This window comes from Conger conger, chromosome 15, assembly GCF_963514075.1.
Source record: "Conger conger chromosome 15, fConCon1.1, whole genome shotgun sequence".
Lineage (NCBI taxonomy): Eukaryota > Metazoa > Chordata > Actinopteri > Anguilliformes > Congridae > Conger > Conger conger.
This window is the reverse complement of record NC_083774.1, coordinates 20,575,238-20,640,926: the sequence shown is the minus strand read 5'-3', so window position 1 is coordinate 20,640,926 and position 65,689 is coordinate 20,575,238. Positions and strand designations below refer to the sequence as shown.

Genomic DNA, 65,689 nt, shown 5'->3' with positions numbered 1-65,689 from the left:
GGGTTGGGGGGTTTCTCCACTTGAGTGCAGGGCCAGGATGTCCAGGTAGGGTTGGCAGCCCTCAAAAGTATGGCGTTCTGCTATGCTGTACACCACCAGAAAAGCGCTGGCCCATGCGAGGTAACGCTCACAGTCCACCGGCCCATCCTGGATAAGACCCAGCAAAAAGCCGTGCAAATTACACATCTAACCACAGCCATGTATACCTGTCTGTGCCTCTGCCTCAAACTGTCCTCGCAGAACAAAACAAATCCTGTGATAATTATGGAGTCATAGTAATCTTTTATAATTCTTGTTGTACCCGATGTTATTACATTGCATATATGTAAATGCAGTGCTCTACCTGGTCAGTTGTGTCCATCACTTTCACTATGACAGGCTGCTGGTCCACAGTCTCCTCTGAAGAATATGTGTCTTCTGAAACACAAGAGAAACACTTTCCACTTTCTAGCTTTTGTGTCAATATCTTAATTATATTCTCATACATAACACCTTTACCCACACCCTTCTCTCTCTCTCTCTCTCTCTCACTCTCTGCTTTCTCCCTCTGCCATTCTGTGTCTGCTAGGCACATATGGATTATGTTATGTATTTAAGAGCCTCTGTTTTTATTTTATCCCATCTTTTCCTCACCAAAGTGCCCTAGCTTTTTCAAGGCAGGATAATGGTTTTTAGAAGTCTACAAGTAGGAAATGCCTCATGAGTAGGCTATGCTAGGTTCCTGCAATAGTTTATTTTAGGTGAATGCAAAGGCTTGGGCAATTGCTTCAGTTTCCAGTTTCCTGTTTCTAAATCCACTTAATTTTACTGAGGACGGCAGATGTGTGTCCCTGCTGCAATGGAAGGATTGGAGTGAAGGGATCTAAGGTTTGGGTCCATGGAAAGGTGTGAAAAATCTTTGCTCTGTCAGGTTCTGTGTTTTTCTGTTATCTGTTTCATATCTAAGTCCCCAATGTTTTTGCCTTTTGTTAACCTCACCGTAGTCTGTCTCAGTTCTCTCACTTCATGTATTTCACCTGTGCCCCATTTAGTGTCTCTGCCTCCCACACCATATATGTACTTTCTTCCTGTCTTCTCCCAGCTGTTTCTCATTATCTGTTCCCCAGCACTTACACCTGTTTATCGTTTCGTTAATTTGTTAGTCAATTTAAACCTATCCTTTTCCGTTTGTTGTTTTGCGAGTTCGTCTTTCTGTTATTCTGTTCCCTACCCCGGTTCTAGCTTCCCTGTACCTGTACCCTGTTATTATTTGCTCTGCACTTGGATTTTATGGTTTTGATCTCTGTTTTGGTTTTTGTACTTGTACCTTTGCTTGTTTGGCCTTCCTGGTTTTTGAACTCTGCCTGTTTCCTGACTTCACTCTGCCTGCTCTGCATGTACCTGTCTGTTTGGATTCTGACCCTTGCCTGTTTTTTGACTACGTTTTGGATCTGTCTTTTGCCATTAAAACCTGCCTTATTCATGTTATCTGTCTGTGACTGGTTCCTCTGTCCCGAACCCTGACATGCTCATTGATCAGTTGAGGAAACAACTGGTGTAATAATTGGTGCATTTTCGTGATATTTACAGGTTCAGCTAAAGGTGAAATAATGAGGCAGTGGCTGGTTTTCATAATCCAACCATGAAATATGGCAGATTCCAAACAAAGCTTTCACCATGGAATGTAACTTTCACATGAGTGGCTATTGGCTAACCCTGCCCAAAGACAGAAGCCTCACCCAGAAAAGCCTAACCCTGCCTTGAGAGGCCATCTCAGTTCTTCGTAATTCTTGATGAATGTGTGAAGCTAATATGGGGAGCTATCTGGAAGTCAATCCAAAAAAGAAACTGAAAAAAAACCCCAGAAAAGTCTATTGGAGGTTCGGAGAGGAGAACCTCCACCTCATGCTCACGTCTACTGTCTGTTCTGGCTCCACGGTGGTGGAACGAACTCCCCGTTGAGGTCAGAACTGTAGAATCTCTCCCCACCTTCAAGCGCAAGCTGAAGACACACCTCTTCAAGCAGCACCTCTCCCCATCCCTCCCTACCTCCCTGTGAACCTTAATTGTTGTCTCTGTGACTTGCTTTGTGTATCGGTATTTTTAGTTGGCTAGGTAAGCAGTGTTTGGATAGGTAACTTTGGTCACTTTTGCTCTGTTGTTTGTTTCTGTGTTAAAAAAAAAAATTTAAAAAAAAATTGGCCCTCGTCCTTATCTTTGTTGTACAGGTAGCAGTTGAAATTGTACTTCCCTCTAGGGTCTTTCAGCAAACTTATCCCTGGTTATGCACTTTGTTGTACGTCGCTCTGGATAAGAGCGTCTGCCAAATGCGAATAATGTAATGTAATGTATTGGCTGTAAAGAATTATGTATTCTTATCAGATGCAGTGGAGTACATTGGCTAGATAACTGGTTTTGTGGGTTCGATCCCCAGGTGAGGCACTTCCATGGTGCTTTTGTACAAGGTACTTAACCTGAATTAATACAATAAAATGTCCAGATGTATGAATGGACTTTATGTAAAAATGTAGGGTAATCTCCAAAGTACAAGTCGCCCTGAATGAGAAGATTTATGCAAAATGTATATAATGAACAGAATGTAAATAATCTCATTCTGTGATGAAATAACAACAAAACCAAGTGAAAACATGAAATAACATGAATAAATGGAGTTCATGGAGTTACTGTACTTACCCAGATAGGGGTCATATTCAGTGATAAAGCGTCTAGTGAGGAATTTCACTGTCAGAGCTGAGGATGAGAAAGATCAACTTCCTGTCAAAATACATCGGAGGCAGGGTCCTCACAAGGGCATGGGAAACCCACGCCTCACAAAAACACTGTCTACGTATGTAAATGGAAAAAACATTTCTAAAGATATCTCAATGCATGCAATTAGCCCTGTAGTGTACACAGGCTGTATCCTGGTACATCGTTTTTTTCTCTTGTTACTGTGACCAAAACACTTTGAGCAAATAGGCAGGCTTTAGGTTGCGTGGCAAACACAAGGCACGTCACTAATTTGTATACCTGACTTCCCGGAGCCCATTGTTCCCAGAACAGCTAGATTGCACTCAGGTGGAGCGGAGAGAACACCACCAGTCCTTGCTCTACCGAACATACTAAATCATAAAAGGGGGAGGAATACAATGGTAAAATATGAATAATCAAATCCTTGTCAAATAATGTGAATTACGATATGCTAAGATAGTTTTCAATTTAAGATCCGCTATAATTTATGTGCAGTTGTTTGCATGAAAAAATAAATACAAGCCCCTCAGCGTACAGCTACGGTGTTCATTAAAACTGCGTATAAAATTATACATTCTATACAAAAAGTACCGACGTAAACTGAGCTTACCTTCAAATATCCGGCGCTGTGCTGAAACACTAGTTGACAAGTTGTAATGAAAGTAGCGAAGTTTAAGTCCATACAGTTCTAAACATTTCCCCGGGTTTCACAAGAGATGTAACACAACAATCCTTTTTTTCGTACACTGAAAAACGCATGTTCTGCGGTTATTTGTCAGAAAAGATGATTTATATAATGTGTATTTTAAAAGAATCTGGTCTACTGTAATGAATTAAGTTTTGGGTTCGTATCAATGCACGCGATAAATGGGAAAAAGTACTGCGGAACGAAAGGATAAGAAGCCAACGATTTGTTGAAGAATGTAGCTTACGTAATTGATTGACTGCCAAATTCCTTGTAAGGAAATCGCAGGGGTCTTTTTTTTTTCAGAATTAACTATGCGGTAGTATGCCCTGTGCACCTCGTGGGAAAAGACATGCAGGACAACGAGAGCAATGAAAACACGCAATTAAATTACAATCGTTTTATTTGAACTGTCAAGAGATGCCTGTTGAGACAGGTTTGTTGATAAAGTCGTATAATGATGCTCATTGACTATTATCACGCACACTAATGATCAGTGCAATTCTTACAATTAGTTCATTAGGTATATATAATTATTCTATTAGAATAGAATCTATCAGAGATGGGTTTACACTGAAAAAAATACTGTCTAGTTGAAAAAGTGTATATGGAAGTTTGTTTAGCATATCCACAGTACAGACATTAATTCAATGTTTCAGTGAATACATTAAAGCCATGGGAATATAGTCTACTCAATGATTTTCATGAGAAGCATTTTGGGGTTTGAGTACCCAAGCACTCAAAAGTAAAAAGTTATGAGTTCATAAAAAGTGATGTCAGAATAATCCAAGGGGATATGCTCAATGTATAAAATGATTGATGGATTCTGGTTGGGTTCTGGGTACCAGAGAAGACTAGAAACTAAATGATGTGTGAAACTGACAAACACGCCATGTGTCAGGTGGATGAGTGCATGAGTCACATTGAGTGCATGAGGTGTGCAGATAGCTTATAGGAATTACAGACTTCATTATCCATAATTGGACTATTGAACAGATCAAAAAAGTAATCATATTTTGTCCTTGGACACAAATCCTTTGCATTCAATGACTTCCATGAAGTATGCAACCCACAGACGTGGAATGTTTTTTTATTCAAGAAAAATCTTCAAACAGAATATTTCACAGTTTTGTTTTTTTCCGAGCAACATACAAGCAGAGGTAAGAGCAGTCGTGTGACAGTTGGAATGTTGCCACTTCAATCCCCTGTCCTGCGTGTGTTGAAGTGTTGAACGAGTGAATGAGAGATGTTAATTGTAAAGCGCTTTGGGTAAAAACACTATATAAATGCAGTCCATTTACCATTGAGAAATATAAGTAGCCATTCTCAATGGACACAGCCACAAACACACATAACTCGAGAACAAGGCCTTTAAATCCGGCATCCTGTTTTTATAGTGAATTAAACATTTATAGACCACAAGTCCCAGGAGTCAACAAGGCAGAGCAGTTCAGGTCAGCAAAACCACTGAGCACTGGAAACTAAGCTGGACTTCTACAATACAATAAATAACCACGCTGACTGTGAGGACTGTCTAAAGTTTATAGAAAAACGTAAAAACATACAATATGTTGCACAAAAGAAATAACATATCAAACAATTTTTATATACTGTGTAAATAACCATCCTTTCTGTGTGTACTAAAGTCTATATAAAAACATATATTGGAAATATCACATTTGAATTTGAATTAATGTTGTAAATATTAGAAACAAATTGAATGTGTTTCAAAGGTGTTCATGTGTTCTAATTTCTGGGCAGCGTGTGGCAGAATACTACATTTCATTGAAAGGTTTTGACACTTTAAATGTATAGTTTTAATTCCTATTTTATGTCATTATTAAAATAAGAAAGCCCCTGTGATTAAGAGCTCCTCAGAGCAGATATGGTGTATAAAACAGCTACACTAGCTAGTTTCATAAGAAAATATTGCAAAAATAGCCAGGTAATCACCTCAATCAAGTTTTTATCTGAAAAGTGGTCTGTTTTTTAATGTTATACTGAAACCCTGAAATATTTTTTTCCGAAAATATAAAACCAAATTTATATTAAAAAAAGATCTAGGGTGCCTAAGACTTTTGCACAGCACTGTAACTAGATCTGTAACACCAGAGAGAGTGGAGAACAACAAATAATATGTGAATATTAGAATATTAGAAAATGTTGCACAACTTTAACAGGCCCCCACCGGTAAATTACTTCAAGGATAGGACAGTCCCAGTGGTGATGGATGTGATGAGATAGTGACAGACGGATAGTGATCAGACAGTGACAGATGGATAGTGATGAGATAGTGATCAGACAGTGACTGATAGGGACTGGTTAGGCACAGTCACACGGCACGCATCATCAGCTCCTCCAGGGCCCGTTCTCTGTGGTTCTCGTGGACCAGCAGAACCTCTTTGATGGTGTTCTGCTGAAAGCCCATTTCTTTAAACTGGGTCAGAAGGTGCAGGAACTCAGCAGCCTAAAAGAGCCAAAAAATCACTTTTATTTTTACTTTACAGTAGCCACTGATTAATGTTGATTCATCCTGATTAGTTCTGACTGAATGAATGGTACACAAAAAGTCAACATGATATGTTATGATTTCTATGAAGAAAAGTGGGAGAAGCACCCAAAGATGAAAGACAAAGAATCCCACCTCACAACAATAGGACATCCAGAATCAAGTGAGAAATGATCATGTGCTCACTCACCTTAGTTTCACAGTTCTGGAACATCTCCAGGGCCTCCTCCACCTGAGCTTCATCATAGCCCAGCTCACACAGCCGCTCACATGTCACCAGGTAGCTCAGGATCTGCAGGGGGGCAGGTGCGTAAGCCACACTCAGATCCTCATACCGACCTCACTACAACACCTCCTGCACTAGTGCTGTTTGCTCAACCAATCAGTGCTAAGAATTTAGAGATAGAGAAACCTGACAGACAGGATTTCCCCTTGTGATTGCGCACTCTAAACTGAGAAATAAAGTAATTGATCATCAATTCAAAAGGTATGATTTAAAAAGCTAATTGTACAAAAAGTAAAGGGTCCAGGGGGAGTGACAGCTTCACACCATGGGCCCTCTTCCTGACATCCTCAAAACCCCAGAATTTGCTTTCCTAAAAAATGGCTGAACACTGCTGTACAGGTTGGTTGGTTACTTTGAAGACAGAGGCGCACTCTAAGTGGTTGGCCTTTTAATGGTTTCTCTGATTGAAGAAAAATATAAGAGGTCCTGTAGATGAGCTAGTGTTGCGGAGGAGCCACACCCTGTCTAAACTGATATCAGAATCACTTTTACTCTACAGCCTAAATAAATAAATATCCCCTTAAAAATAAGACAGGTTATTTACAAAAATAATAACTGCAGGTTTTCTAAAGGAGGTAATGGGACCCTGTTCATGGAAACATTGGACACCTGGGATCTACTTTCAGCCCCATATGTCAGGGCTGTCAAACTTAGAGTAGGTATCTCCTTCTCAGAAACAGAGGGTGGTACAGATCTAAAGAATGCACTTGAAAGGAAAAAACCTGCTAGCTTTTCAAATCTTACATAAGCACAATGTAAGCAGCCAGCCATCAGCTGAAGTCACTGGTTAAAAATGCAACCATATGGGGCTGCTAGATAGTTCATCCTGTTCTAGTCCCTAGAATGAGCCTGGGATGTTCTCGGATGGAACCTTAACCATGTCAGTGCTGACTGTGGCCAGTAGACCCAAAGACAGCTGCATAATTAGTCGCATCGCCAGGGTTATCCAGGATCCATGTCTTATCGTTCTCTAGCAAACCCTTCTGGTTAATTGGGTGTTGCTGGTTTGAACAGTCTTCCTCCAATTCATGCTCAAGCTCAGCTTGTGGGCTGTGATGTGAAAAGCTTCTGACACCACAGAGGAGAGGATCAGCTCGACTGCCACGTGAGCACAGCTGTATACAACTGCCCATTCCCAATTGGGGAAGATAAAAAAAAAGTGTAGCCACACATCAAGTTACACTGAGCCAGTATATGAGCTTATTTGTAACATCTGTGCGGAGTTCTGTGAGTTTGGGGTGAATGTTGGAGAAGGGGTACAGCAGGGTTATCCAGGGTGACTGACCTGCTCAGGGCTCTGTGGGCCGATCCTTTGCAGGGCGAGGATGGCAGTCCGGAGGGGGTAGCCGCTCCCTGTGATGGCCTCTAGCAGTTCCCGCTCCTCCTGGCTCAGGGCTGACAGCAGCTCGGCAGGGGAGTCCAACACCGGGGTGTGGGAACCGAGCGTACAGCCAACCACACGGGGACCAAGGGACTGGAGGATAAACACAGAATAGAGTTATACCCCCAGGCAGCAAAACAGCCCCTACCCCCTTATCTTTCCATCAGGGTGCTATATTTGGATCCCTTTAAGATCATTAGCTCGGAAACTTGAGCCTGTGGGACAATTTATAGTTTTCAAGAGTTTGCATTTGTAATCTTTTATGCAATTTAACATGATATTGGTTTTCGGTGCTGATATAGAAAGATAACCATTTTATGAGAACGTTAAAAAGTCAGACTTGCTTATTGCCTTGAAATGCACTGGCAGGGGAAGAAACCCATCCAGATCAGGGCAGAAAAACTTAGATAATACCTTGGAAGGATGCCAGGAAAAAAAACTTTACATTGGCTATTATCCTCCTTTACAAATATTTACTGTGCTTCATAAAAAAACAGAACATAGTATGGAGCAATTTCCTCTCCCATGATGTAAGGCCTGACCAACACATGAATGAATCATGTGTAAATAAAAATAGCATCGGTCATATCGAGAAAAATGAGCAGAATTCATCATAAACTACAGATACATTCTTTCACAAATTCCAAAAACATAAAGTACTTCACATGAGCCATTTAAAGCTCTCATGTTTATTTACACGCTGGGCTATTGACACATACAGTAAAACCATGCACTGCTCCTCGGTATGCACTCCATGTCCACGTCTTTAGATCAAATCCAGTCTCTGCCTTTGCCTTTATGTGGGCCTCTCCGTGCACATTTCCACAAAATATACAAAGTCTATTCTCAGCTCATCATTCTTTTGATTTTTCAAAAACACAAAGGTTTCATGGCACGGCAGCTGTTCCACCGCAGAAAAAAACCAAAGTATTTTCTCCTTACCTGACAACTCACATAGTTCACATTTTGTACGGTGTGATATTTACTGAAGCAAATCAGGCGTAAATACCTGAATTTCTTCATGACCATTGCTGTACATTGCTGGGGATCTGAACCTCCAACCTTTTGTTCAGAAACCTGGTCCAACCACTATATAATGCTGCAGAGGTGAGGGGAGAGGGGCCAAGCCCTACCGTTGGGGAAGAGGAGGGCCTGGTCTGCTGGGGACAGCAGTCAGGCAGCGGCTGTGACGAGAGGGAGTGGTTTCGACAGCTGTAGCACAGCGGGTGGGGCCTCCTCTTGGCGTGCCTCTGGCCATGGTGCAGGGGGCCACGCCCTTTAGGTGGGTCCAGCGCGGACAGCGAGGACTGCCTGAACTCCTGGAGGCATGAAGGGGAGGTCTTCCGCAGGTGGGCGGGGCAGGAGGTTGCGCCCGCAGCAGTGTGCGGGCGCGCTTTCTCCAGGGAGGGGGCCTCCTCGTCCTCCCAGTAGGGCCGGGGGTACAGGTCCGAGGCGCTGAGGCTGTAACTGCGGCGGAGCGAGCGGCGCTCCGGGGGGCTGCTGAGCATCTGCCAGTAGGGGGGGCAGGAGGGCCCCACCCCGGACGTGCAGCGGGGGAGTACCCCCCCGCTGGAGTACCCCCCCTGAAGCCCTGTCAGGACCCAGTTCTCCAGGTCAAACTCGTACTGTGAAAACACAAACACAAACAGGGTCTGCTGGGAGGCTCACCCGGTAAAGACAATGTTCTCCTGCATAACTGCATATCGCCCCAACTCAAGAATTTTGGGTCCAGTAACAACATGTATCTGAGAGAGGACTGAGCACCTGCCACAGTTATCCTGGAGAGGTCACACTGACTGTTCACATGAAGGATCACACAAGGAATTTACTCTGTGTGATCTCACAAGAGATCAGTCAATGGAAACAGTGAGGGGCTGTGGTGTGGTTCTGACCTCTGTCTCCTGCAGGAGATGCAGGTAGTCGGGCAGCATGAGCTCAGGGGCAGAGACCAGCTCCACCTCTTTCATTGGGTCTTCTTGTGGCCCAGCTGGGATCTTAAAGGGGATTTCCTCAAGACTGTTCATTCTGTCTGGCTACAGAGAGGAAAAATCCCTTTGACAAATCAAAACAATTTAGATCAAAACAAATACACGTACATTTATTTGTGCCTGGAACCTGTAAGAGGGAAAAAAGAAGATTTGCGTTTGTTTACCTGTCAACGCCAAACTAAAACAGGAAACAGGAAATATCTCCATGTGTCCAGCAGTTCTAACCCTCCAAGGGGTAACACCTGGTGTCTGACACCCACATACCAAGAAACCCATTAATGCTTTCCCCAATTTATCTGTTTCCAGCATTATACAGGATGGAGCTTTCTGTGGGTAAACAGATTAAGGGCTACAGCGTCACAGACTCTGCCTGATACTCTGCTCTCACTGGTCAACAGAACTTTTGGCATACTATTTTGTCAGGTTGGGCCTAATGAGGGCAATGACACAAGGGCCACTGACCCCCACTGCGTCATCACCAAGCCAGAAATCCCACAATCCCGCTCTCTGCCCGTGCTGCACTCATAGGATGGGATGGGGCAGAGGGGCAGATGGCCGAGGGCTTAAGCACAGGCAGGCAAAAGCAAAACCTCAGTCACCAGCTGCCTCCTAATGTTTTAATCCGCTGCTCATACCCAAAGGTCACTAGAATGGCATATTACTGTCTGTACATTTCAGTATTACGGAAAACACAGCCATAAAAAACAAATACATAACCTTTCACATTGGCCTTTCAGATACCAAAAAAGCTCCAGTACCAGGGCTTCAGATCTTTTCAAATCTATCTTTCTCAGGGGGAACTACAGATAATATTCGATATTATATATCCACTTTGATTGACATTCACCATTGCAGAAGGACTGAATCATTACTGAGGATGACAAAATGAGTCATGGTAAGAATTCTGAGGAAGTAAAAACTATGTATATGCAAACATTTGTGCTAATAACTAATGGCAATGTGTTAACAATGTAAATAAGAAACATCTCCGGACATCTCGGACTGAAGATCTGTGTTGACAATGTGTTGACCCTTGACACTAATGTCACACACATTAAGTGTTAAATATTACATTTATTGAATTAACACTGCACACTGATGTCTAACATTATAATTGCATATCATAAACAATACTGAATACTGAATACTGCAGTCTGAAATCTATGATCATTTCACAAAGACGATGTTCAGCCAATAACCGCCCTTAGAAAACAACAACACTGGTCATTCACAAACACTGGGATGCCCACAATATCATAATGTCACTACATCACCACATGAAAATATCAAGATATCACAATAAAGTATCACAATAGCAAATGCATAGCTTCTCAGAGTCCCATCAATTAGCTCACCTGTAGACAGTCCCCTCAGCACTGTTGAGTGTATCTGAGTAATGTGGAGAAAGCAGGGTAAGACACTGCTTCTGTGATGGTGGTGATATCACTCGCACATGCTAATTCCCCCTGATCCTTAAAGCCTGACATACTTCACAGACTCCACCTGTATTCTCCGCTTGTACTCACTGTAATATGTGATTAGGAATGGAAAACTTGGAGGATTAGAGAAGAAGTCTAAGACAATGGGAAACAGACAGACACAGCAGCACACACTACAATCAGTCATCAGCACAGATGACCATCTCTGATTACAGGCAGTGCGCTTTATTGAATCCACTATGACTACAGTATTTAGTAGTAATTACAGACTGGAAGGCACCCTCTTGTGGCAATGTGAGTTCTTTTCTTCAATATTTAGAATATTTACAGTTCTGAAATATGTTTGAGCCACCATTCTCTGCCCAATGGAATTTGATAAAATGTTTATGGGGGAAAGCTGCCATCGCTTTGGATAAATGCAGGCATTTACCATTACGTTCGCCTGTGTCCGCTTCCTGGCCACTACTGACCAGACGAGCTGCTGCCTGTTGCCCATGAGTCAAGCTGGAAGCTACACCAAAGCCATGGTACTGCTCCCCCAGGGGCAGTTAAGGGAAAATCAGTCATGTTAATCAATCTGGTTAACATATGCAATATATTTTTTACTTTGAATATGTTGCTCATCTTTACGCCAACAAGTCAAGTTTTTTTTTTGCTGCTTTAAACTTAGGAGACAGACGACAAAGTAAATAACCAAAACTCTACACATTTATATGTATAACCACATTATTTTCATTTTTTTTTTTAAAGCTGTCCTTTATAAGGGACTGACAATGGGCAGTCCTGGTGAATCCCCTTACCAACCTGTACTGGCAATGAGAGTTCCCAAGACCAAAACCAGATTGCACTTTGAACAGATAATTATGATATACTCAATCAAAGGCTTTTTCCTGATCCAATGAGATAGCTTCGAACTGATCCTGGTACGCCACAGCACCATAATACTTTTTGAGTCTATTGGTGAGGCAATTGTCTTATAATTGATAGAAAGGGCTCAGGCCACTTTAACTCTTTTTTTGGCAAGAGAGCCAGAACTGCAGCTCAGTGGCCAAACCTCCCAGCACACCAAGTAAATCCAGTCCAATAATCTCCTGGAAAAATCTGCATGGAAGCCATCCAGCCCTGGAGCCATTTGAGATATTGTCTTAGGCAAATCTTCATTTGTTATTGTCTTTTGCATGTGTCTCAGAGCAGGAAGCCCCTCCAGTCATGCAACAGCAGTACACATATTATCACATTGCTGAGCCCCATACAACATGGAATAGAAACTGACAATTTACCTAGCAACTCCTCTACATCAGAGGTTACATGACCATTATTCAGTTTTGTTTATACGTCCTTTTCTCCAGCCCAAAGAAATATGAGCTGGGGGCATTCTGGCCCTGTCCCTACAAAAACAGAACATCTATGTCCCTACTCAGCTCATGCTGGAGTCCTATGCCTTCTCTGCCCAATATCTCAGCTTCAAGATCCCTGCTGCTTTTCTCTAAACCTGCGAGAACCCCCTTGATACTGCAGATGAGAAAGCTGTATGTTGCTGGCAAAAATGCTTAATATGGACCTTACCAGTGTCCTGCCCAAGTAATGCTTTCCTCCATAACCAATGAGATATGCAAGAAGGTAACCTGTGTACAACATGCCTGTTGTTCGTTTGATGGACATTTATTTTTATGGCCTTCCTCAGGTTATTTATTTTCTCATTTTCTTGTTAATCCTCTGGCTTTTTTTGTGTTATGTACTTCATTTTGATCATATTCTCAAAGTTTTATTTCTCTAAATTGTATTTGAGAAATTAAAAAGAGAGATAGATATAGGCTACTACTGTACAAAATGTTCACAGCATTAAGGATTGTTTATGGGCCTTCCGCGCATGTTCTACTGAAAGGGGGCGGTGCTCTGTGAATTACGGAAGTCTCAGGCAGCAGAAAAGAACAGTCATATGTTTCGGTTTACTACTAAAACCTTCAAGGTAGCTAGCTAGCAAATGCTACCCTTGGTAACAGTGAAATGTGTGTAGGACCGAATGATATCACTAATACGGTAATATTTGGTTTCATTGATTATGTTTCTTTCACGTTCTTATTTTATCTTGTTATTTTGTTTAATGTTGTCAGGATTTATCTGTTTAATTTGCCTACTCTTTGATCTATGTGCGCTCAACTCAAGCGCAATTAAAATGATCCCCGTGACTGGAAGAGACTGAATTAACAACTTTTATACAAAAACGAGATATTGCCAGACTAAGCCTTAGCTACCCTCTAGTTAGACGTTTTCTACATATCCATTCTTGATACAGAGGTTGCCATCTGGTTCGCAAGCTAGCTAAAGTACGGTTGAGCAGAGTCACATAAACTTTGATTATAGGAACTTTTAAATGACAAAAGAGGATAATATTCTACGTCAAAGCGTCTGGTAAGAAGTAAAACGGTTTTTATTATATGTGTTGGGAAGAGGTAAACGCACCGAATCGGTCATTCAGACTACATTATCGGAGGAAAACAGGTGCAGGTTTGATTTTCAAACCATGCAAATGCGTATTCGCATTGTTCTGGCTGTCAAGTGTCCACGGTCATATTAATTTAGCTATTGATAATGTTTATTATGTTTTTGCTTCTCTTCACTAAAGGGTAAAGGGGTGGATTTAATATTGTGATCATTGTAATCCCAAGACACAATCGTTAAGGAGCCCAAATATTTCTGGCGAGTCGTTTATTCAGTAAATTAATGCAAATGTCATAATGAAGTTTACACATTGTTAAATTCAGAATGTTGGTGGTGTGGAGCAGTGGATGTTATTTTGTCAGAAAGCAGGTCACGTGTTGTAATTGGGTTTGTTGGCTTGATTGGCTCTGTACTTATGACTTTAAAAGAATCCCGAGTTGTATAAATGTTGTCCGCTCGATATAGCCTGCAGTTACATTGATTTCTGTTAGATCGCAAAATCTGGTTTCCTTTCCCCACAGAAATGGAGGAGATAAAATTATCTCCAGATTACAACTGGTTCAGAAGCACCGTTCCTCTCAAACGAGTAAGATTGTTTTATGGTCGTTGATTGCTTAATGACAGCATATGCACAATATACTAGTTCCAGCTTACTGTTCTGAATGACTTTAATGAATTATTTTTTTATGCAACGTATCATATCACCTGTTGGCATTATGTTTTTACCACAATTGTTACTCTCTGCATCTGATTTTACCTGTAAGCCAGGGATGGACAACTCCGGTCCAGGAGGGCCGGTCTGTGACCTGGTTTTTGCTCCAACCAATTACCTTAATTTAGTTTTCTGACAGCTCTATAAATTATGTTGGTGTACACCTGTACTTAAGCACAGTACAATCTTTAAGATACACTGGCAGTCTGACGCTGGTCCATATACAAATGTCAAGACATTATTTCGCTAATTAAATAATGAATAGCAGAAGTAGATCGGCCCTTGCTGTGCAGTCCTGCTGTAAGCGATGGAGAACTGGAGTTCACGGTATTCTTTACGGTTTTACACCGCACTGCTGGTGATAAGTGGTTTACCTTGCTCTGATCTTCCTGGATGCTGACAGTTGGCCTGTTGTTTCTGTTGCTGTAGATTATTGTGGATGATGACGACAGTAAGGTTTGGTCACTGTATGATGCTGGGCCCAAATGCATCAGATGTCCTATCATCTTTCTCCCCCCGGTCAGCGGAACAGCAGAGGTGTTCTTCCAGCAGGTCCTGGCCCTCACAGGCTGGGGGTACAGGGTGATATCGGTGAGCACCTTCAGCCCCTAAAACCAAACATCCCCTCAGCAGCAGCATTTCTAGTGTGCTGATTGTGTGTGTGTTTTCTTTTTCCACTGGAAGTGTTTGCCAATTTGTCTTGAATTAAGAAATTATTCAATATTTATTTGTACCCGTGGGAAGTTATAATTGCATTCACCAGATACAAGTTAAATGTTTTTAAGACCTGGCAATATGATATACATTATATATATATATATATATATATATATATATATATATATATATATATATATACACATAATATGTGCATTTATGGAAAATATGATTAAGAGAGCTCTATGGTGTCTTTCCCCTAGCTGCAATACCCTGTGTACTGGGATCTGCTGGAGTTCTGTGATGGATTCAGAAAGTTGCTTGATTACTTACAGTTGGACAAGGTCTGCCTTTTTTTAAAACATTTTTTGACATTTTAGCCATTTCTAAATCGTATCACTAATGGTAGTTTCCTTATGCTATCTAATTTTATTGTGCACATTTCTCCATGTGAAAAAGGTTCATCTGTTTGGGGCATCTTTAGGAGGCTACCTGGCTCAGAAGTTTGCAGAGTGCTCTCACAAATCCCCCAGAGTGCACTCTCTTATCCTCTGCAACTCCTTTAGTGACACATCCATCTTTCACCAGTCTTTGACATCAAACAGGTAAAAGTGCAGCCCGGGTTAGGATAATGACTTCCACAGGCTTTCCGCTTCACAGATGTGTTGTGGGAAATCCATAGTTTCGGTCGTGTCTTTTCCCCTGTCTCCCAGTTTCTGGTTGATGCCTGCCTTCATGCTGAAGAAGATAGTTCTCGGTAACTTTGCCAGAGGGCCAGTGGACCCAAAAATGGCTGATGCTATCGACTTTATGGTGGATCGGGTGAGACGTGATTCAGTTTATTACTGAGATCCTAGCCTGTACCACGTTTTGTTAAAAGCACTTGTTTCCTGACTTGGGTTGAATAGTTGGGCTCCCTAAGACTGACACATGCAGGGTGCAATACTGCGCTGAGAGAGAGACAGTGCTTTCTTCTTCATTACATTACATTACATTAATGGCATTTGGCAGACGCTCTTATCCAGAGCGACGAAGTGCATACCCATAACCAGGGATAAGTGCACTGAAAGACCCTAGAGGGAAGTACAATTTCACTGCTACCTGTACAACAAAGATAAGGACCAGGGCCTATTTGAATCCTTTTTTATTTATTTGTTTTTTATTTTAAACGAACAAATAAACAAACAACAAAGCAAAAGTGACCAAACTTAACTATCCAAACACTGCTTACCTAGCCAACTAAAAATACCAATACACAAAGTAAATCACAAAGACAACAATTAAGGTTCACAGGGAGGTAGGGAGGGATGGGGAGAGGTGCTGCTTGAAGAGGTGCGTCTTCAGTTTGCGCTTGAAGGTGGGGAGAGATTCTACAGTTCTGACCTCAACGGGGAGTTCGTTCCACCACCGTGGAGCCAGAACAGACAGGTAGTCGTGAGCGTGAGGTGGAGGTTCGGAGAGGGGGGGGTGCCAAGTGGCCTGTGGAGGCTGAACGAAGAGGTTTGGCAGGGGTGTAGGGTCTGATGATTTTTTGTAGGTAAGCTGAGGAAGACCCTTTAACTGCTTGGAAGGCTAGCACCAATGTTTTGAATTTGATGAGATTCTTCAGCAATGGTGACTGATGTGCTGTTGTATTCTGCAGCTGGAGAGTTTGAACCAGAGTGAACTGGCCTCTCGACTGACTCTCAACTGCCAGAACTCTTATGTGGAGCCACACAAAATAAAGGATGTGGTCGTGACCATCATCGATGTGAGCTCTGCCCCTGCATCGCCTTCGCCCTCTCTGCCCTACTGAAGCCCCTCTCCCTCTCTGCCCTAGTACCTGTATCCATACTGAACGCCTCACCCTCTCTGCCCTAGTACCTGTATCCATACTGCATGCCTCACCCTCTCTGCCCTAGTACCTGTATCCATACTGAACCCCTCACTCTCTCTGCCCTAGTACCTGTATCCATACTGAACACCTCACCCTCTCTGCCCTACTGAAGCACCTCACCCTCTCTGCCCTAGTACCTGTATCCATACTGAACGCCTCACCTTCTCTGCCCTACTGAAGCGCCTCACCCTCACCCTCTCTGCCCTAGTACCTGGATCCATACTGAACGCCTCACCCTCTCTGTCCTAGTACCTGTATCCATACTGAACGCCTCACTCTCTCTGCCCTAGTACCTGTATTCATACTGACGCGCCTCACCATCGTATGTTACCCAAATGTGGAACAGCACACTGTTCCAGGGGTGTAGTACTACATTTTGGGCCCTTTACCTGTGTGGGCCCTTTAAAAATTGTTGGCCAAAGCAAACCCTCGTCCAAGCCTTTTGAATTTACTCCCTGCCTTCCAGCCCTGTGTACTCGGTTCCACTATTCCCTTTGGTTGTGATGCCCCTGCAGTGCATGTGAAAGTTTGAACCTAAAAAGTTTGGCCCTAAAATCCCAAACAAACTGAATCCCTGTAATGCCCAATATTGGCTTGTGTTGTGTAATTGCGACATTGGTGTGTTAGAATAACGTGGTTATTCTGTTGTTTGAACATTTTTGTGTGACTGATTATTCTGTTTGGAGGTGTTTGTAAGGCTGATTGCTTTCATGTTATTTTAAGGTGTTTGATCAGAGTGCCCTTTCACATGAAGTGAAAGAGGAGATGTATAAGCTGTACCCTGATGCAAAGAGAGCTCACCTAAAGACAGGCGGGAACTTCCCATACCTGTGCAGGAGTGCAGAAGTCAACCTGTATATCCAGGTGAGTCCTTCAACTAGAACCTCAGCAGTTATTCAGGAGGGCCTCGGTCTTTATACAGCCGAGAAAGTGTGTATGAGTACCGGCTACAGCTGCAAACTGCAAGTCTATCTTAATTATTTTACTGTGCTCAAGTACAGCCATGAACCATGGTAATATATAGAGATGTCAGCAAATTACATTACACGTCACATTAATGGCATTTGGCAGACGCTCTTATCCAGAGCGACGTACAGTTGATTAGTCTAAGCAGGAGGCAATCCTCCCCTGGAGCAATGCAGGGTTAAGGGCCTTGCTCAAGGGCCCAACAGCTGTGCAGATCTTATTGTGGCTAGACCGGGTATCGAACCATCACCCTTGCGGGTCCCAGTCATGTACCTTAACCACTACGCTACAGGCCGCCCTAATAAAAAACAAGACAATTGGTTGGAACAAAAAAAAGTACGCAGACCAGCCCTCGAGTACCAGTTGTGCACCCCTGGTGTATACCCTCTATCCCAGTGGTCTCCAACTCTGGTCCTGGAGAGTTACAGGGTCTGCACTAATATTCGTACTGAAGACCAGGCCAAATAAAAAAATGAAAGGTCTGTTTGTGAGTAATTTCAGCTGTTTCTCTATGAATGCCTTTAGTAGAGGAACTAAGAGTGGGGCCTCTCACCAGCAGGGAGCCATTTCCTCTGTTTTACCACAACAGCATGGCACTAGACTGTGTGGTGAATGCTTTACATGAAGTTCTGACTTAACATTTTTTCCTGTGCATTTCTGTTGTATGGAGTGAAATGAATGTATATCCAGCTCCATATATCCCAGCACTGGGAAATTATAGCAAGGTGTAGGAATTTATAATCCACTTTATATGCAGTATGGTGAGGGCATGAGGTTGAGTTGTTCCCACAATGTAGTGATGCCTCACTTATTGGCAATTCAGCAAGCAGCTCTTGGGACTAGGAGGCACAGCTGCAGCCAAGAAGTGCCACACACAGGCTTCAAAAGTACTGAGAGGGGGTGGAGAAGGAAGTAGAACTAGTGTTGGAAGGTTGTGTTCTTTGCTGTGGGAAGTGCACGCTGTTATTGAACTGACCAACCCTGATTTTGTTTACTCAGTTAGCGTTGTGTGCTTTTATGGGTTTTGTGGTTTGGGAACTGACGTATGTGACCAAACTTATTAGATGGGGTGGAAACCAGTAAAGGCAGCCTCTAAACTAGAGATTTAGTTAAGAGGCTGCTCTGTCTCTTCAGTTAACTTTCATAATTAACTGTTCCAGCTATACCAGGGGGGTATACTACGAATTGAGATTACGGGGTTTGTGAGCTAATCTAAGATCTATTTCTGGGTTTTCTGTATCACAAAGCTGATTTACTTTAAATCAGGCTATATCGCCATGGTATCGTATGCTGCACGGCTTACCTGGTCTGGGGCCAGTTATGTTCAGGCTGTCAGATGGGATTGAAACGCCACCCTTTGACCAATCAACTCCTTGGAAAAGGTCTCCCCAGGGCCCAGTATTTCAAAACTATTAATCAGAATTTTCGAGTGACTTTTTTTTTCCATCTTGTTTTCTTGCTATCCCAGATTCAATTGATCTTGTTGCATCAATGTAAATCTGTGTTTTTATACCCAGCTATGGACGTTTATGCCCTTATAGGGGTAATTATACCCAGCTTCAGGGGTTTATACCCTCATAGAGGGGTTTTTATACCCAGCTACAGGGGTTTATACTGAAAGCTACTGAACAGCCTGGCTGTCTCCCTGCACAGTCCTGCGAGTGAAAGTACTGGCTGGTGGTGTGTAGTTGTTGATGTTTGCCATCTTACAGATTCATCTGCGGCAGTTCCATGGCACACGCTATGCGGCCGTCGACCCTGCCATGGTGAGTGCTGAGGAGCTGGATTTGCAGAAGTCACGCTGCACTGGTGACTGTGACCGAGAGGAGGAACAGCATGACTCAGCCACCATTTCCCGCCTGCGCTGACTGCCACAAAGGGCACCCTCGATCACCAGCATGGACCCAAAACCCACCAGCCTGCCTTTCAAACGGGCCGCATCTGGCCTCAGTCAGGGTACTTTTCTGACAAATCCATTTAAGTTAGGCTCATTTTCTTGCTTCTTGGAACTCTTTTTCTTTTCTTGAAGAAAATATTTTTAGTGGAAAAATGGTTACTGTAAATAATAATTGGTTGTGTTGATTTGTCATATTAAAAAAGCCATGATGCCTCTTTTGTAACTTTCTGCCTTGTATGTCCTGTTAAGATTTAGTTTTGTCTTCACTTTTACATTGGTTTGTTGTGTGTGCACATGTGTTGATTGTACATCAGTACTGCCAAACACTCCTCGTTACTCAGTATTAAATATGATTCAATGCACTGATCAATGCAGTAGTTCCTGTAATGTGGACATGAATGCAGAAGAGATTGAGCTCTTTATTCCCTGGTACTTTTCTTTGATGAAGTAAAGCATGCTTGATTACTGAAACCAGACAGATTTTGTCATTTCTTTTGTGTTGTGCTGTGATTGGTCAGTGAGATTTGCTGTGATTGTAGTGGTAAGTGATTTTGCTGGGATAGGACAATAAGGTGGGTGGGGTTGTGCTGAGGTGTTTAGTGTCTCCGTAACATAGAACAGTGGTCTTCACTCCTGGTCCCGGAGAGCCGTTGGGTGTGCTGGTTTTTGTTTTTGCCTAAATATCAGCAACCAATTCAGACCCAATAAACCGGGTGAGGTGAGTTACTTGATCAATTAAAGCAGTACAAAGTACAGTTAAGTGCTGAGTAACAACAAAAACCAGCACACCCTGCGGCTCTCCAGGACCAGGAATGAGGACCACTGACTTTGTTTTACAGCTATGTCAAGTTCTTGTCACAAGAGGGAGACATTTTTTATGATATGAGATATTCATGTACATACTGTATAGCCATCAAACTTTTCTCAGAAAGACAATTCAATAACAATTAAGCGTCTCACTCCCTCTAATTCTCTCCCTAACTCAGTTACTCATTGATTACATTACATTACATTACATTACAAGGCATTTAGCAGACGCTCTTATCCAGAGCGATGTACAATGAAGTACAATGATTAATTTAGCGCTTTGGTCAAGCCCTGCTAAAACAGGGCTGAGGTGTTCACTTTTCTTGCCCACCGAACAAGAAAAGTGTGTGTCGTTGGGAGTAGGGTGGGGAGGAGCTGTAAACTGCAGCTGATGGTGTGACATGCTGCTAGGCATGTATTACATTTCCTGTTTTGAACTGAACTGCTAATTTACATTTCCGATGCCTCTTCATTTACTCCTGATTTATATTGTTCATAATTGCTTACAGGTATTCAGGAGTCTTCATTGCCATTTATTTCTTTCATATCCAGTGGCTTCAGAAAGTATTTAGACCCATCACTTTGTGTTGTATATTCATTTTTAAACTGATAAAATTGCAATTTTTACAATCAAAGACAAAGTGAAAACATGTCTTTAAATATTTCTACTCAGACCCTTTTGCTGTGGCACTCCAAAATGTGATCAGTTGCAGAATTGAGGGAAGGATGAATGCAGCCAAATACAGAGAGGCCCTTGAAGAAAACCTGCTCCAGAGTACACGCAACCTTAGCCAGGGGCAACGGTTCATCTTTCAGCACGACAATGTCTCTGACTCCTTGAATGGCCCAGCCAAAGCCGAGACTTAAACCCCATAGAACATCTGTGGAGAGACCTAAAGATGGCACTAAACAGATGCAAGATCTGCCAGGAAGAATAATCTGCGATAATCTGCCCAAATCCAGGTGTGCAAAGCTTGTAGAGACTTACCCTGAAGCTGTGATTGCTGCCAAATCATTAGGAAGATTTCATTCACATAACAAATACACATGTACACATAAATCTTTTATATTTATTTTTCTATATATCTGTTTTTATAGTCAAGACATTCATGGACATCAGAAAAGATTAGATCATTTATCAGGTTTTTGAACAGTGAATGGACAAATTCAGCTATACCATGATGTTAGGCTTGCGTATCACTAGCAAGAATCCTAAAATGAAAGTAAGTAACCATTGCAGTCACAGTTTAGGCAATAAAAGAAGCATGGCATGGTTAAATGTGTAATATGACAAACTACACTTTTCTAGACTGATATCAAATATGCATACTACAGTGGGTTACCTGCTCTATTTTTACTCAACAGAGAATCTTCCAATTCATTTATTCCGCTCAACACACAGGAAGTACTCAGGAAAAGTATTTGAGTTAGCCTCTAATCAAGAGTTCATTGGTTAGAGATCAGCAACAATTAAACATCCAGAAGATCAGCTGCTCTCATGGGGAGGCTGCTGCACTGTCGCTGTCCTTAAATTCACTCTGCATTTCCCTTTCTGTATCCATGCCATCATACAATCTTCCACATGCACAGAACAAACAATTATTCAGATGTTGTGACAATGATATTGGAATTGATTGATCTCTTCTGTCCCACAGGACTGCAGACTGCATTCAGCATCATGATGACCAATAAGAAAATAAGATGTTGCAAGAAACATAAAAGTAGCATGAAAGCTGTTATGCTAATGTAATGCACCACCCTCATGAAGATTCAAGTACAATTCATGTACAATTTTTTAAGCAAAGTTATAATGTAAGTAAATGTGTATGGTACAAACATGACTGATACTTTATTTGGTGTTCTAAACAACAGCCAAAAAAAAAATGCATATTACGTTTCAGGAAGTGGTTAGAAAAATGTTGCCATGGTGCTTTTTTGAGGTGGGGAGTGCACTCTATGTTCACCGCTATACGTGTGTCACAGAGAAAGAAAGAGAGAGATTGTGTGTGTGTATTGTGTGTGAGGTCACCAGCTTATCCTCTTGTCCTTCCTGCTGGAGGGTTGACAGAGTTTGAGGGTGCTTGCCTCTCTCAGGCAGAGCTGGGCCAGCTGCAGTTTCTCGGCAGCCTTTATCAGAAGATCCTCTGGCACCGGGCCTCGCGCTTCTTCTTGGCACACCTCTCCCAGAAGCTCCTGGGTGGTCTGCAGCTCGTGGGCAACGCGGCTGCGCAGCTCGTCCACGTCGGGTTGCTGCTCCTCCCCAGCAGACAGCAGCTCCCCGACGGGGGTGGGGATGGAGAGAGGGGGCCTCCCAGCCCAGTCCTTCTCCAAACTGGGACAGCTGTCAGTCACAGTGTGTGATTTCTGGCCACTGTCTTCTTGCCCCGTGGAGGGGCTACTTCCGCTTTCCTCTGACAGACACCCCAGTCTCTCATTGTGCAATTCAGTCCGCAGCTCTGTAACCAACCTCCCTGACATGCCATCATCAAGAGGAGTAATCGACTCTCTTGAGGAAGCTGGATCATGCGCTGACCCTTCCCAGTGGCCTCCTGAGTGATCACTGACATCGAGGACCTTCAGGGACTTCATATTAGAGGGGGCTGGCAGGCCAGTACTCTCTGGAGCAGGTTCTGCAGAGGGTTGTGGAGGACATTCTGGAGCAGGTTCTGGAGAGGGTTGTGGAAGAGATTCTGGAGAAGGTTCTGGAACAGATTCTGGAAGCAAATCTGGAGATGTTTCTTGTGCATATTCTGCAGGTTTACTGACCAGCAGCTGGACAGGGCCTATAACAAACTGGACCTCTGTCCTATAGGATGCTGGGGGTTCAGCATTCAGCACTGGACTCACCACTTCCTGTTCAGAGAGCACCTTGTGTTCAGAGTGTTCACGTTCAGGGGTGGGTTGGCCAGACTCATCCTGTTGGAGTACAGGTGATGTGGGCATGTCCACTGGTGGACTGATGGGTATATCAGAGGCGGTAGGGTCGACTGGTGGACTGATGGGTGTATCAGAGGGGGTAGGGTCCACTGGTGCAATGACGGGTGTATCATAGGGGGTGGGGTTGAGCCCATCCCTGCCCATGACTTGCTCAGAGGTGGTGCTGAGCTGTGGCTCAGATGGTAATTCAAAGGGATAGTCCTCCTCACGATCCTCCGTGCCTGTACGTTTTTCTGGTACCACTGGTTCTGAGCTGCTGTCAGTAGTGGTCCCAGCAGATGTGTCACCTTCCCCCAGTACCTTGGGTTTGCTCTCCTTTAACGGGGGTGTGGGGTTAGCCATCCTCTCCTCGCTGGGTGTGTCCTGGAGGTCCTCGCTGGGCTGTGACGGGGGCATGGGTGGCTTCGCTATGGGCTCTGACTTTTTGTCAGAGACTTCAACTGTGGCTGCATTCAGCTCATGGGTCCCATTGGGTGTGTGTTCAACTGGATCCAGGTCAAGCCTTACGATACCATCACAGGAAGAACTGGCTACCTGAGAGAGAGACGGCGAGAGGAGGGAGGCTAAAGACAATTTACACATTACATTTTACATTACATTACATTAATGGTATTTGGCAGATGCTCTTATCCACACGACGAACAAAGTGCAAAGTGCATACCCATAACCAGGGAATGCACTTTGCAAACCAAAAACTCCATGTTAACAAGAGAGAATTCCAAAGTAGAGAAGTGTGTGTTCCTGGTGGGCAAATTTTTATTTTCACCATATTTGCACAGATGGTGGTAAATGCTGTTACTTACTCAGTTACTCAATGATACTTACATTGGTTAGTGAAATACTTACATTGTTAGTTACACAGATACTCATTCACCCTTACCTCCTTCATGTGTATTCTGGAAGGTGGCCTACGGCTTTGGGTTCCACGAGGACGAGACCGAGTCACATGGTCTAAAGAACAGCTTTCATCTACTTTTACCTGAGGATAAAAAAGCCATTCATGTTTCTTTACCTGATGTCGTGTAACACTTAGAACTGTGCCATACCACACACAGGAGCACCATTGCCTCATCACCTTATTAAAGAAATTCATACACAAAAACATTCACAGCTTAGTTTAATTTAGCCTAACATACCATTCATTGAAGAAATTCAACTGAAGAGCTTTGCTCAACTGCTGTAAAATCCAGCTATGACCAGCTTAAAATCACCAGCTACAAGCTGTTTCAAAACCGAGCTTGAGCTGTTTATTCAGCATGGAATGTTACAATTGCAGTGCCACACTTGGGAATCAAACCTGCAACTACCTCAAAAGTAAACACCATTAGAATGTTAAATTACCTCATCAAAGATCTTATTTTTAGCTCTGTTGATGGCATCATTGAGGGCCTTGATCCATACCTCCTTCTCCTCAGCATTCTCAACCTGAAGCTTGACATCATGGACCTGAAACCCACAACCACAGACCAAGAGACCTGCAGAGTGCTGTCTGTACCCAGAATCCCCACAAGAGGTGGTTGTATATACAGTACAAATAGATATATGTGTGTTTGAGTTGCACTGCCTCTTTTACAAAACAGTGCACAATGCAACAGTGTTACTAAACACAGCAACACATGATTGTGTTACTGATCATTGCAGCATGCAATTGAGTTACAAAACAATAAAATGCATGACTACGTTACTGAACACTATAACAGTTGATTGCATTACTGAAAGGCTTATGATGTTCTGTAAGCAGAACGGTGCAGATACTGATACATAGCGGTTTTATATATATAAAAACCATGGCAAAATATCAACCTAAGAGACTCAACAGCATGTTATGGAATAATGCCACACGTATCCTCTGTAATTTTCTTACATTTCAATACACACAACCTTTTGCTGTCAATATGACTACAAGCGCAGCACACCTAAAATATATTTGGGGACATAATGAGTGATCCTGCAAACCCAGATAGGCTGTTAAAAAAGGAGTCTCCATACTTGTCCCACCTTCTCCTGTCAGTCATGCCATGTTCTGCTGTACAACTACAGTGCTGTTGCATTGTGGATTGTATTGGAACTGCATGAAAATTGGTTCCTAGCATCTGACGACCAGGTGCATTGAAGAAGAATCTTCACCATCAGTGCACATTTCAAGTGCTCAGTGAGGAGCCCCCCCCCCCCCCCCCCCCCACCCCCCCGCCAACTCCAGCTTCAGTCACCTTACTGCCCTGCTTGTGGGCTCGGATCAGCACCAGCCGGTTCTTCTTCTTGAAGGTGCTCCGCAAATCAAGGCATTTATCATACTTCTCCAGATCCACTCTCTCTAAGCAGGTCTGTAACTCCTGAGTCAAAGAACAAGCATCATCAACAGCAGTGCGTCAGTGCGGCAAAGAGTCAGCATGGTAGTGTGTCAGGACAGTAATGTGGTTCTTGAAATGTATCAGGAGTATGCAGTTTTAAATCCCAGGAAAAAATGATTAATAATAATTTTTTATCTCTGTAATTTTTGATGAGACTGTTCTACCCTGTAAGAAAAAGGTTTAAGATATCCCATAGCTCTGGTTCAGTCCTCAGTGTTCAAATATCAAAATTTCTAATTTTATAGCTTTAAAAACAGACAATGTCCCCATTGAAAGAAGAGTGCAGGGCACACCCAGCCTTAAGGAAGTGCAGCTCAAGCTCTTCTGCGCTTCCTGCGCACACATCTGTCACTCATTCTAATCACACTGTGCTACATCCATCCGTCTGTGCACCTGATTTTCGAACACCACCATCTCTGTCTTCTCCACCTTGATGTAGCGCTCTTTGTAGCTGCCCAGTAGCTTGCCTGAGGATTTCTTCACCCAGCCTGCCTTCCCTGTGAAAGAGGGTGTGGTTCCTTTCACACCCTGCCACCACAGACAGAGGGTCATATCAAGAGCTCACTCAGAACCCCTCCCAAAACACACACATTGTACACACATTATGAAAATATACTAAAAACAGCTGAACCTCTTGACCACATCTGCATGCTTGTATGCATTTAGTTGCTGCCATGATTGGCTGATTAAATATTTGTATTAAAAAGTTGGTGTACAGGTCTACCTAATAAAGTCGTCACTGGGTGTGGGTAGGCCCACCACAGAGAAAGCACTCTCTCAGGTTTTGGCCAATTCTGAATCTCAAAAACTTGAAAAATGCACATAATTACATTATAAAAGGAACGTCAATAACATTTATATCATGATTATAATTACATACATTTTGTAAAATACTCTATTATTATTCTCTATATTACTAATACTATTTTTCCAGCTGCAAAAGTTCGGAAGGACGGGTTTTTTTTTTCACAGAATCCAGCTAAATCTTGCCGTCCACATCCCTGCCAAAACTAACGCACACTTTCAGATGATATTCGCAGTGCACGTTTTTGCACCATTGTACACAAATGAACCGACACCGAAGGCACGTGACTTGGTCCGAAGCTAGATAGAATTTATCGCTCAGTCGACACCTGTGCACCGTGACAGGTGCATAACGGCGCTCCTTATCCGCTGTATAAGGCCTATTGCGCTACAGACCGACTGGGCTGCAACGATCACCTTCTGACCTACAACATTGCAGCTACATTTTCGGGTAACATACCTTGGCAAATGTAGCCTACTTTATCAAATGAACAGGTTTGGTCTAACGCCCGTATTGACGAACATGCGGCGGCAGCCACAGTTGTGACTGTTTACTGTAGCCTGGTGTTATACAATGAGAACTAGGATATATGCGTGTAAATCATCCTGCTCATACTGCTTGTTTTCATCCTTCAGCCTCTGATCAGAACCCTTTTTAGCGTTCGTTCCTTCGTTGCCCTTTATTGTGTTGCTAAGAGGGAAAAAGTAATTCTGGACTCACTCTTCCCCTGTAATATCAATGAGAAAGAAACCATGTCTCCATTTCGTTTGATAAAAGAGCATTTCTGTGTCAGAGTTGTAGTTTGTTTGTAGACAATTCGATGTATGTATCTTGTCAGAAAGTAGTCGAGTAAATTAAGTAGGCTAGACATAGAAAGCATCCAAACTCCCGCAGCCTCGGAATATCCTACTCACATCTTCCATGATAAGAAGAAACGAAGTTCCGTTATCCTCTCGAAAACACTGGTCCAAGAGATTATCGTCCAAAATCTCTGGGTGGGTAGCCTATTTCTCTTTCTTTTGCCGTCCACTTTTACACGTCAATAATATTTTTTAAGGAACTGAAAACATTTCAACTTTTTATTACAGCTTTCTTCTTTTCTGACTCATTGCTTCGAAACAAGTTTAAAAAAAAGTTTAGTTTCCGGTAGGACCGCGTCCTCTTCAGCAAAGAGCAGATAGCTCTTGATCAGATTGAGAATCTTGAAGTTCCCCGTGATGCACACAGAGCAGAAGGCTAGGCTACATCTACCAAAATTAGCGAACATCTCTTGCCTTGCTGCAAAGTTGTGCAACGCGATTTAAAAAAGCATTGGTTTGCAAACATTGGTTTGAAAATAAAATGCGTTTCGAACTTTTACAATTTTAGAAGCTCGACCCATTTTGTACTGGTCCCAATGCACGTTTCATTGGTTAACAACATGCAGAAATATATGTTCCTTAAAAAGTCAAAACATTGCTGCATAGACCCATTTCCTTAACACAAACTTGCATCAGGGGAAGAGGTAGTTAAGATGTTGTGACATATCATTCACTAAATATGCAGTATTTTATAAGATAACAGATTTGTATCACAGCATGTCTGGAAACAAATCGAATAATGACATTTCATGGCGTATTTTCCCACAGTCGTAACAACTGCACAGGAGAAATAATCATCATGTGATACTTGGTATTTTATGATCACAGGTTATTGGGACTCTGGGGCATGGCTGTTTTTGTGTCAATATGATTGCAGAGCATAGCCTACAGGCACTTATACTTCCTGTGTGGGGTGGGGGGTTTTTACAGCTCTTGGGTGTTGGTTGTTTTGTGTCAGAGACTTGCACAATAGCAAACAAAAGAGTTTATGGAGAACCTGCGTGAATACTGCGATATTTATTCCATGTCAGATAAAAAGCTTTGTACTGAGTAAAACATGTTAACCAGTTATATTGTACATCTTACAATTGTACATCTCATTGTAATTTAATCTTAAAATAGACAGAAAACATTTTCTTCATAATAAATAAGTTTCACTTACCTGTGAGTACAGTAAGTTACTGGTAAATTCATATAAATCAGACGGATTTGAATAGTCCAGATTTCACGTAACAAAATTATTTGAGGGTCCGTTGTTAAGAGTAGTATAAATTCAAATTCATGTTTATGTCAGTTTAAAGTACATTAAAGTACATGTATGAGCATGGTCTCATCACACTTCAACACAAGGAGTAAAAAATAAAAGATATAATAACGATATAATAAGAATAAAAGAAGCAGATATGTTAGGGAAATGTATTAAGGAGTATTAAATAGGGGTGTGAATTTTTGCTTCACAGCGATTCGATTTGATTAACGATTCAGTAGTCAGCGATTTGATTCAAGGACGATTAAATGTTTTTGGAATGATTCGATTCGATTCGATTTGATTCTGTAAACCATGATTCAATTCAGTAACTTTTAACAAAAATTCTATATCCATGAAATAAATGTGCAGTAATGTGAGCGAGACTCTCTGTAGTCTTCTGAAAAGCAAATAAATAATCAACAGACAACACAATTACTGATTAAACATTTTTGTTAAAGAAAAAAGTAGGCCTAAATTATATTTTATGCTGGATAGTAAAATGTACATTGCTCAGGCCTATAAAAAAGTTCTTTTGAAAATGTTTCAATAGGCTACATGCTGGCAGGAGAGAGTGTGGGAACGTGAGTGAGTGAGTTAAAAGTCAGTGAGTGGGTGAGTGGGTGGATGGGTGAGTGAGTGAGTGAGTGAGAGGGTTGGTGGATGGATGGGTGAGTGGGTAGGTAGGTTCTATACATGTACTTCTACTCCTAAAAAGTAGACCTGCATAATATTTTATGCTGAATACAAAACCTTTAGTAAACAAATTCATTGCTCAGCCCTGTAACAACGCTATTTTTAACATTTGTAATCGGCTACATGCTACATGCTGGCGGGGAAGAGAGTAGGCTGGTGTGTGAGTGAGTTTAGAGTAAGTGGCTGGATGGATAGGGGAGTGAGTGAGTGAGTGGGTGGATGGATAGTGGAATGAGTGAGTGGGTCAGTGGGTGGGTGGCTGGATAGTGGAATGAGTGAGTGAGTGAGTGGGTGAGTGGGTGGGTGGCTGAGTTAGTTTGATACATGTACTTTTACTTCAGATTGTTCTACAGGAATATTAACTGGTCAACATGTTCAGGTTTACTTCCTTGCAGCCTGACTAGCTGATGACAAAGTTACGGATTACCCAGCTCCAGTTCATAAAAAAAAGTCTTAAAACATAATTAATAATTAAGAATCATGATTCATTAGATTTAAAGCATATGTATCAATTATTGGTGAAACCAAAGTGATTATTGGCAGGTCGATTTAGTTGAATCGATAGGATTTACAAGTCAATTGTTACACTTCTAGTATTAAAAAGACAAAGTGTTAATAAGAATGGAATGAAACAGCAGGTGAACATTACCACATAAATACAAAACGTTAAAGCATAGAGAAGCAGGTAAAAAGGTGTATCAAATTGTTAGGTGTATTAAAAGACTGTGGTCAGTGTGGAGAGTTAAGTGTAGCTGTGTTTTAAGTTTTACTGAAACTGATTCCCTGGCTATGGCTATGTTCCATAAATTGGGATCCCTGTAATGGAAGCACCTGCCACCCACCAACTTTTGGGAAATGCAGGGAATCATGCATAGGTTGGCATCGCTGGAGTATAGTGCACAGGCTGGAATATAAGGCTTGGGTAAGCTGGTCAAGTAGGATGGGAGTAACCCATAAAATGCCTTATAGGCCAGTAATCCAACATTTTATCGGGAGCCAATGCAGGTTGGAGAAGTGTGCTCTGACCTCCTGGTTCCAGTCAGGAGTCTAGCTGCAGAGTTTTGGATGAGTAGTAGATCATTGAGTGCATAGTAACTCCTAGGTCTTGAGGAGTAACTGTACAGAAGTTTATTTTTAGTTAGTTAGACTCCTTGGACAAAATGTTCCCTCTGGCACAAAAATGCTTTATTTTCAAATACATGTCACACACGTGCCTGCTTAAAAAGCTAGGTTTTGGAGCAGCTGGTTAACCAATTCAGACCAGCCCCCTGCTCCACATGGTTTAGCTGGTTGACCATTTCAGAACAGCTCCCAGCTTGACATGGTTTGACCAGCTTTAGCATTGTTTTGATTTTACAACAGGGATTGTACTTGTTAACTAATACAGTCTGGTCTGCAGTTTACTGCATTCTTAATAAAAAAGTGTTTCTTAAAGGAAAATCTTCTCTCATAGCTATTAATTGGATCTTGAGATGGTGAAGAACCAGGCTGAGCATGATAACATTGTATGAATGACTATGGCAATGACTATGACTATGACTCCTCTTTGGGAGTTTCTGGAACCTCAAAGACTGATAAGAAAAATGGATGTATTTGAGACCTTCAGTATTAAACTGACTCAACGACAGTAGGCTAAAGTTGTATCAAACCATAAGCATAATTAACGCTTAAGCGACTCGAAGCATCCTGCTGCACGTATCCGATCGCGCCACGTCACCCTTCTATTTATTGGCTGACAAGGAGGAAGTCGATTGCGGTCAGCTCAAAAAATAAAGTGGAAAAAAATACAAAAACATCTATTTTTGGGGCTTCTGCGTGCGCCACAATGGAAGCTGATGAAGGAACAACAGAAATCAAAACAGAGACGACCCTCGAAAACCAGGATCTAAGTTTCCTACACCAATATGGTAACGTTAGCTAACTATCAACGCAAAAACAACATCAAAAAATGTGGCTAGCTAGCTACCTAGTTAGCACTAACGTTACCTGCTAATGCTTACTGGCTTGCCAACTAGTTAAATGACGAACGTTAACATTTTATTTCTCGCCTATGTCGGATACTTTAGCGTGGTTTAAAACGGGCCTAAATATCCTACGTTCAAGAGACCACAATGGCAAAAATTGATGAGCCCATGTTTCAATGTGAAGTCTAGCTAACGTAGTTAGCTATAAAACAGAAATTCTACTTAGCTAGCTAACGTTCGTCTAACATTTGTTGTTTTTGCTAAACAGCGTTGTTCTTAATTGCATACCAAATACGTAACATTAGTTGGAGATGCAGCTAGTCTTCTGTTGGGACCACTTTGTAACTATTCAGTTACCCAACTAACGTTCAGTAGCTAATTTAGCGTAGTTAGATATGCTAACTTTGTTAGCTGCGTTCCAGTGCTAATTTTATTTATTTATTTATTTATTAGTTTGTTTGTTTGTGAGGCTAGTGTATCGTATACATTTCTTTAAAACATTATTGTGCGCCTGTTCAGAACTGAAGTTCGTCTTGGCCCTCTACCCACAAGTGGTATGAGATGTTGGTAGCTTGACAATAGTCTCCCGTTTCAACAACAAATTTAAGGAAAAGTCGTGCGCTTAATCATAATCATGTTGTGTTATGTTACTTTTTCAAACACGTTAAATTATTGGGTCTTATGCATGTAATAACAAATAAATGAATATCTCTAATTCTAAGCAATGATGGAATGAGAGACTCTTGCTTTTTTAAAATTGACAGTGGGAGTGTATGTGGCTGATTATGGCTGGATCCTGCTACTCCTGTGTATGGGAGTTTACTTGCTCATCGAACACCTCAGCAAAAGGATATCCAGACATGAAGCTCAGTCGTCTAGCCTTGCTGATGAAGGTTTGTGGCTATAATCCTAACCTCACGACCAGCTAACTTATTCTACTGTTTACAACTTAAACTGAAGTTGCACAATTCTAATCTTTCCAACTCTTTCCACACCAGATACTCTAGCCGTGGTGCGACGCCAGGAAGCTTTAGAAGCATCTCGGAGACGGATGCAGGAGGCGCTGGATGCTAAAGCAGTGGAGTTTAAGGAGAAACAACAGGAAGTAGGCAGTAGTCCCTTCATTAACTGTAGCTTAGGGGTGTCAAACCCCAGTCCTGCAGTGTCTGCTGGTTTTTGGTGTGTTTCGACATGAGTGATTCATTTCAGCCATTGATTGGCTAAAGAGCACCTTGTTCTCAAGACCTGAATTGTGTAGTGAGGTGTGGTGTGTATTGTTGATCGTGGTGCAGTTGTGTTGCTGCTGCATGTGTTTTGGTTTTGCAATATGGTTTGTGTTACAGATGGAAGAAGAGAAGAGGAACCAGAAGCTTGAGATGTGGGATAGTATGCAGCAGGGAAAAAGTTACAAGGGGAATGCGAAGTCTTTAGGCGTAAGATCTGCTTGCCATGTGTATTATGATTTGAAATTGCATAACTTGGACAGTACATGCTGATTGTATTTCTGTGTCTGTAATGCTGCAGAGTACAGGAGAGGCCAGTACATCCACCATGGTGAAGCCGAAGTCCAATAAGAAGCCTCTTAGGAGCAGCGGTGAGTGACAACGGCCTCTGGAGTATGCTGGTGATCCCTCAGTGTGCTCAGTGCAGCTGTATATCGTTTCACCAAAATATAAAAATGCTGGGGCTACTAGGTAATCCATCCGGCTGAGTGTGTGGTTCCACCCCACAGCAGGCTAATCTTATTTTGCCCATACTGGCCAACTGTGACCTACAGAGCATAATTGTCTGTAGCACCACTGAGGGACAGCGGGATGGACAGTGGGCAAGATGAGGATGTCTCATTGCTCAACAGCACCCCCCCTCTGGCCAATCAGTAGGTGACCTGTGTTTCTCCAATGCAGCAGCCAACAGCAGCCTGTGTTTTAGTGGAAAGTATGTGCCTGTCTGTGGTTGCAGTGGTGACACTGTCTTATGAATACAATTGGGCATACTATACTCCAGGGATCATCAAATCATGGTTCTCGAGGTCCAAGAACTGCTGGTTTTCCTCCTTCCCTTTACCTGGGAACCAGGTGTGAACATAGTCTGGACAATCAGTAGAACTAATTGTTTAGCTAAGTACCTGGGAGAAAAGAAAGTCTGGGCCGGATTTGGATTTGAGGTCCAGATTTGATGATGGTTGCTATACTGGGAGAAAACAGATGGGGGGCGAAAGTGAGTTTAAAATGTGGTTGATTGGCATTGGATCTGGACCTTGCCAGTGTCAACTGTGGCTGGTGGTCCTGCATGGCAATGCACAATTGATTGTAGCATGTCCCTGGAATTGGAGAGTGCATAACTGGGCCCCGGAAGGTTTGTGTATCTATGCCGCTGTTGGGCCCCTGAGCAAGGCCCTTAACCCCACATTGCTCCAGGGGAGATTGTCTGCTGAGTCTAATCAACAGTCATTCTTTTTGGATAGAAGTGTCGGATAAATAGAATATAGAATAGTTGCCCTTGGTCATGTCATGTGCACAACAAAGAGAACATGGCTGTATATAAATAGTAAACAAAAAAAAATTTTTGTTGTGAGATTAAAACAATTACATACTTCACATTGAAAGTGCAACTATCTGCTTTATTTGGCAATTTGGAATGCCCACTGTGTGCAGCGATTTATGAGGTTGATGCTACGGTGCTGTGTGTTTCAGGGTACAATCCCCTGACAGGAGAAGGAGGAGGAGCCTGTGCGTTTCGACCAGGCAGAAGAGGGCCCTCTGGTGGTGGATGAGGCTAAAGACGGTCAGAGTGACACTGCTTCAGTGACCCTCTGACCCTACCCTAGGGCACACACAGACCATCTGACCGCAGCTGCCAGCTCTCATTGTCCTATTGTGTGAAATAAACCCCGGCCCCAACTCTGCAAAAATGACCAGACTATCTACATTGATTATAATATAATGAGTAACTCCATAGAAATTGGAATGAGCTCTTATGTGTACCAGTCAGGCAGCCAGTTTAGGCTTAGCGTTTTTACCACAAGCATAGGTTTAGCCACTTTCCATCATGAGTGCAGCTGAGTGACCCTGCTGTCTGCATCTCTCCACGACAGGGTGGGCTTGATGGCCAGGTTTCCTCTGCTTGACATTCCACCAGTACTTCTGGGCTACTTGCCAGGTAGTGATGGGGGAAACCTGTTGTTAGGAAGAGGTATTGTCCACTAATTACCAGTAGCCCCCTGTGGAATGCCTAGTAGCTGAGCTTGTGTAAAATGGGGTCACTGCTTCTTGCTCTATTCAACTGCTGCGCACCCTGTATATGCAGTGGCTAGAATAAGCAGTTACACAAAAGTGTGGTTATAATGACAAATCCAAAAATGGGAAAACGGAGAGGGGTTTAAAAAGGCCAATGAGACTACCAGCTTATCATGAAGCCACCCCTGTAAAGGGTGTTTTTGCCTGTGGGGGTGGCTGATGAGGTTCAAATGCCTGTTGTGTGTTCTGGGATTTTATTTTTTGTTTTCTTAATATTTACAGTAGAGTTTAAGCTTTTCTAAATGGCAGATGCAAGAAAGCGAGATGTATATGGCCGTGCACAATGACCTTGTAACTCAGGGGTGTCAAACTCCAGTCCTGGAGGGCCGCAGTGTCTGCTGGTTTTTGGTGTTTCAGCATGATGGATACTTTTGAAAGTCATTAGCTAAAGAGTCCACACGCCTTGTTCTCAAGGCCTTAATTGGCTGCTGATTGCAAGGAAACCACAAACACCTGTAGACACTGTGGCCCTCCAGGACTGGAGTTTGACACCCCTACTGTAACTTGTAGTGAGAATTCTAGATGGATTACAGATGTTTGTATTGAGTAATGCAAAATGCTCTATACTACAGTCTAACTACAGTCACTAGAATTGTGAGGATTTACACTTTGTTAGTGCTGCTTGGATCTAGGAACAACAATGTATTTACTTTTCAGAGGTGTTTTTTGTCACAGACTTTTCTTTGAAGATATACTCCTTTAGCTCTGATTCAGCTCTTTATCTGCCTGTAGTCAATATTTTTGTGATTTCCAGCCGTTCTCAAAACAATTCCAATAAAAAGCCAAGTGGGTATGCATGTAATTTGTCGTGCTCATTTCTGAAAACGGAAATCAAATGTTATGAGTGAAAGAAAGAGTGAATGAGAGTGGTAACTGGTGGTAACTGGTATTCAGGTATTCAAAAGGGAAGCATTAAAAACATTAGCGAGAAAAAATATCAAATTCTGTATTTTAGCAACGCAAGGTAATTATATTATGTTCCATATATGGAAGATATTTCCCAAAAGTTATTTTTTTTTAATGAAGTGATTAATGAAGTGTATAATTTTATTTTATTATTATTATTCTTTTTTTTTTTTAAACTACGTGTTTTTGTTGGTCGTTTGAATTAATTTGAAAACGATATGTAGGAAGCAAGTATGCAACCGTAGTTCCACTGTGGGGGACGTAGCAAGCTACTTATGGTAGAGCAATCTCCGTACCGCTGCGGACGTTACAGAAAATTCGTCAGTATCCGCAGTGTGTGCAATTACAAGCCTGATGATTTACCTCCTTTAATTTGGACCGCTATACACTCAGTGTGCACATTATTAGGAATTTATTAGATTTATTCTTTCGTCTTATTAAGCATTCTGCTGTTGTAGTCTATCCACTTTTGACGCGTTGTGTGTTGAGATATGCTCTTCGGCATACCACTGTTTAATGCGTGGTTATTTGCATTACTGGCACCTTCCTTTTTATTGGGAGATTTTTGTTTTTCGCACCATTTTCTGCAGACCCTAGAGACTGTTGTACGTGAAAATCCCAGGAGATCAGCAATTTCTGACATATTCAATCCTCCCTGTCTGGCATCAATAATTATTCCACGGTCAAAGTCACTTGGATCACATTTCTTCCCCATTCCGACATTTGGTCTGAAAAATAACTCAACCTCTTGACCACGTCTGCATGCTTTTGTGCATTTAGTTGCTGCCACATGATTGGCTGATTATATATTTGCATTAACAAGTAAGTGTGCAGGTCTACCTAATAAAGTGATCACTGAGTGCATATAGACTATATTATGTAATAGCACATTGTGAATATTATACTTCCATTGTTCATGACACGAATTGCTCCTTTTTTGACAATTTGGTTTACGATTATATATAATTCCTCAAAACATGAAAGGCGTAATTGATAACAATCAACCGCTTTTTAAAATTCTGCGATTGCAACTGTGACTGGATTCCAAATCTAGCATATGGGGTCCTCCAGGACTGTCAACGTCTTTGTGCAACGATGACGCTTTTGTGCTGAATCAATGTTTAGAGGGTAACCTGAAGATAGGTTTGAACGCCACTGCAGTTGGCGGTGTTGCTTCCTATACAGCAGGGGACACGTCCGTTAGGAATGCGATCCAACAAATAAGGTTGCTGAAAGAGACACTGTTAGTTTTAGACGGCAGGTTAGTTTTAAATTAAGTGATGGAAGGCAGCAGCATAAAAGCATTGGCTAGTCTTCTTCTAGGACTTGTAGTTGGATTCTCTCTGGCTTCCAAATGTATTATGCCCAGGTCCAGAGAGATGCACAAAACCGTTCGTAGGACTAGCGGCGGTCATTGCGTCTTTGACAAAGAGGAAAGGACCCAAAAGGACATCAGCGGTGGACTACTCTTGCAACCGCAGGATAAGGAATTGCTGACCGCTGTGAATAATGTCCCGAGGACCAGTAACTTTATATTCATCGGAGTTATGACCGCGCAAAAATACCTTAAAAACCGAGCCACAGCAGCTCATAGGTAAGAAATGCGCATAAACGCCATACTGAAGCTATACTTCACATATTTAGAAATTCTTAGATGGCCTGTTCTACTTTATATAGCCTGTTTTCTATTATTCAAGATAGAAGTGCCTATATATGAAGTGCTTACTTGTGTTGACTAAAATACTTGGGGCTAATATCAGTTATTTCTCTCCAACACGTGTTTGTTCAGTTTGTTCAGACTTTGGCCTTAAACCCGAACACGCGTAGGCGGTATGGGTCGGCTTTCTTGTATAATGTTCAAAAAACGTTTAATGTTTATTAAAACGTTTAGACTATTATTTATTAATTATTATGTCGATATAGTTATGTATTTCTTGCTAGCTGTTTTTACTCATCGGATGTTTGAAACTTTAATAATTTCAAGCAGTCTAAAACGCACAAACGGTCAAGCTTCCTTTGTAAAAAAAAAAAAAAAGAAAAGACAAAAAAAGCATAACCAACTGCACTCATTTCACATTTTTCACTGCCGCCTTGGTGAAAACAGGTTTTAAGCTAGGTTTTATAACAGCTGGTAGACCAGTTCAGACAACCTACCAGCACCAGCTTGACCAGCTTGGCCAGCTCCGTTCTCAATCGGGTGAAGCTGGCATAGCTTTTACAGCAGGGTGCGCTTTTCTTTTGCCTAACCTCTGAATTCATAAACAAATAGAATAAATGAAATATAAAGCAAGGCTACTTAGATATGAGTAAAGGCATTACAAACAGGAGTAAAGGCATTACAAACAGTACAGATATGAAAAAAGGCAATAAAGTAATAAGAACAAATAATTCTGCTTTTGATATTCAACTACTGGAGATGTTCGAGGCGATTATTTCGTGCATTTTGTTAATAAATTAAACTTGGCCTTTGCAGATAGTCTACTGTGGACATTATGTGACAGTCATTACATGGGAGATGGATGGTGTGGTACTGTGTGACAGCATTAGCAATATGAAATAATCCATAATAGGTTTTTTTTAACCTGCATTCATTTGGAAGTTCTGAGGGACACTTCTCACGTGTGGAACAGCGCAGTGGGTGATTACTTTCTGCTCACATACGCAACAGTATTAGAACTGAAATCCTAGCCTGTTTCGGAGAACTGTATAGGCAGGATTATTGCTTCTAAACTGGTAACCATCTCCCCTCCTCGCCATGCTAATTGGTATGTCTTCCCTCCTTGCTGTGGTGATTTGGCATGTGCAGGACCTGGGCGCAAACTGTCCCAGGCCGGGTGCAGTTCTTCTCCAGTGAGGGTTCAGACACCTCTCTCCCCCTCCCCGTGGTGCCGCTTAAGAATGTGGACGACTCCTACCCACCACAGAAGAAGTCTTTTATGATGCTTAAGTACATGCATGACCATTACCTGGACCAATATGAGTGGTTCATGCGGGTGGACGATGATATCTACATCCAGACCGAGCGTCTGGAGAGCTTCTTGCGCAGCCTGAATAGCAGCAGGGCCGTTCTGCTTGGTCAGACCGGCACAGGAGCTCAAAACGAGCTGGGCACCCTGGCGCTGGAGCCCGGAGAGAACTTCTGCATGGGGGGCCCTGGGGTGGTGATGAGCCGGGAAGTGCTCCGTCAAATGGCCCCCCACATCGGCCAGTGCCTGCGGGAGATGCATACCCACCATGAGGATGTGGAGCTAGGCCGCTGCGTCCGCAGGTTTGCAGGTGTGCAATGTGTTTGGTCCTATGAGGTGAGGGGAAACCCGCTCTTTCACAAAAACTTGATTGGTGCTAAATGGGGCTGATATAATTGAATGGATTGGATAAATTGAATGGATAACAGTGTTTAACTTTCATTATGAATTTGCTAGCTAGCTAATGTTGCTATCTTTTCGTTCAATCAACATTACCAACACTTGGAAAGTTCAGTTATAAAAACATAAACATACCACAAGTAGCTGCTTGTGACCTGGAAAGAGACTGAAATCTCACTTAAACACCATCTTCAGGAATAGCATAAGCAAAGTGAATTGTACCTGAACTGTCCACCTTAAGACTAGATCCCTGTTAACAATAGCATGTTGTTATTGAGACCCATTGTTTTTATTGTTTTTGCCCAACAAAACCACAGATTGGTCTTCACCTGTCTCCATCCAAACCATAGAGGTCTACCAGTTAAAGAGCATTTACCAGGTCTGCACCTGATGTCGACTCATTAACCACCAGACTAGACTGTGTATGTTTGTTATTTTTTCTTCTTGTAGATGCAGCAGCTGTTTTATCAGAACTACGAACCTGGCAATAAAGGGTTCATCCAGGACCTGAGCAACAGTAAACTCTACAATGCCATCACCCTCCACCCGAACAAGAGCCCGCCACACCAGTACCGTCTGCATAGCTATATGCTGGGCCGCAAGATCAGTGAGCTGCACCACCGCACCATCCGGCTGCACCGCGAGATCCTCCGGATGAGCAACCTCACCAACGCTGAGCCATGCAGAGAGGACCTGCAGCCGGGTGCTACCGCCTGCTTCAAGGACCTCCGGCCGAGGCAACGGCAGGATGTCCGAGAGTGGGATTTCTTTACTGGCGCACACCTATACCCCTCCGCCGATTGGTACCAGCCACGCCGTGCCCTCTGCGGCCCTCTGAAGGCGGCGCTCGATGACATCATCCTGCAGGTGATGGAGACGCTCAATGCCAATGGCAAGGCTAGGGACTACGTTGTTGATTTCAAGCGGATCCTTTACGGTTATCACCGGGTGGAGGCACCACATGGGGCAGAGTACATCCTGGACCTTCTGCTGTTGTATCGGAGGCTGAAGGGGGCAAGCGTACCAGTGCATGTGAGGAGACACGCCTACCTGCTGCAGGCCTTCAGTCGGACTCTCTTTCGGGAGGAGAGCAACATAAAGTTCACACAGCTGGAAGACAAGACCGACCAGGTCTCTGGCCCCATCACGTATGTCCACAAATCCCTTGGGCGGCTCTCTCCATTCCGGTTGGGTGACTCCAGCTCGGACTTCAGACATGGTCTGGCGACAGTCAACATCCTGGTTCCGCTCTCGGGAAGGTATGAGGTCTTCGTTCGCTTTATGGACAACTTTGAGAAGGTGTGCCTTGCCTCCAAGCAGCCTGTGAAGCTGCTGGTGCTGTTATTCAGTGCAGAGAACGATGTTGAGAGTGAGAGAGGTGGAGCAGAGTGTTTCAGATATACAGAGCTGGTGTCAGAGTACCACAGGAAGTATCCTTGGGCAGACATTGCTGTCCAGCCTGTGGCTGGCCCCTTTTCCCGGGGACGGGCCCTACATGTAGGCTCCTCTCACTTCTCCAACAACTCTCTGCTTTTCTTCTGTGATGTGGACTTACTGTTTAGGGCTGATTTCCTGAAGAGGTGTAGACATAATGCAATACTCGGGGAGCAGGCATACTTCCCTGTCATTTTCAGCCAGTTTGACCCCAAGGTCGTCGATAGAGGTAGAGCCAGGGACAACCAGTATGTGTTCACCACCAAAACAGGGCTGTGGAGACACCACGGCTTTGGCATAGTCTGTGTGTACAAAGTAGACCTTGTGCGAGCAGGAGGCTTTGACATTTCCATACAAGGGTGGGGCCTTGAGGATGTGGATCTTTTTAACAAATTAATCCGATCAGGGACACGAGTGTTCAGGAGTGCTGACCCTGGGATTGTGCATATGCACCACCCTGTAGTGTGTGATCCACAGCTGGATGCCGAACGCTATAAAATGTGCTTGGGCTCCAGAGCCTCCTCCTATGCAGACACCCTCCACCTGGCACAGCTGTGGCTGGAGAAGAATCAGCAGGACTTCCACTGGACCAATATCACACAGACACATGTTGACTAATTAATTTATTATTCAGTGAAAAAAGAATGTATTGAGTGTAAGAATGCAATGGGGCGACATTGGCTCAGGAGGTAAGAGCAGTCATCTGGCAGTAGCAGGGTTACTGGTTTAGTCTGAGCAAGATACCTAACCCCCAATTGCTCCTGACAAGCTGGTTGTTGCCTTGCATGGCAGCCAATCGCCATTGGTGTGCGTGTGCATGGGTGAATGAGAAGCACCAATCGTACAGCACTTTGGATAAAGATGCTATATAAATGCTGCCCATTTACCAATGATGCATTATATTGTTGTTCTAAATCTGGTCTAAATCATTTCTGTGGCTGGGCCTGGGGGAGGCCTGTCTCACTGCAGTGTATAAAGCAGATAAAGCACCTAGTTCTGATTCAGGCCTGTCTGCTTCAAGCCTGATTCATGTTTAATGTTGTAATGGAACACACTTTTTATGTGGAAAAAAAAAAAATACATTTGTACCATGTTTATAAGTGATGTCATTGGGAGCTGCTGGCTTACTCTGTGAAAGCACCACTTGTGACTCATGTATGAGCACCAGACTCTCTGATCAAAGTCTCTGATTCCACTAAGGCTGCTTAATGTTTTCTTGCTCAAGAAACCTTCGGTCTCCTAGAAGGAATATTTAACAGATTGGAATGTCCTTAAAGATGACAAAACTTGATCGATTTCTGGGTCAGGCAAAGAACAAGGTCATAGTAATTTCCTTCAACAACTTTTTTTTCTCATTTCCCCAAGAATTCCCTTTGATCACACTATTGTTCTTGTAGAAACTTTGTGGTGACTACTTCACTTTGATGGCAAGGTGAAGTTTAGATCCAACAAGGCTGGCTGCAATCAAACCTGACTGTGTTCAATCAGCTGAATGTAATTTAATTAAATTTGGTAAGTTTGTTGATTAACTAAGGGGGCAATTACTTTTCCACAAGGGTGTTGCATATCTTTTTAAATGATATAAATTATTTTTAAAAGGTGTTTGTTGACTCAGTTTCCCTTTGTTTAATAATAATAGTATACAGCATATTATTTATATTATATGTATAATACATTATGTATATACACTCAGTGAGCACTTTATTAGGTATTTATTGGACTTATTTTTTTAGGCTTGTTGGTCTTCTTTAGCCTATCCACGTAAGGTTTGACACATTTTATGTTCAGAGATGCTCTTCTGGCTACCACTGTTGCGTGGCTATTTGCATTACTGTCACCTTCCTGTAAGCTTTGACCGTTCTGGCCCTTCTCCGCTGGCTTCTTTCATTAACAAGGTGTTTCTGTCTGCAGAACTGCTGGATGTTTTTTGTTTTTCATACATTTGTAGGGGATCCTTGAATTTGTGTTTTTATGAAGCTCTAAACGTTGCAGCGCAAAAATAAAAATACTTGATTCTGATGTGAAATCCACTAGCTGTGGATATGAAAAACAAGTTCATTGTGGCATTATAACCACACGGGGAGCCACTGAGCAAACAGTCAATCTATTTGAACTGGCTGATTGGAGGAGGGATATGTATGTCCTGGCCTTTCTCCAGTTTCTTCTCACAGTCAATCAGGTAGTTCACCCCATCAATCATCATCTGGACCAGCTGCACCTGGAGAAAGAGACAGACCTGCCTCAGTGTCACCAGAACATTTTCAAAAACACCACTGTAGCTGGAACCAGGCTGACTCATTATACGCTTTTCACCCAATAGGATTTCCAAGAAGGAATGGCACAAATAACCACTCTATGCAATGGGGGCATTGGAACATACATTCCTGCCACAGGACCCTGCTTAGACATGAACTTTTGCAATGGCAGACCTGCCAATCTTTACGCATTTTGCGTAGCAGATACGCATTTAGACACCAAACTACGCTGCTACGATTTGTCACTTCAAAATACGCGAAAATGAGTTAAACTGTCTGTGGATTCGCGCACTAGGCAACTCGTCTATGAGTGTAACCTCATTGGGCAGCAACCTGTTGGGAAAAGAAGACTTCGACCAATCATAGCGCTAGTTTTAAACTCTTCAAATAGGCTACAAGCGGAGAGCTGGGGAGCCGTCAAAACGAAAGTAACGAAATTGGTTTTCATCCCTCTCAGTCCATCTTAATACTGTGACTGGTTTTACAAGGGAACACCGTTTCAAAGGTAAATGGGCAGGGTATGGGAATTGTGAATTGCGTCCATTTTAATAAGCCTGCCAACTTCTGGAAAATAAAGCACGGACAACCGTCCTAACGTGATAGCTCAAACCCAATGTTCCGCCTTATCTGAAGGAAATATTTGTTCCAGCTTGTTTTGATATTTGACCCAGACCTATATCACAACTATTGCATAGCCTAAAGTGAAAAAATATGGTAGCCTACTGACGTTTCCATCCAGTCAACCGATAGGCTACTGTGCGTTAAGACCTTCCAAACTACACGTGCATGTGAGATTCTTATGAGCAGCGTACGAAGTGTTTTCACGCAAGTGCGTGTGGTAGCCTCATAAGAAAAACACGAGGATGATGATGATGTGTGTTCGTGCATGTGTGTGCCTTGCACTTAATACACATGACGTCAGATGAGGATACTGAGAGAGAGAGGGAAGCAAATCTAAAAAGAAGCGAGTCTATGCCCCTCAGGAGTTCCTGACGAAGTATCAAGATCAATGGCCATGCCTCCGCCCCTCTAAACTGCCTAATCATGCGTTTTGCACCGTGTGCAATTATGATTTTGACGTTAGCCATCAAGGAGCTACAGGTAATAATATAAGTTTAAGTTCTGTTTAAGGGATTTTCAGTTACCTTATGCCAAATGTCTTGGTGAAAACATTGGAACATGTTCCAAAATTTGAAGTGTATCAAAGCACAGAAAATATATTGCCTTTTCATTAAAAGAGTTCTTGTTTTCTTCATAGTCTACTTGTATGTTGAATAACTAGATATAGTGGTGAGTGGGATCTATGTGCTTAGTAATAAGTTGTGATGAGTGAGCATGTGAACTCAATCAGTACTGATCAGCAAATGTGCCTCGCGCCGCGCCGTGCTGCGCCGCGCCACAACAGGAAATTGCTACTCAAATTTTTTTGGTGGTGGTAACTACCAGTCCGAGTTTCAACCACATAGCATGCACAATACATGAAGTGTTATGTGTTGGATGTGTGTAAAATGTCGTAGGTTGTCTGTGGCCTGTCTGACCTCAGACAGGCCCAGTCGGTCCAGGTTGGAGATGTCAAAGACCGCGTCCACAACGTCCGTATCCTCCCCCCCAGTCCCTCGTTTCTGCAGGCGCAAATTTTCCAGGATTTTGGGGAAGCGGGGGTCCTGCAGCGTGTAATAATAAACAATTTTACTCACAAAGCATAAAATAGTATCCTTAACAGTTTGTAACTGCAAGGCAGTTCAGTTACAATGGCTGCAATGGTGGTGTGCTTGTGCATTGCAGAACGTGGCATCATGGTTCAGAGTAATCGCTCTGCAATTGCAGAAACTGTGGTCACTCATGTAAATATGACTTGTTACAACTAGCAATTACGCTCACTGACATTCCGTGTTTCCTTTCGTTTTCCCCTTATTTTGTTTGATGTCAGGCAGTGGGACACACCTCTGTTCCACAGGTGATTTAGGTTGGCCTCCTAATTGCTGGGGGAGGGGAACGCAAACAGAGATTGGGTTTTGGTGAAGACAGTTCGATATACTGCTTAGGGGAAAACAACTGATTCTGGTTGCCGCATGTCGTCAGCGAGTGAAGCAAGATTTCCGCACGCAGTATCACACAGTCATCATCCAAAGATTTTGTTTTGCTTAGTTTATTTTTTTATCCAATTAAAGTAAACGGTGAAAGTAAACTACCTGCGAAAGCATGGAGAGCACGCTGCCGCAGAAGGCAGGATGATTGGGCTTGCCCTGGCAAGAATAAGGGGGCCATCTTCTCACAGAGGTGAGTCACCTGTGGAAATGGTGGTGTTTCCTTTTTCCATTTGGCCCACAGCACACCTTAGGTTAAGAATCTCTGTAATGAAGTCTAATTAGGAGCATTACGCCATTTGGCCATTACCTATGTTGGCTTTATTTGATTATTAACTTTCCCAATGCAGAGGGATTTGTAACAGCACAGTCAAGCCACCTGGTGAGTCCATCATGGTTCAACTCAACATCCAAAACTGCCTGAGACAGAATGGAATATAACTGTCCTTTCTTTAGTGAGATGAGCTGAAGAAGCTGTGCACGGGGTGCAGAGATGTTCACAACGTGATGATGTCATGGGAGCTGTACCTTGCTGAGGTGGGGCAGGGTGATGTGGATGCTGGTTCTCAGGCCTGTGCCCAGGTTTGATGGACAGGTAAGAATGTAACCCACTCTTTCATTCCACATTAATTCCCAGCCCTTCTCCATGATCAGCCTTTCCACCTGAAGGAAAGAGAAATCTGAATGTACCTGTATCCTACAGAGGAAAGAACATGCAGCCATCTGTATCCTCAGGCTTGGTATATCATGTATCACTCAATCCAATCGCACACTCCATATTGGACTAAAGGGACATCCTCAGAGAAAAAACTGGATGGGGCCTTTCTGTGTGGGTTTCCTCTGAGTAATCTGGCTTGCTCCCAGTTCAAAAGCAATCTGGTTAGACTAATTGGAGAGTCTAATTTGCCCATAGTTATGAGTGTGAGTGATGGTGTGGAGTGACCTGTGATTGGTGACCTGTCCTGGGTGTATTCCTCCCCTCCTACCAACCCTGATAAAGAATAAGTGGGTTGGATAATGGATGGATATGTGGGACATCCCAGCATAGAAAAAGGGCAAGATGTGATCTTTATGGTTCCATTATATATGGAAAATATGGGTTCCATTTAGCTTTCAACAAAATCAGGTCTGAATACAAAAAGAGATCTCCTATAATAAAATATACTAAACTGTCTTTGCAGCAATTAAGTACTGAGTTTCACAGAAGACCTTTGATAAAGCATGCATATACTTAGTGTATCCATGGTAACAGGTGTGTGAGTGTGTAGCAGAACTCAAAGAGAGGGAGTTTGAGAGGGAGAAAGAGAGAGAGTGCGAGAGAGAGTGAGCGAGAGAGAGTGTGTTTACCTCTTTCAGTCCCTTGCAGAATCGCTCAAACACTCGCTTCATGTTGCCACCCTTTTCCATGGAGATAACACGGGTGTGGTCCTCCTCATTGACCCACACAAGGAAAGTCTTCTGCTTGTTGTGCCTGTAGATATCCAGAAGAGGGAGAAAGGCTTAGAAACTAGCTGCAGTGTGCGGTCTCCTTTGTGTCACAAAGGAGAGTTAGCCAAAGCAAAAAGAGCTATTCCAGGTTTCACTCAGCACAATTATCCAGCTAAGGGAACAATTCCACCAACTGCACTTTATCGGCTTGAAAACGCTAGCCACTCTGCATGTATGACTTTATGAAGCCTATTCTGTAAAACGCGCTATGACCAGCTTGAAATTACTGTTTCAAAACATAGCTTTAGCTGGTCAAACCATGTCGAGTAGGGAGCTAGTCTGAACTGATTAAATACAGAAAGCTTTCTTATACCTGCACTAAGGAATTGATTGAGTACGCCTGACTCATCAGAAACAGCTGAGAGGGTCCCCAAAAGTGGGGGACTATGTATCAAGTTAAAGGTGACAGTCTTTACTTTAACCTCATATTCATTATTTCAGTTCATGCTGGAGTACAGAGCCAAAATAAATTAAAATTGTACCGCTGTCCAAATACTTATGGACTGCACTGTAAATGTGTGAACTAGCTGGCCATTTTGCCTGTGAAATAAATGGAATTTCAGGATAGAAACTGGTGAGGATTGGTTTATCAGGTGCTGGCACGCTGGAAGTACTGCTGTCGTCTCAAGTGTTGATGCCAGGCCAGGAAACAGATGCCCATCAGTCAGGTGATGGAAAGAATGCCCTTTTAATTTCTTTTTGCAAATTTCTTAATTTGAGAAATAATACCTTTGGCATAATGTGAGGCACAATACACACACACAGCATAAAAACACAATTGAAACTGTATTTTATCTTTAGCCTCCAAAGAGTTCTATATCACAAGAATATAAGGAAATGCTGAATCATTGTACCAGATCCCACGGGCATCTGGCCAATCCCGGGCCATTCCAGTGGAAGTCATGAAAAGAGAAGCTGGCTTGCCAAACAAGAAGTGATCCTGTACAAAACAAAAGAGAATTCATGAATAAACTCTACCTCAGCTGTGATGCAGAGTAAACTAGTTAACTACAGCATGACATTTTTAGTTTCTCTGGCTAATGTTCTCTTCCTCAAAACACAGAATGCAAAGCAGCTGTCACTCACGTCAGTCAGCTGCTGTTTCTCCTGCTCGGTCATCTCTGCTAAGTGGTAGTAGTGACCCTCCAGCTCCCCCTGGAGGCCAGTGAGAGCATCTGCCACTATCCGCTGCACCTCCCGGCGCTCCGCCCGTGTGCATGCTGGGGGCAGGCTGAACCCCCTGATGCTGCGGCCCGTTCGAACCCGGGTCGACAGTACATATCGCTCATCAAACTGTCCTCCCCGGATCTGTTCCACACATAGAGCCGTATGCCACGTTTTATCAAGCTTCCTCAGATCTCTTTTGTGCACAAACAGATAAAACTATGGAAGTATTTTCACCATGATTCTTTCAGCTTGTGTATGAAATGGCATAATATCAGATTCTGCTGCAGTGTCTTATCTGATTTACCATGGTATGGTTGGTAAATAATATCATAGAGCCAAGGTCATGGTCGAGACCTGAAACCAGTATGTTTTAGCAGAGTCCACCTGGTGATAAATGCCTGAGTGATGTACTGCAGAATATACCTTGCTGGCATCCAGGTCTGTGGGTTGAGTCATAGTATGTGGGTTGTACCCATTGTGCCTTTCCAGAATGACCGGATAAAAGAGATCAGCAAACACCTGAGACAAACACAGAGCTCTGAACACATTTCTCACAGCACATGCAGTACATTCAAATTTAGATATAATGTATTGTTCTCAGATAATTTGCATCCACAACTGTCAAGACCAAATGCAACAGATAAAGACTAAAACAATTCCCACAGATACATTCAGGCAATGCATTCATGTGAGACCATTTGGGTGGCTAGGGGACTCTTCACTGAGGGGTTGCTGGCACTTTCTTTATTAGCGTCCGGTAGAGAAGCGTACAGCTGAGAGCGGTGTGTGCCACACCTTCATCTAACTGGGACAGGGTTGTAGAATTTTTCATATTAAAAAAAAAAGACCACCCACCATATTTCAAAATGCATGGGATCTATTCCTACATAAGTTTTATCACATGTAGTAGCATGTACTTCCACCGGAGGGGAGTAGGGTGAAAGATGCCATGCATTTTTATATTTGGCGGGTGGTCTTTTTATTTTAATTGTATTTTTTAAAATATGAACAATTCTACAGGTCCTGGCGTATCTCTTAAGATAGACGCCATCAGTACCAGTAGTTTTTTTTGGGCTGGTAGCAGCGAGGCTTATGTTTTGCTCAGAGTAGTGGAACTTATTTATTCTACTGCTGGCAATTTAATACAACTTGATTTTACATTATTTTTTAAATCTGGCTCTAGTGTGATAAGACTTTAGTGTTGTGTGTGTTTTCACAGTGAACGCAGCAGCCGCATCTGTAGTTTCTGTTAGCCGTACCAGTTAAGTTTGTAGGGGAAAATTCACAGAACGAAAGATCTCCCTCCTAAAATCATGATAACCAATCACGAGTCAAAATCAGACTCCGCCTTAGTGAGCAGGCTGGTTCCTCCAAAACTCTCGACGATGTGTGCTAAAAGTTTATCAATATATCTGTATTAAAGTATGATATGTACCCTGTATAGTTTCAAACTGATTAACTGCTAAATTGTGCTAGGATTACACAGTGAGCCCAGCCAGCTGGCGGGGGGGGGGGGCCCCGTCTTGAACTGTGTAGACCAAACTGTCAAGGACACGGGCAGAACGAGATATGACTGTACAGCTGATTTCTCCAGGACTCTCGGTGTTTTATGCCAGGAGTGTATCTATTTGACCTAGAACATTAATTATAGCTGAGCTTATGAAAACGCAAGAAACCACAGTGAAAACTGTCGAAATGAGAGCAAAGAATGCTACTTACATTTACTCCCTTAGAAGAGAATAATTAATCAAATGTTTAGTATGTCTGTAGATTAGAAAAGTATATTAGAAGTGAATATTAATGAAATGTTTCGTTTGTCTGTATATTTTCAATGATTACTGCTGCTTAGTTCGTCTTATAAAAGCGAAAGATACAGAGTGACGTGTATGGATGACGTGTTAGAGGGAGGGCATCCAGAACTTTCTGAGGTCTGGTAGTTTGCCAAGAGCAGGTGCGGGGTGAAGTGAGGACACGTAGTTGGCAGAATGCCCTGAACTTTGTACAGAGTTGGCAGAGCATAAGGACCGTTGGCAATTTGCCACAATGACGTTGTGGGAGGAGCGTTGGGAGGAGTTACGATAAGAAAAGTGTGGGTGATTTGCCAGAATGCGGTTTGAGGAGGAGTTGTAGGTGGAGTAACTGTGTATAAAATGGGTGTACAAATGCCAGTCGGGGTTCAGTTCTGGAGAGCTGATCCGGCTTTATGCACGTGTGCTAATAAAGTCTGATTTTCCTGAAGATCTTGCTGCCTGGTGTCGTCTTTTCCCTCGCGAAGATGTTTTTCGACAAATTGAAGATTTGGACTCTGTCGTTTCCTAGACACGACAAGTTTTGCTCGTTTGACACACACAGTCTGTGACACTCACACACTTTCATGCAGTCAATATGGTGCAATCTTATGATGGCAGCCTCACCTCATATGACTCCTCATCCCCAGCCACCATGCCCACAGATTCTACCAAGGGCTCCCCGGGATTGTCCACTCCCGTCTGGATGGCCTGGTCCAGAGTGAAGCCGTTGGGTGTGACTTTGTGGCACAGTTTGGCATAGATGTCAGGAGTCAGGTGAGTGGCCATGTGGCTGTAGTGCTTGCGTAAATCTGGGTATTCCGCGCTGTCAGAGTTAATTAGAGTAAGCCAAATATTATCCATACACAAAAACCAAACATATAGACAAAAACACAGGCTACCAGATCACAAACATTACCCATATCACTCATCAAAATTTTTCCTGCACTCAAAATTCTGGAAAAAGCTCCAACCTTTCTGATAATAGTAGTAACCATTAGCAACAGCCCCGGTTCTAGACTGCTGACTATTTTTCTAATAGTGGCCTAACTTGCAGCAACTGTCAAAGACATTAACCCCTTCCAAAACATTTTCAAATAACTTTCATGCCAATACTGAGTCAAGTAGCAATGCTGAACAGATGCATAAATATTTAACCCATTTCTATTCTGAAGAGGAAACAGGACAATCAGGAAAATATGTAACTGGACTGTAACCAGAAGAGCAGGAAAGACAGGAGATTTGTCTTTCCCCCCCACCCCCCTCATCACTCACACCTGATGACTTCTCACAACCCTCTCCCCCTGCTGACCCTCCTACCTTCCCCAACTCCCTACCCTCCTTTTCTCCCCTCTCTGACGCCGACACATTGAAGCTCCTTACATCCCACCGCCCGACCACCTGTCCTCTTGACCCCATCCCCTCTCCCCTCCTACAATCTATATCCAATGACATTCTCCCTTTTCTCTCCTCTCTAATCAACACCTCCCTCTCTTCCGGCACCATGCCCTCTTCCCTGTCACTCCCCTGCTCAAAAAACCCCTCTGCCCTGAACAACTACCGGCCTGTCTCTCTTCTTCCCTTTCTCGCTAAAACTGTGGAACGGGCGGTCTGCTCCCAACTGTCCACTTATCTTCTCCAGAACAATCTCCATGACCCCAACCAGTCTGGCTTCAAGAGTGGCCACTCCACTGGGACTGCCCTGCTCGCGGTCACTGAGGCACTCCACTCTGCTAAAGCCAAATCCCTCTCCGCTGTCCTCATCTTCCTCGACCTGTCGGCCGCCTTCGATACAGTCAACCATGAGATTCTGTTCTCATCGCTGTCTGGGATGGGTGTCACAGGGTCGGCACTCGCTTGGTTTTCCTCCTACCTGTCTGGTCGCTCCTACCAGGTCACTTGGAGGGGCTCAGTCTCTGACCCTCACCCCCTACAAACTGGAGTCCCGCAGGGCTCAGTTCTTGGGCCTCTCCTCTTCTCGCTATACACCATGTCTCTTGGTTCTGTTATCTTTTCCCATGGCTTTTCTTATCATTCTTACGCTGATGACACCCAACTCTTCATTTCCTTCCCCCCCTGACACCCAAGTCACCACACAGATCTCTGCCTGCTTGGCTGATATCTCTGCGTGGATGACTTCCCACCACCTGAAGCTCAACCTTGCCAAAACTGAGCTTCTCTACATCCCTGCTAAGTCCTCTCCGTCAATCGACCTCTCACTGACTGTTGAGGACTTTGTAGTTTCCTCCTCCCGTACGGCAAAGAATCTTGGGGTGACTCTTGATAACTGCCTCACCCTGGCTCCACAAGTATCCTCCACTGCCAGAACATGCAGGTTCTTTCTGTATAATATACAACGCATCCGTCATCTCCTGACGGAGAAAGCCACCCAGCTCCTTGTCCAGGCGCTCGTCATTTCCCGTCTGGATTACTGCAACTCCCTCCTAGCCGGTCTCCCAGCGTGCGCCATCAAGCCCCTCCAGCTGGTCCAGAATGCTGCAGCCCGCCTGATCACCAGTCAGCCCAGGTCGGCTCATGTCACCCCCGCTTCTCATTGGCCTCCACTGGCTTCCTATTGCCGCACGCATCCGATTCAAGGCCCTAGTGTTGGCATTTCAGGCTGCTAAGGGGACTGCCCCACCTTACATACAATCCCTGATCACTCCCTACTCCCCAGCTAGACCACTCCGGTCTGCCAGCTCTGGTCGCCTTATGGTTCCCTCTCTACGTGCACCTGGCAGTCGAGCTGCACGTTCACGCCTGTTTTCCGTTCTGGTTCCTCAGTGGTGGAATGACTTGCCTAGCACTGTTAGGACAGCAGAATCCCTCCCCCTATTTCGACACAGACTCAAAACACACCTTTTCGAACTCTACCTTAGTTCTCCGTCCTGATTTCCCCCGCCCCCCCTTTCTGATACCCCTTTCCTTGACTAACCCCCCCCCCCCCCCCCCCCCCCCCAAAAAAAAAAAAAAGAATTGCACTTATGATGACGACTATATGTTTAGAACAGCATTCCTTGTGTACTTTCCTAGTTCTGGATGTGATGCTTTGACTTGTGGTAGAACCTAAGCACTTGTAAGTCGCTTTGGATTAAAAAATGTCAAAATGACAAAATGACAAAAATGTAATGTAAAATGTGCACTAATGGAAAGAAAAGTGTGTGACCCCGTGGTCTTTATCTCCAAAGTTGCTAATGCATTGAATTGGTATGTTTTAAGTTAAATGCTTGCATTTTCTGAAAGCCTGAAAAGTGATACAAAATATGTGGTCCCAAAGAGGACACATTCAACATGTTGGAAATAAATCATGCTTTAGAAAAGTGCAAAATAAGTATATTGCCTCTAACATATACACTCACCGAGCACTTTATTAGGAACATTTTTACGTTATTACACCTACTTATTACTTATTCACCCACACTAGATCTTTAGAGTTTGCAAAGAATGTAGACAGAAAGGCCCAGAAAGACATCAGAGGACAATGGCCAGACTGGTCAAAGCTGACAGGAAGGTGATAACACAAATAACCACACATTACAACAGTGGTATGCAGAGGAGCATCTCTGCACTAAGGTAAATTCAGTCTAACGTCTACAAACCCTGCAATAACCTATCTCTGGAGAAATTCCCTCACTTTTTAATTGTAATGCCTGCTGGGTCCAGGGACTGGAACCAGCCCTGCATCAGTAGAGTCCACTGTATTCCGAAGGTGGCCATCAGGAAGTTGAACCCCATGGTGCTGAAACTGTACTTTTTCAGAAAGGTCATGAGAAAGGCCAAACCTACGAAGATCATCATGTGCACGTTGCGGAAGACTGAAACCAGAGAAACCAGTTTTCATACCTTAAGTGGCTTTGTGGTAAAATAAGGAAGATATCATCAAAGGGAACTGAAAGTGCACACCTCACAGCAACACAGTTCACGTACATTGTATTGTGTAGTTGACTGCAAAAATGTGTTTGTTGTAATAGGCTGTGCTTGAGAAACAGAGAAGGTTAAAACTCTTTCTCTCACACTCTCACACATAGTCACTGCCTTCGTTTATACCTATTCATTTTCAGTGGGTAGAAAACATCCATGCATGTGTGCCAGCGTGGAAAATGTGATGAAGGGTTCAATGGTAGCACCCCATCGTTACTTTTATTACTATTACTTTTGCTTCTCTTCTCTCCCTTTTTCCATACTATCCATTCAAGGCTCAACAACCACCCACTTGTCCACCTGTCTGTTTGTCTGTTCATCTTCCTGTCTATCTACCCGTTGGTCTGCGTGTTCATATGTATACACAAGTCACTCTTTCCACACTTTATAATTCTTTTTATTATTATTCTTTATTTCTTTTTTCTTTTTCATTTATTGTTATTTTTGTTTTTGTATTATTAAAAATAAAGGATTATAAAAATAAAACAATAAAAAATTGTGTGATTTAAAAGAACATCTTATTTTCTTTGCGTTAAGTAAATTAGTCCATTGTTCTTTGCTAATATCAACTCCTATATCTGTATCCAAGGTAATTTGATTTCATTTATTCCCATAATATGACTTTTAGCCAGAGGAATAGATACAACTCCTAATTTGGAGAAAACTGTAAAATTATCCAAACCATTGTCAAAAAGGTTATTTATTTTATGGATTCCATTGGTATCCCATAGTTTAAATCCAACATCAGAACAAGAAGGTGCGAAATTCGGATTATGAACTACTGGTGCTAGAAAATCTTTCCGACAATTTCAAAATGATAACCAGCATATTTTGCTTAAGAGAGGTGGATTAAGATGGTCGATAAATGGGAGCGATGACAATGTAACATAATTACACCCAACCTGTTCTAAATGATCTCAAAACATAAGTACTTTTATTTTACAGAGACTGTAGGAGTTAATATGCAGTGTGTTTGGTATGGGGTGTCTCCAACATACTGCAACAAACTCAGAGGTTTACTGATAAAAACAGGATTTTCCACAAAATGCAGTGAGAGACAAAACAGACAGCTTTCCACATGATTAGCCAAGCAGCTTACTTCAGTCATGTGGACAATGCAAGTTTGTCAAAATAATTTACAAATGGTTTTGCCTGGGTCTCAAAGGCAATAATCAAAACGAGTTACCCAATATTCCAAAGGATATAATGTAATTGATGTCATCAAAACAGCAAATTCTTCCAAACTTGCCATTCCATATTAATTTCGAAAGCATGCTATTTAAACAATTAAAGAACCTAGACAATATATGGTAACCTAGAAAGAATATTCAATTTTATAACTGCAGCTCAACCCAGTCATGATATTGGTAAAGATTTCCATCTTAATAAATAATTTCTAACCCTTTGCAAAATGGGAAGAAATGTTTGTTTAATTACATATTCTAAAGCTTGGGGAATCCAAATTCTTTTTATATTTAAAACCCTCCGTTGCCAATTTCAATGGCTAACGGCTCTATTGCCAATGCAAAGAGGAGTGGGGACAGAGGACAGCCTTGCCTGGCACCACGGCATAAAGGAAAAGAAAGTCCCATTTACAAAAAAAGAAGAGAAAATAAGCTTTATCCAATCAGTAAACAAATCAATAAATAGAAAAATTATTTCAAAATGGTAGCCCCACTCCAGGCAATTCAGGTCTCATCATCAATCAGCCTGCGTCCTGTGCATCAACAGTCTCATCCGTGTACAAAATGGATAATCTCCTTATGTCATGTGCTGCAGGTGCACCTTCTGGGCACACGCTGTGACAAGATAATATTGACTGAACTGCTCTTGAGGATGTGTATAGTTTACATACCTTCTTCACCTGCTTCATTGCTTTGTAGCCATAAGCAAAGTCAATACTACAGTGCCAATACTACAGGCTGAAATATATGCATTCATGTAGGTTTTCATAGAATGCATATGAAGTGAAATGTGTTATTTACATTTCTTAAATAACAACTGTTGCTTATATTTTGTGCTTTAATGCAGTCAAATGTATCTATGGCTGAATTAATAATTGGAATCAATTAAGGCAGCATTAATTGGTTGGAATGGGAACCTGCGTACACAGGGCCATCAGTGGCAACAAGTTTGAGGCCACTGCTTTCAATTAGAAAAAAATAATTCATCCCAGGGAAACACAAAAAGAGCTTGATTTACTTACTCAGGTACCTGAAGTAAAAATAATTCTCTCCACCCCTTCTCCTTTGTTTGATCCAGCAGGTGCCAGACTCGTCATTATAGCGGATAATGATGCCAAAGAGAGAGAGCATTGCAATCTGCCAGATAAAGCACACCATGGGAAGGCTAACTCGGACATTGGTGGTTTTTGGCCGGCTGAAATTGCCCTTTACACTTTCCACGCAGTTCTCCATATGTGTTGAGTCGCAGTGATAGATAAGCCACTAGGCAGTTAGGTGTAACACCTGTTTAACAGGCAGGACATTATCATCACAGCAATTGGAGCACGCCTGTCCATTCCTACCGAAAGCACCTCCCTCATTCCTTTTTGTGGATCCGTGTTTGGTTTGGATGTGCCTCTTTGGTGCATCTTTCTTTCCTGAGACTGACCTAGTGATATTTTGTGTTTAGCAATGGTAGTTCACCTCACTTCCAAAACTCTTGTCTCATAGGCTGGCTCAAGTTAATCGATTGTCAGCTAATAATAGGCTACCTTGCAATTATACCGCTTCTCATTGGCCTCCACTGGCTTCCTATTGCCGCACGCATCCGTTTCAAGGCCCTAGTGTTGGCATTTCAGGCTGCTAAGGGGACTGCCCCACCTTACATACAATCCCTGATCACTCCCTACTCCCCAGCTAGACCACTCCGGTCTGCCAGCTCTGGTTGCCTTATGGTTCCCTCTCTACGTGCACCTGGCGGTCGAGCTGCACGTTCACGCCTGTTTTCCGTTCTGGTTCCTCAGTGGTGGAATGACCTGCCTACCACTGTCAGAACAGCAGAATCCCTCCCCCTATTTCGACGCAGACTCAAAACCCACCTTTTCAAACTCTACATTAGTCCTCCCTCCTGATTTCCCCTGCCCCTCCTTTCTGATATCCCTACCCTTGTCTAACCCCCCCCCAAAAAAAATATGAAAATGATGACAACTATGTTTAGAACAGCATTTCATGTGTATTTTGCTAGTTTCTGGATGTGATGCTTTGACTTATGGTAGAACCTATGCACTTGTAAGTCGCTTTGGATTAAAAGCGGCTGCCAAATGACTAAAATGTAAATGTAATATCAAGTTTTTTCATACTCCAAGAGTGTTGCAGTGACGGTAAATGGTTGGCATTTATATAGCGCCTATATCCAAAGCGCTGTCCAATTGATGCTTCCCATTCACCCATTCATACATACATTCACACACCAACGGAGATTGGCTGCCATGCAAGTCAGGAGCAATTGGGGGGGTGTCTTGCCCAGGGACACTTCGTCACACTCAGGGCGGGATCGAACCGGTAACCCTCCAACTGCCAGACAACTCCTTTCCCATCTGAGCCAATGTGGCTTGATGAGGGCCAAAATGTCCCTCAACCACCACCAATGTGTAGCACCCACCTGGGAGATTTGTTGGGACATGCAGCAGCAACGCACACCACACATCAGCTGTTGTGAAGGACGAAAACAGTGGTTCGACTCCAAAACCCCACCATTTAAATACACCGCATCCAACGGTTTCCTCCACCTTGTACACGACCTTAGAGTATGCATAATTATGTTGTTTAAAATACATTTGACCAAAATTTTCAGTAGCTCTATTACTGTCCTTCCTGGAATAATCTGTCTTTATTGCAGTATTGTCCATGATGACCTACAGCGTGCGATCACAACAGCTGTCACAGAGGGGGCCCTGAGCTAACAAATGACAGAACAAATGTTTATTGGAATAAAAGGGAGCCAACAATCTAGTTTGAATAAAATGTCTCCATTTATTTAACAGCAAGAGAGGTAGACACTGAGTTGCGATATTGTAATCACATTACTGGAATGTTTTTAGCTCTTGTGCATCATCAGAAATATTTCTGTTATGATTACTATAATAGTTTTGCTGATAAGCTGTGAGCATTTCCTATAGTGTGGGAGGGGGTGCTGATTTATAAAAACATTCTAGAAAAAAGGACAAATTTAGCTGTGTGTACATAAATAGGGTATTTATGTACATGCTGTATTTTGTTGCCGAAGTTCATTGTATTTGTCTTTTTATGAAGCTCTAAACATTGCAACACAAAAATGTATATACTTGAATCTGATGTGAAAAGGCCACTAGCTGTGGATATGAAAAATAGTCACTCAATAAATCTGTAAGCTGTACAGTGTTTATGGAATATCAGCATAGGTGTATTCAAGGGTTATAGAATGCTTTCATCAGACATTGCTCTGGTGAAGTTTGGCATTATAACCACATGGGGAGCCACTGAGCAAGCAGTCAATCTATTTGAACTGGCTGATTGGAGGAGGGATATGTATGTCCTGGCCTTTCTCCAGTTTCTTCTCACAGTCAATCAGGTAGTTCACCCCATCAATCATCATCTGGACCAGCTGCACCTGGAGAAAGAGACAGACCCGCCTCAGTGTCACCAGAACATTTTCAAAATACACCACTGTAGCTGGAACCAGGTTGGCTCACTTATACGCTTTTCACCCAACAGGATTTCCAAGAAGGAAGCACTATGTATTTAACCACTCTATTTATGAAATAGGGCCAGTGACATTGGAGCATGCATCCCATCTTCAGGCCTGTGTTTAGACCTGAACAACTGCCCTTTTTGGTTTCATTTGTGGTAACTACTAGTCCCAGTTTCAACCACATAACTCCTCACAGATTGGACGTGCTTTGTGTTGGATGTGTGTAGCTAATGCGGGTTATGTGTGGGTTAAATGTTGTAGGTTGTCTGACCTCAGACAGGCCCAGTCGGTCCAGGTTGGAGATGTCAAAGACCGCGTCCACAACGTCCGTATCCTCTCCCCCAGTCCCTCGTTTCTGCAAGCGCAAATTTTCCAGGATTTTGGGGAAGCGGGGGTCCTGCGGGGTGCAATTATTTGTAGATTGTATTAACTTGTAGGTTGTCAGTTTGTCAATACTATTTTCCTCATAAAGCATAAAATTGTATCCTTAACAGTCTGTATACTATACTATACACTAGGTGTCTTTGCCTGGAAATCAGACCAGCATGCACAGTCAAGCTACTTGTTCAAATCAACATCCAAAATTGCCTGAGACAGAATGGAATATAACTGTCCTTTCTTTAGTGAGATGAGCTGAAGAAGCTGTGCACGGGGTGCAGAGATGTTCACATTTTGGATGTCATGGGAGCTGTACCTTGCTGAGGTGGGGCAGGGTGATGTGGACGCTGGTTCTCAGGCCTGTGCCCAGGTTTGATGGACAGGTAAGAATGTAACCCACTCTTTCATTCCACATGAACTCCCAGCCCTTCTCCATGATCAGCCTTTCCACCTGAAGGCAAGAGAAATCTGAATGTACCTGTATCCTACAGAGAAAGAAACATGCAGTCACCTGCATCCAAGAGTGAGAAAAACCCAAATTCACTGGTTTGGTATATCTTATGTATCACACAATGCAATCACACAGTTCTTATTGGACATCCTCGCAGCAAGAAGGTCCAGAGTTTGAATCCTGGCTGAGGCCTTTCTGCATGGGTTTCCTCACAGTACTCGGGCTTGCTTCCAGTCCAAATAAATGGTAGTTAGACAAATGGGCGAGTCTAATTTGCCAATAGGTAGGAGTGTGAGTGAATGGTGTGTGTGCCCGGCGATGGACCTGTTCAGAGAATATTCCTGCCATTCCCCCAATGCATGCTGGGATTGGCTCCTCCTTTCTTAGTGGGTTAAGAAATGGATGGATGGATGAAAGGATGGATGGGACATCCCACCAAAAGGGCAAGAGAGAGACAGAGAGAGTTTACCTCTTTCAGTCCCTTGCAGAATCGCTCAAACACTCGCTTCATGTTGCCACCTTTTTCCATGGAGATAACACGGGTGTGGTCCTCCTCATTGACCCACACAAGGAAGGTCTTCTGCTTGTTGTGCCTGTAGATATCCAGAAGAGGGAGAAAGGCTTAGAAACTAGCTGCAGTGTGCTGGGGGTATTTCACAAAGGACAATGACGGACAGTGGCATGCTGAGAGCTCAAAATTGGTGAGCTCAAAATTTCCTTTAAACTAATAATTGATCTCAACCCGCTTTCATAAATTCATAAACTCCTCTTGATTAACAAGTGTGCCAATGACATGACAAATCAATTGGCAAGTAACATACAGCTTCTTTGTATTAATGATTCAATTCATCAGTTAAATCCATTTTAATTAAGTAGCCTAGCCAACACTTCTGAAAAAAGATAGCACTCTTATCTACTGCATTAGCTTTCAGATTGTTTACAATCTACGCATTGCAGATCTTCTCCACTCCGGTCTATTTACAGTGTTTAGAGTGTGAGTGTGGAGAAAGAAGTCTAGATCTGTCCGCAAATAATATTGATAAAATGTACACAATTTCGTAATGCAAATAGAAAATAAATACATAAGGCAATTCATTTTTCTCAATTGTATTTATCATTTAATGCGATGTGAAGAAGCTACATGTTATTTTCAAATTGATTAATAAGATCATTGGCACGCATGTTAATCAATGAAAATGAAACAAAACAAGTTTTGTGCCCCACCAGTTTTGAACTCACAAGACATTTAGCTGGATAACTGCTGAGAAAAACCCGGAATAGCTCTTTTTTTGCTTCAGTCCATGTTCCATATTTGGGAGGGTTCCAGGTGTTACTCAGTGCAGTTATTCAGCTCAGTAATCCTGTCATAATTATGTGAACTATCCTTCTGTTTGACCTGTGAAATAAATGCAATTTCAGGATAAAATGGTTGACTGGTGAGCACTGATTTCTGAGGAGTGTGTTGGTACACTGCAAGACCGAGTTTGGGAACCAATGCCTTGGGCATAATCTAAGGCACAGCATAAAACACAATTGAAAGTGTATTTGATCTACAGCCTCCAAAGAGTTCTATATCACAAGAATGTAAAGAAATTCTGAATCATTGTACCAGATCCCACGAGCATCTGGCCAATCCCGGGCCATTCTACTGGAAATCATTAGAGGAGAAGCTGGCTTGCCAAACAAGAAGTGATCCTGTACAAAACAAAAGAGAATTCATGAATAAACTCTGCTTCAGTTGTGACGCAGAGTAAACTTGTAAACTAGTAAACTACAGCATGACATTTTTAGTTTCTCTGGCTAATGTTCTCTTCCTCAAAACACAGAATGCAAAGCAGCTGTCACTCACGTCAGTCAGCTGCTGTTTCTCCTGCTCAGTCATCTCTGCTAAGTGGTAGTAGTGACCCTCCAGCTCCCCCTGGAGGCCAGCGAGAGCATCTGCCACTATCCGCTGCACCTCCCGGCGCTCCGCCCGTGTGCATGCTGGGGGCAGGCTGAAACCCCTGATGCTGCGGCCCGTTCGAACCCGGGTCGACAGTACATATCGCTCATCAAACTGTCCTCCCCGGATCTGTTCCACACATAGAGCCGTATGCCACGTTTTAACAAGCTTCCTCAGATCTCTCTCTTGTGCACAAACAGATAAAACTATGGAAGTATTTTCACCATGATTCTTTCAGCTTGTGTATGAGATGGCATAGTATCAGATTCTGCTGCAGTGTCTTATCTGATTTACCATGGTATGGTTTGTAAATAATATCATAGAGCCAAGGTCATGGTCGAGACCTGAAACCAGTGTGTTTTAGCAGAGTCCACCTGGTGATAAATGCCTGAGTGATGTACTGCAGAATATACCTTGCTGGCATCCAGGTCTGTGGGTTGAGTCATAGTACGTGGGTTGTACCCATTGTGCCTTTCCAGAATGACCGGATAAAAGAGATCAGCAAACACCTGAGACAAACACAGAGCTCTGAACACATTTCTCACAGCACATGCAGTACATTCAAATTTAGATATAATGTATTGTTCTCAGACAATTTGCATCCACAACTCTCAAGACCAAATGCAACAGATAAAGACTAAAACAATTCCCGCAGATACATTCAGGCAATGCATTCATGTGAGACCATTGGGGTGGCTAGGGGACTCTTCACTGAGGGGTTGCTGGCACTTTCTTTATTAGCGTCCGGTAGAGAAGCGTACAGCTGAGAGTGGTGAGTTATTCACAGGCCCATCACAAGGAACAGACACGTGGCACACCTTCATCTAACTGGGACAGGGTTGTAGAATTTTTCATCTTTAAAAAAAGAGAAGACCACCCACCATATTTCAAAATGCATGGGAACTATTCCTACATAAGTGTCACCACATGTAGTAGCATGTACTTCCACCGGAGGGGAGAAGGGTGAACGATGCCATGCATTTTTATATTTGGCGGGTGGTCTTTTTATTTTTATTTTATTTTTTTAAATATGAACAATTCTACAGGTCCTGGTGCATCTCTTAAGATAGACGCCATCAGTACCAGTAGTTTTTTTGGGGCTGGTGGCAGCGAGGCTTATGTTTTGCTCAGAGTAGTGGAACTTATTTATTTTACTGCTGGCAATTTAATACAACTTGATTTTACATTATTTTTTAAATCTGGCTCTAGTGTGATAAGACTTTAATGTTGTATGTGTTTTCACAGTGAACGCAGCAGCCGCATCTGTAGTTTCTGTTAGCTGTACCAGAAAGTTAAGTTTTGCTCGTTTGTGCTCTGACACACACAGTCTGTGACATTCACACACTTTCATGCACTCAATATGGTGCAATCTTATGATGGCAGCCTCACCTCATATGACTCCTCATCCCCAGCCACCATGCCCACAGATTCTACCAAGGGCTCCCCGGGATTGTCCACTCCCGTCTGGATGGCCTGGTCCAGAGTGAAGCCGTTGGGTGTGACTTTGTGGCACAGTTTGGCATAGACGTCAGGAGTCAGGTGAGTGGCCATGTGGCTGTAGTGCTTGCGTAAATCTGGGTATTCCGCGCTGTCAGAGTTAATTAGAGTAAGCCAAATATTATCCATACACAAAAACCAAACATATAGACAAAAACACAGGCTACCAGAACACAAACATTACCCATATCACTCATCAAAATTTTTCCTGCACTCAAAATTCTGGAAAAAGCTCCAACCTTTCTGATAATAGTAGTAACCATTAGCAACAGCCCCGGTTCTAGACTGCTGACTATTTTTCTAATAGTGGCCTAACTTGCAGCAACTGTCAAAGACATTAACCCCTTCCAAAACATTTTGTTAAATTCAAATAACTTTCATGCCAATACTGAGTCAAGTAGCAATGCTGAACAAATATTTAACCCATTTCTATTCTGAAGAGGAAACAGGACAATCAGGAAAATATGTAACTGGACTGTAACCAGAAGAGCAGGAAAGACAAGTGTGTGACCCCATGGCCTTTATCTCCAAAGTTGCTAATGCATTGAATTAGTATGTTTTAAGTGAAATGCTTGCATTTTCCGAAAGCCTGAAAAGTGATACAAAATATGTGATCCCGAAGAGGACACATTCAACATGTTGGAAATAAATCATGCTTTAGAAAAGTGCAAAATAAGTATATTGCCTCTAACATACTCACCGAGCACTTTATTAAGAACATTTTTACGTTATTACACCTACTTATTCATGTGATCATCGAACCGGCCAATTGTGTGGCAGCAGTGCAATACATAAAATCATGTAGATATGGGTCAGGAGTTTCAGTTAATGTTCACATCGACCATCAGATTGGGAAAAGTGTGATCTAAGTGACTTTGACTGTAGAATGATTGTTGGTGGCAGACAGGTTCTCAGAAACTGCTGATCTCCTGGGATTTTCACACACACTAGATCTTTAGAGTTTGCAAAGAATGTAGACAGAAAGGCCCAGAAAGACATCAGAGGACAATGGCTAGACTGGTCAAAGCTGACAGGAAGGTGATAACGCAAATAACCACACATTACAACAGTGGTATGCAGAGGAGCATCTCTGTGCAAGGTAAGGTAAATTCACTCTAACGTCTACAAACCCTGCAATAACCTAATCTATGGAGAAATTCCCTCACTTTTTAATTTTAATGCCTGCTGGGTCCAGGGACTGGAACCAGCCCTGCATCAGTAGAGTCCACTGTATTCCGAAGGCGGCCATCAGGAAGTTGAACCCCATGGCGCTGAAACTGTACTTTTTCAGAAAGGTCATGAGAAAGGCCAAACCTACGAATATCATCATGTGCACGTTGTGGAAGCCTGAAACCAGAGAAACCAGTTTTCATACCTTAAGTGGCTTTGTGGTAAAATAAGGAAGATATCATCAAAGGGAACTGAAAGTGCACACCTCATAGCAACACAGTTCACAGACATTGTATTGTATAGTTGACTGCAAAAATGTGTTTGTTTTAATAAGCTGTGCTTGAGAAACAGAGAAGGTTAAAACTCTTTCTCTCACACTCTCACACATAGTCACTGCCTTCGTTTATACCTATTCATTTTCAGTGGGTAGAAAACATCCATGCAAGTGTGCCAGCGTGGAAAATGTGAGGAAGGGTTCAATGGTAGCACCTTTAATGGCTTGTCCAATGCTATAAATCATCCAACATATACTCACATACTCTAGAAACACTATCCATGCAATGCCATATCCTAATCCAACCCATCCATTTTTATTTTTATTTATTTTTTCCCCATCGTTACTTTTATGACGATTACTTTTGCTCCTCTTCTCTCCCTTTTTCCATACTATCCATTCAAGGCTCAACAACCACCCACTTGTCCACCTGTCTGTCTGTCTGTTCATCTTCCTGTCTATCTGCCCGTTGGTCTGCGTGTTCATATGTATACACAAGTCACTCTTTCCACACTTTATAATTCTTTTTATTATTATTCTTTATTTCTTTTTTTCCATTTATTGTAATTTTTGTTTTTGTATTATTAAAAATAAAGGAATATAAAAATAAAACAAAAAAAAATTGTGTTATTTAAAAGAACATCTTATTTTCTTTGCGTTAAGTAAATTAGTCCATTGTTCTTTGCTAATATCAACTCCTATATCTGTATCCAAGGTAATTTGATTTCATTTATTCCCATAATATGACTTTTAACCAGAGAGGAATAGATACAACTCCTAATTTGGAGAAAACTGTAAAATTATCCAAACCATTGTCAAAAAGGTTATTTATTTTATGGATTCCATTGGTATCCCATAGTTTAAATCCAACATCAGAACAAGAAGGTGCGAAATTCGGATTATGAACTACTGGTGCTAGAAAAGAAAATTAGCTTGATTCCAAAATTTCTTGATTCCAAAATTTCCCAAAATCTTTCCGACAATTTCAAAATGATAATAAATCATTTCTAACCCTTTGCAAAATGGGAAGAAATGTTTGTTTAATTACATATTCTAAAGATTGGGCAATCCAAATTCGCTTTATATTCAAAACCCTCCGTTGCCAATTTCAATGGCTAACGGCTCTATTGCCAATGCAAAGAGGAGTGGGGACAGAGGACAGCCTTGCCTGGCACCACGGCATAAAGGAAAAGAAAGTCCCATTTACAAAAAAAAAGAAGAGAAAATAAGCTTTATCCAATCAGTAAACAAATCAATAAATAGAAAAATTATTTCAAAATGGTAGCCCCACTCCAGGCAATTCAGGTCTCATCATCAATCAGCCTGTGTCCTGTGCATTAACAGTCTCATCCGTGTACAAAATGTATAATCTCCTTCTGTCATGTGCTGCAGGTGCACCTTCTGGGCACAAGCGGTGACAAGATAATCTTGACTGAACTGCTCTTGAGGATGTGTATAGTTTACTTACCTTCTTCACCTGCTTCATTGCTTTGTAGCCATAAGCAAAGTCAATACTACAGTGCCACGGAGGGGCTGAAATATATGCATTCATGTAGGTTTTCATAGAATATGAAGTGAAATGTGTTATTTACATTTCTTAAATAACAACTGTTGCTTATATTTTGTGCTTTAATGCAGTCAAATGTATCTATGGCTGAATTAATAATTGGAATCAATTAAGGCAGCATTAATTGGTTGAAATGGGAACCTGCGTACACAGGGCCCTCAGTGGCAACAAGTTTGAGGCCACTGCTTTCAATTAGAAAAAAATTAATAATCATTTATCCCAGGGAAACACAAAAACAGCTTGATTTACTTACTCAGGTACCTGAAGTAAAAATAATTCTCTCCACCCCTTCTCCTGTGTTTGATCCAGTGGGTGTCAGACTCGTCATTATAGCGGATTATGATGCCAAAGAGAGAGAGCATTGCAATCTGCCAGATAAAGCAGACCATGGGAAGGCTAACTCGGACATTGGTGGTTTTTGGCCGGCTGAAATTGCCTTTTACACTTTCCACGCAGTTCTCCATATGTGTTGAGTCGCAGTGATAGATAAGCCACTAGGCAGTTAGGTGTAACACCTGTTTAACAGGCAGGACATTATCATCACAGCAATTGGAGCACGCCTGTCCATTCCTACCGAAAGCACCTCCCTCATTCCTTTTTGTGAATCCGTGTTTGGTTTGGATGCTTCTTTGGTGCATCTTTCTTTCCTGAGACTGACCTAGTGATATTTTGTGTTTAGCAGTGGTAGTTCACCTCACTTCCAAAACTCTTGTCTCATAGGCTGGCTCAAGTTAATTGATTGTCAGCTAATAATAGGCTACCTTGCAATTATATCAAGTTTTTTCATACCCCAAGT

At 42.6% G+C, this 65,689-nt stretch overlaps 8 protein-coding genes across 10 annotated transcripts in view; 3 read left to right on the top strand and 5 right to left on the bottom strand.

The window, feature by feature from the left end:
- LOC133111794 (ras-like protein family member 12) overlaps positions 1-3,577 on the bottom strand; it is a 4,862-nt gene extending 1,285 nt beyond the window's left edge. Inside the window, exons 1-5 of the mRNA XM_061222380.1 lie at positions 3,341-3,577; positions 3,010-3,101; positions 2,674-2,730; positions 344-417; positions 1-147 (exon numbers count right to left, since the gene is read on the bottom strand). The exon at positions 1-147 is cut by the window's left edge and continues 44 nt beyond it. Coding sequence (XP_061078364.1) covers positions 1-147; positions 344-417; positions 2,674-2,730; positions 3,010-3,100 — 369 coding nt within the window. The 5' untranslated portion in view covers position 3,101; positions 3,341-3,577. The remainder of the gene's footprint in view (positions 148-343; positions 418-2,673; positions 2,731-3,009; positions 3,102-3,340) is intronic.
- A 2,170-nt stretch (positions 3,578-5,747) lies between these two features.
- On the bottom strand, positions 5,748-9,615 carry LOC133111068 (ubiquitin-associated protein 1-like). Its single transcript, XM_061221228.1, has 5 exons — positions 9,484-9,615; positions 8,725-9,216; positions 7,496-7,684; positions 6,115-6,216; positions 5,748-5,882 (listed from the first exon to the last, which is right to left on the bottom strand). The coding sequence occupies exons 1-5, from the start codon at positions 9,613-9,615 to the stop codon at positions 5,748-5,750; spliced, it is 1,050 nt and encodes a 349-aa protein (XP_061077212.1).
- Positions 9,616-12,908: 3,293 nt separating this feature from the next.
- On the top strand, positions 12,909-20,039 carry LOC133111567 (maspardin-like). Its single transcript, XM_061222031.1, has 9 exons — positions 12,909-13,058; positions 13,982-14,046; positions 14,602-14,763; positions 15,093-15,173; positions 15,289-15,434; positions 15,543-15,651; positions 16,472-16,579; positions 17,429-17,569; positions 19,384-20,039. Exons 2-9 carry the CDS (start codon positions 13,984-13,986, stop codon positions 19,537-19,539), a joined length of 966 nt encoding a protein of 321 aa, XP_061078015.1. The 5' UTR covers positions 12,909-13,058; positions 13,982-13,983; the 3' UTR covers positions 19,540-20,039.
- A 1,386-nt stretch (positions 20,040-21,425) lies between these two features.
- Positions 21,426-27,873, bottom strand: LOC133111607 (pleckstrin homology domain-containing family O member 2-like). Its single transcript, XM_061222082.1, has 6 exons — positions 27,383-27,873; positions 26,057-26,191; positions 25,523-25,645; positions 24,654-24,758; positions 24,193-24,291; positions 21,426-23,846 (listed from the first exon to the last, which is right to left on the bottom strand). The coding sequence occupies exons 1-6, from the start codon at positions 27,389-27,391 to the stop codon at positions 22,401-22,403; spliced, it is 1,917 nt and encodes a 638-aa protein (XP_061078066.1). The 5' UTR covers positions 27,392-27,873; the 3' UTR covers positions 21,426-22,400.
- A 3,112-nt stretch (positions 27,874-30,985) lies between these two features.
- selenos (selenoprotein S) lies at positions 30,986-35,327 on the top strand. The gene is made up of 6 exons (XM_061221977.1): positions 30,986-31,177; positions 31,999-32,127; positions 32,233-32,339; positions 32,578-32,667; positions 32,759-32,828; positions 33,928-35,327. Exons 1-6 carry the CDS (start codon positions 31,096-31,098, stop codon positions 34,005-34,007), a joined length of 558 nt encoding a protein of 185 aa, XP_061077961.1. The 5' UTR covers positions 30,986-31,095; the 3' UTR covers positions 34,008-35,327.
- A 1,307-nt stretch (positions 35,328-36,634) lies between these two features.
- LOC133111335 (chondroitin sulfate synthase 1-like) lies at positions 36,635-40,880 on the top strand. Its single transcript, XM_061221569.1, has 3 exons — positions 36,635-37,030; positions 38,243-38,738; positions 39,252-40,880. The coding sequence occupies exons 1-3, from the start codon at positions 36,717-36,719 to the stop codon at positions 40,851-40,853; spliced, it is 2,412 nt and encodes an 803-aa protein (XP_061077553.1). The 5' UTR covers positions 36,635-36,716; the 3' UTR covers positions 40,854-40,880.
- Positions 40,881-40,912: 32 nt separating this feature from the next.
- LOC133111334 (creatine kinase U-type, mitochondrial-like) lies at positions 40,913-49,841 on the bottom strand. Its single transcript, XM_061221568.1, has 8 exons — positions 49,647-49,841; positions 47,656-47,751; positions 47,152-47,373; positions 46,920-47,005; positions 45,925-46,048; positions 45,106-45,240; positions 44,029-44,154; positions 40,913-42,453 (listed from the first exon to the last, which is right to left on the bottom strand). The coding sequence occupies exons 1-8, from the start codon at positions 49,806-49,808 to the stop codon at positions 42,340-42,342; spliced, it is 1,065 nt and encodes a 354-aa protein (XP_061077552.1). The 5' UTR covers positions 49,809-49,841; the 3' UTR covers positions 40,913-42,339.
- A 7,056-nt stretch (positions 49,842-56,897) lies between these two features.
- Positions 56,898-65,400, bottom strand: LOC133111486 (creatine kinase U-type, mitochondrial-like). 3 transcript variants are annotated; one of them, XM_061221887.1, is made up of 10 exons: positions 65,147-65,400; positions 63,049-63,229; positions 61,775-61,973; positions 60,799-60,894; positions 60,293-60,514; positions 60,053-60,138; positions 58,913-59,036; positions 58,309-58,443; positions 57,886-58,011; positions 56,898-57,533 (listed from the first exon to the last, which is right to left on the bottom strand). In XM_061221887.1, the coding sequence occupies exons 1-10, from the start codon at positions 65,355-65,357 to the stop codon at positions 57,420-57,422; spliced, it is 1,494 nt and encodes a 497-aa protein (XP_061077871.1). In that variant the 5' UTR covers positions 65,358-65,400; the 3' UTR covers positions 56,898-57,419. The 3 variants fall into 3 exon arrangements, with proteins under 3 accessions (XP_061077871.1, XP_061077872.1, XP_061077873.1); XM_061221888.1 differs by lacking the exon at positions 65,147-65,400 and adding an exon at positions 64,795-65,049; XM_061221889.1 differs by lacking the exon at positions 63,049-63,229 and having other exon boundaries at positions 65,147-65,284.
- Positions 65,401-65,689: the final 289 nt, after the last annotated feature.

Excerpts from the sequence above, each read along its gene's own strand:
- selenos (XM_061221977.1), top strand. The coding sequence starts at position 31,096 with ATGGAAGCTGATGAAGGAACAACAGAAATCAAAACAGAGACGACCCTC. Across the intron at positions 31,178-31,998 it reads AAGTTTCCTACACCAATATG|TGGGAGTGTATGTGGCTGAT; the intron begins GTAACGTTAGCT and ends TAAAATTGACAG. Across the intron at positions 32,340-32,577 it reads TTAAGGAGAAACAACAGGAA|ATGGAAGAAGAGAAGAGGAA; the intron begins GTAGGCAGTAGT and ends TTTGTGTTACAG.
- LOC133111068 (XM_061221228.1), bottom strand. The coding sequence starts at position 9,615 with ATGAACAGTCTTGAGGAAATCCCCTTTAAGATCCCAGCTGGGCCACAA. Across the intron at positions 7,685-8,724 it reads GGCCCTCCTCTTCCCCAACG|TCCCTTGGTCCCCGTGTGGT; the intron begins GTAGGGCTTGGC and ends TTTATCCTCCAG. Across the intron at positions 5,883-6,114 it reads TCCAGAACTGTGAAACTAAG|GCTGCTGAGTTCCTGCACCT; the intron begins GTGAGTGAGCAC and ends TGGCTCTTTTAG.
- LOC133111335 (XM_061221569.1), top strand. The coding sequence starts at position 36,717 with ATGGAAGGCAGCAGCATAAAAGCATTGGCTAGTCTTCTTCTAGGACTT. Across the intron at positions 37,031-38,242 it reads CGAGCCACAGCAGCTCATAG|GACCTGGGCGCAAACTGTCC; the intron begins GTAAGAAATGCG and ends TGGCATGTGCAG. Across the intron at positions 38,739-39,251 it reads AATGTGTTTGGTCCTATGAG|ATGCAGCAGCTGTTTTATCA; the intron begins GTGAGGGGAAAC and ends TTCTTCTTGTAG.
- LOC133111334 (XM_061221568.1), bottom strand. The coding sequence starts at position 49,808 with ATGGCCACTCACCTGACTCCTGACATCTATGCCAAACTGTGCCACAAA. Across the intron at positions 47,374-47,655 it reads CAGACCTGGATGCCAGCAAG|ATCCGGGGAGGACAGTTTGA; the intron begins GTATATTCTGCA and ends TGTGTGGAACAG. Across the intron at positions 45,241-45,924 it reads TCTGCAAGGGACTGAAAGAG|GTGGAAAGGCTGATCATGGA; the intron begins GTAAACACACTC and ends TCTTTCCTTCAG.
- LOC133111567 (XM_061222031.1), top strand. The coding sequence starts at position 13,984 with ATGGAGGAGATAAAATTATCTCCAGATTACAACTGGTTCAGAAGCACC. Across the intron at positions 14,047-14,601 it reads GCACCGTTCCTCTCAAACGA|ATTATTGTGGATGATGACGA; the intron begins GTAAGATTGTTT and ends CTGTTGCTGTAG. Across the intron at positions 15,652-16,471 it reads TCGACTTTATGGTGGATCGG|CTGGAGAGTTTGAACCAGAG; the intron begins GTGAGACGTGAT and ends TGTATTCTGCAG.
- LOC133111486 (XM_061221887.1), bottom strand. The coding sequence starts at position 65,357 with ATGGAGAACTGCGTGGAAAGTGTAAAAGGCAATTTCAGCCGGCCAAAA. Across the intron at positions 60,895-61,774 it reads GGGATGAGGAGTCATATGAG|GTGTTTGCTGATCTCTTTTA; the intron begins GTGAGGCTGCCA and ends TGTTTGTCTCAG. Across the intron at positions 57,534-57,885 it reads ACCGACTGGGCCTGTCTGAG|GTGCAGCTGGTCCAGATGAT; the intron begins GTCAGACAACCT and ends CTCTTTCTCCAG.
- LOC133111607 (XM_061222082.1), bottom strand. Across the intron at positions 25,646-26,056 it reads TGGTGGTGTTCGAAAATCAG|GAGTTACAGACCTGCTTAGA; the intron begins GTGCACAGACGG and ends TCTTTGACTCAG. Across the intron at positions 24,759-25,522 it reads CCCACAAGCAGGGCAGTAAG|GTCCATGATGTCAAGCTTCA; the intron begins GTGACTGAAGCT and ends TGTGGGTTTCAG.